The 55,851-nt window shown below is 32.8% G+C and overlaps 3 protein-coding genes and 1 long non-coding RNA gene across 6 annotated transcripts in view; 1 reads left to right on the top strand and 3 right to left on the bottom strand.

Moving 5' to 3' along the window:
• Positions 1-2,608: 2,608 nt before the first annotated feature.
• On the bottom strand, positions 2,609-19,549 carry LOC105348195 (NACHT and WD repeat domain-containing protein 2). The gene is made up of 28 exons (XM_066088259.1): positions 19,392-19,549; positions 18,288-18,760; positions 17,916-18,118; positions 17,462-17,577; positions 17,125-17,336; positions 16,856-16,984; positions 16,359-16,487; positions 15,721-15,935; positions 15,390-15,529; positions 15,108-15,210; positions 14,469-15,015; positions 14,202-14,354; positions 13,960-14,100; positions 13,506-13,722; positions 12,618-12,771; positions 12,253-12,421; positions 11,750-12,106; positions 9,144-9,383; positions 8,567-8,685; positions 8,070-8,236; positions 7,749-7,896; positions 7,240-7,444; positions 6,958-7,076; positions 5,584-5,815; positions 5,273-5,422; positions 4,975-5,141; positions 4,568-4,712; positions 2,609-4,103 (listed from the first exon to the last, which is right to left on the bottom strand). Exons 1-28 carry the CDS (start codon positions 19,424-19,426, stop codon positions 4,003-4,005), a joined length of 5,286 nt encoding a protein of 1,761 aa, XP_065944331.1. The 5' UTR covers positions 19,427-19,549; the 3' UTR covers positions 2,609-4,002.
• A 2,629-nt stretch (positions 19,550-22,178) lies between these two features.
• On the top strand, positions 22,179-32,877 carry LOC105348196 (hillarin). 3 transcript variants are annotated; one of them, XM_034470345.2, is made up of 10 exons: positions 22,179-22,257; positions 24,064-24,283; positions 26,348-26,587; positions 26,880-27,115; positions 27,260-28,463; positions 28,850-29,045; positions 29,463-29,740; positions 29,972-30,175; positions 30,593-30,620; positions 32,124-32,877. In XM_034470345.2, the coding sequence occupies exons 2-10, from the start codon at positions 24,086-24,088 to the stop codon at positions 32,129-32,131; spliced, it is 2,592 nt and encodes an 863-aa protein (XP_034326236.2). In that variant the 5' UTR covers positions 22,179-22,257; positions 24,064-24,085; the 3' UTR covers positions 32,132-32,877. The 3 variants fall into 3 exon arrangements, with proteins under 3 accessions (XP_034326236.2, XP_034326234.2, XP_034326235.2); XM_034470343.2 differs by lacking the exon at positions 22,179-22,257 and adding an exon at positions 23,147-23,285; XM_034470344.2 differs by lacking the exon at positions 22,179-22,257 and adding an exon at positions 23,415-23,565.
• A 7,466-nt stretch (positions 32,878-40,343) lies between these two features.
• LOC105348197 (uncharacterized) lies at positions 40,344-44,491 on the bottom strand. The gene is made up of 6 exons (XM_011457528.4): positions 44,415-44,491; positions 43,310-43,382; positions 42,993-43,092; positions 41,889-42,095; positions 41,556-41,683; positions 40,344-41,007 (listed from the first exon to the last, which is right to left on the bottom strand). The coding sequence occupies exons 1-6, from the start codon at positions 44,489-44,491 to the stop codon at positions 40,906-40,908; spliced, it is 687 nt and encodes a 228-aa protein (XP_011455830.2). The 3' UTR covers positions 40,344-40,905.
• A 6,999-nt stretch (positions 44,492-51,490) lies between these two features.
• LOC105348198 (uncharacterized) overlaps positions 51,491-55,851 on the bottom strand; it is a 7,348-nt gene continuing 2,987 nt past the window's right edge. The window contains exons 2-4 of the long non-coding RNA XR_903518.4: positions 55,178-55,384; positions 54,034-54,161; positions 51,491-53,135 (exon numbers count right to left, since the gene is read on the bottom strand). This is a non-coding gene — a long non-coding RNA (uncharacterized lncRNA). The remainder of the gene's footprint in view (positions 53,136-54,033; positions 54,162-55,177; positions 55,385-55,851) is intronic.

The raw sequence follows: 55,851 nt of genomic DNA, 5'->3' as shown, positions 1-55,851 counted from the left end.
ACACTAAATAGATAAAAAGCATAAGGTTTTCAGATATAATTTTTAAAAATATTTCAGTCCGAATTTCCTCTATAAGTTAAATGCTAGCCCATTTTGATTCAATTTAACAAAAGATTCAATGATAATACAAATTTTTTTTATAGTTTTTAATTACTTATATTGACCATATTCTGCTGGCATAAAAGGTTTATGAGGCCAATGCAATGATCAAATTTTGGAATATGGTGTCTTTATCATTTGTAGCATTTTTTAAAAAAATTAATTGCGTGCCATACGATTATGTTAATAATTAAAATAGATAAAACCAACAGAAAACATGCAAAATTATATTGATTCAGATTTAAAATATTTAGTTTTAATGATCAGTACTACCAAAACTATTTCAGCGGATAACAAATCTGCAATATTTATTCTGAATTTCCTCTGTTTGCTATACGTCCAATTTTTGTTTGAGCCTTATTCCATAATAAGATAAAAGTACTGAATGTTATATCAATAATAATTAATTTTATAAACAACTTTTGTGTTTAGAACAAATTTTACTCATGACATTGAACTTTAAGATCCAAATTTGACAACTCAAGCCATGAGTAAACAACATCCTTACTAATTTTTCTCCTCTTCGATAGTGTTTCATTGAGGTTTGATTTAATTAAACTAAATTGAGCCAAGCAACAACTGTGTAAATGCATTTGATCGGTAAATTTTATTGAGTAAACAGTGGTGCTTGAAAACTACCTGCATTAAAATGATATTTTTATTTTGGCATACAGTTAGTACATATATGTGATGATGTTGATTGATACATGGGGAGAGGCGAGAAAAAATCGTTTGACTCTGATTATGTCCCGGAACGGTTCCAGAGTTTGTTCTGGATACAGCAATCTCTTTCTGTGTCGGTATAACGAAGTGAATGGAGATTATCAATTTGGTATGAGTTAACGAAGTCGAATTTTAGATCAATAATATTAAATGTACATGTACATTGTACATGAGAGCCTTGTTTGATCCAGGTACAAACAAAACGGTACGGATAATGAACCTGTTTCTGATAAGAAAAACTAACTAAAAGGATCAGAGTCAAAATTAAATCGAACCGAATTTACAAAATAACATAAATATTAACAAAAAAACCACCCCCCCCCCAAAAAAAAAAAAATAAATCACAAATACGTTAAATCACAATTGCTTTTGTTTGTGGGTGTTTTTAATTATTGTAAAATCTAAATATTTTATTGTGTAAAAGATGTGCCAACGTCCCTGTTAATGTTATCAACGGATATCCAAAGGGATTCAGTAAAAAAAAAAGAAGTAAAAATTGACCTTTCCATTATGGAAACTAATCATGCATGAAACGCCGTACTATTATTTGATAAAGGGGAATGACGGTTGGTGGATTGTACGTGGGATGCTGGTTATATCGATGGCAAGTCTTTTCACTGGCGCGAAGACTTCTACTTCCTTATGGACCCAGAGTACTTTATAAGCACGCACCTGCAATACACGAACACCGATTTGGCCACTAGCGAATCATGTCAACTTCTAAATAAACCCGTGGATCTCGATAAATTTAACAAATCGGTCAAACTAGAAGAAGCTTCCGTCTACTTCGGAGTTTTCCCTCGTTCTCATAAGGACGCAATAATACACATGGAAAGAGAAATTGTATAGAAATACAAAACTTAAATTCTGGTGAGATTGTAAATGCGTCGATAACTTTTAAAAAAGAAGATGAAAGCAAAGAGTACAAAATTTACGTACATGTAGCAACAGAAAATTTCAGACAGGACATTGTCAAATTTAACGTACGGCCACTTCAACCCGGTAATTACATGCTCAGTTTGTTTATCGCTGCTGCTGGTGCATGAAAAGAGGAAAATGCCTCAGTTGTTTAAATATTAAAGTAAGTGCGACAGTGTTGGGGACAATTTGGTTTCGTTTCCAGACTATCGACAGATATATGGCCCTAGACCGGAATACATGGAGCTAGGATCTGGAGAAGGTTTTAAAGACTAATCTTTTTACACCACTGATTCTGGGGAAGATGCTATCGTACTTCTAACCTATAGCCAAATGCCGGTGCTATGTACGCTAGAGGACGCAAATTCCACCAAAATACAGAACGCAGTGCTTCAGCAATGCACTGACTGCTCAATTTTTTCATCAGTCAAGCTTCAACATAAAGGGTTAATCATATTTGCAAAAAAAAAAAAGAAAAAGAAAAGAAGTACGTTGAAGCAATTACCTACATGATCCACTGCAAACTTATGTGGGCGAATTCATGTCATACCTTGTATTAAATAAAAGCAAAGTCGCCAAGTATCAGTTTATCCTTCAGGAACAAAGAGTGAAAGAAATTCCCGCCAAAAGCTCCGTGGTTTTTTGGTTTTCCTCAGCATTTAAAAATCTGTACATTTTGAGAAACAGTCTTTAAAAAATCACACGACAGTGACGATTGGGAATTCACTGTTAATACACCTGGGGTAGGAACCGATGTAAAATTAAACGGAAGTGAGGAAGAAAGCGGAAGTATAACTGCTTTATTTGGGTTTATTACCAAATAACCTTTAAACACAGCGCTTCTAACTCTTTTAACTAAATCCACTACTAACTTTTCCGTGGGTTTGTAATTTCAAGATACTAAAATATTCGTTTATATTCCGTAATAAGATATGTAGGATTGATATTGATAGCGTAAATAAATGTAGTAACTTTTAAGTTGATAACATTTATCAACTGTTTATCACCTATCTTTTATTAACAATTTGAAATTTACAAACTTTATTGACTTATAAAGTAATTGATTAAGTTATAATAGTATTGATCTAACAAGATCTAACAAAAAAGGGTCAACACAGTTGCCATGCCTGCCATTATGCATTTTTTTTTATTTTAATGTACAATAAACTAAGTCAATGTATAACTTGATTTTCATTTTAATGGCAAATATGATAAACAGATCATAATGGAGATTAAACTGTAAAAGACACCCCCCCCCCCAAAAAAAAAAAAAAATAATAAAGAGCATTACGTTCAATACATTTTCAAGCCAAAAAAAAAAATAATAAATTGAATCTATTGAAGGAATATTAAATTGTAAGAATAATCAAAAAAAATATAACAAAGTTTTCGTGTACCCAATCATCTTTGATGAAAGCCCTGTCTGGTTCCTGCTTTACTAAATATGAAATATAGGACATTCAAAACTTCATCGCACAAGATCGGAAAAAGAGGAACACTAGTGGAAGCAATTAACAAACTACATAGCGGCTAAAATATCAACCAACATTTTAAATTGTACATGTTGATTGATTTGAAATGTACATGTTACATTCGTGGTGAAGAATACTCATCCTATTCAGAACCTTCAAGAATGATGTTTAAGAATATGAAATAATTCAATCTACAGTGTATTATGGATTAAAAAATGCCATTTGACCTGTTTTTTGTAAGTTCAAATGAATATTTTACGAAGCAAATATTGTATACAAGGAAATATTCGCCTCCTCCTCAGTATTATTTTTGCCTCGTTCGCCATCGTTGTCAGTGGGGGAATTTAAGATTATATTGGGCGAATTCTAATGTGTTTAATTATTTCTCTTTAAACACACCTATGTCTGGACGACAAGACGGGGAGGGACCGTTTGCAAGTGAAGAATGGCAAACAAAACCCGTATACCGAAGCAGGTAAAACATACAAAATTACAGTTTCCTACAAGATATCGTAAAAGATCGTTATAACAAATATTGCAAAATTTGCTACATTTTGTGGTTAACAATTTGTTGCAAAACTGAGCGACCCCGTAAATATCCCAACAGTAAGATGGAATACAGACAACTGTATGAACTAATCTCGCATGCATAAATGATTGGATGGACACTTCATATAACTACATGTGTATAGAGCATTACAAAAAAATGCACACAGTATCTTTTCAGAAGACTACAATTTTTTGTAAATTCAATACATAAGGCAGTTCAGCAATAATAATACTAGCTATTTTAATCTTCGTCAAATTCGTCTTCTTCGTCCGGGTCGTCATCAGGATCCATTGCATCATCGGGATGCGGTGTAGGCACGGAAAGGTCTACTTCACTGTGTTCTGAAATCACACACATGTAAATCACAAAATGTAACATATCAATCTTTTGATTTCAAGAAGCAATCATTTGACTTACCCAAGCACATCCAAAACTCTGCGAAAATTTTGATCACATCTTAATGATAAAGCTGATTTTAACATTTATCTTTTTCTTTTCAATTTAAAATCACTTTGGACAGGAAAAGTTATACAGGAAAAATTTATAAAACATACTGAAAAAAATGTTACATTTATCCCGAGACTGAAAGAGTCAATTGATTTTTTTTCTACGATAAAAATATTGTAATACAGAAACGCAAATTATACGTAGGTCCTACACGAAACGCTAAATTCTAATTAATAAAAATATAAAATATGCAATAATCATACTATTTTTTCGATCAGATTTTAACTAGACGCATATGTGTATCCCTCTTTAATAATAAACAGTTCTAGATGACAGTAACGGGATAATAAGTACTTACGTTTCCCTGTGTATATAACTGGCAGAGACTGCAAATCAGTGTCACAACCCAGCCCTTTCAAAGACCAATGGTTGTAATGTACAGGGTCTGTCCTTATCGAGAAAAACGACTTAAGATCCTCACAGTCCTCGAACACCATGTTCTCCTACAAACAAGAATTTAGATTTTTGAAAATTTGAGTCCATTGCACCATCATCAGACGATTGATTGACAGTTTACTTATATTTTGCTTGGCGATTGTGTAGAAAATTCCGTTAAATGATTCTTCAAATTTGGTGTTACTTGTTACTTGGTGTTAAAATGTTATAAAATAACCCATGTAGTTTATACTTCATTTAAACATGGAATATTTAGTTTTTTGCGTAAAACATCATGAACAAATTCAAACTGTACAAGCTATAACTTACATTTCCTTCCATTTTGTAGGCAGCTACACAATCCATGGTTTTAATGTCCCAGACTCGAAGTGTATTCTCCTGACGCCTGCAATGCGTGACAAAATATTTCGAACCTTTTTTCATTAGTGGTAACGTCACAGGCATTGCATGGCCACCCAATCGATGCAAGATGGTTCCTACGTAAATAGCGAATTAAAGGAGAAGCGTTAGCACAGTATCAGATTAAAAAAGAAAGACAATGCAAGCTGTGATATCAAGAAAGTAACAATTAGTTTTTAAAATGTAAATTTTCTTTTTGCATTTTTACCTTTTGTGGCGTCCCAAACTCGGATAACGTTATCCAGATACGACGTTACGAATCCCCAATCTTCAAGATTTCTGACATTTGGTACAGCTAGAAATCTTGCTTCGTATTGCAAGGAATCTGGATAACCATTGTCAGTTAGTTTGACACCCACTTCAAAATGAATAAACAGTTCTAAATCTTTATGCCGTGATGACTTGAAATCAATAAAATAATCAAAAATTTAATTTAAGCATATTTTTTTCCATAAAAAGATATACCGGTATCATTACATCATCCAAAGATTATTTAATTTTTTTTTTTTGCAAACATACCTTTACCCTCCCTTACTCTGTAGAGTTGCATTGACCAAACATTTTCTCCTGTACTGTTTACAGAGAACAAAGCAGTGTTTCCAGAGGAAGTCAAATGAACGTATTCAAATATCCTCTGGCATTTAAAGTCATCTTCTCCAACAACGCCGAGAAATTTGCTGTTTACAGTATCCAAAATGAAGAACTTATCTGCTGTACTGTGGGCAATTACCACAGAACCATCATAGCATGCCTATAAGCATTGAAGATTTGAATTAATCTTAAATACTCATAGACAAATAAATTCAGTAATGCGGAATTTTGTAGACTCAACTATTTTGTAGTTTTTCAAAGTGATTAGCTGTCAGTTTGAAACCTGGATCTCTAAATATATCATCATAATTTTAATTTTTATAATTGATTTTTATATATTTTCAATTGATTCCTTTTCAAGCTAGACCCATGGGATATTGCGATTTTCAGCTACAATATACATAACTCTAAATCCAATAGCTTTATCATTAAATGCAAAATTCCACGCAAAAATGAGTCTTTATAATACCGAAAGGTATTACACTATAACTAAAACTTGAAAATTCTACATCATCACAAACTATAGCTAATATTTTTTTATACGATTCCGTTTTACATGTATATGATATTCTATTTGAATGTTCATGGTATTAACATTTTTGAATTTTCACTTTAAAGCAATGTTTGTGGGCAATTTTACTACAATGGCTCTCGAGAAAAGGGTACTCTTTTCACTTTTAAAAGGGTACATAGGGCTTCTAATTCAATCAAATTAGAACCCCCATCAACCAACCAAAGGATGCTTGGCGTCAAGTTTGATAGTTTAAATGGTTTTTACAGACTTAATTTTGCAGGCATAATCCCCCGTCGGTGCAGCAATGACTGTGAATTTACCTTTTTTAGCAACCAACTTGGAACGTGACACCCAGAACTATACAGCGAATAATCAAAACTAAATCACAATAAACCGTTCACGGAGCTATCAAAAATAAATAACTCTTCTCAAACTGTGTTGTTTACGTTAACATTCCGAGTGAAGCAAGTTGAAATTGGTTGAATTATGAAGGAATCTAGGCATATAATCCTACAACATGGCAGCCGATGGGAGGTACATGTAACATCTTCGAAATTGCATCTATAGAATAACCATTACTTAGAGCAGGAGGCAAACAAGTATAAAGTTTACAGACATACCGATGAACGGACGGATGCTGGACAGAAAGTTAATCAAAAAAGCTCACTCAGGACTTTGGTTTAGGTGAGCTTAAGATGTTTCTTGAATCTTTTCAGCATAAGCAAAAATAATTTTATTTTCTAAATTAAATGAGGGAACATGAAAATTTAATACTTATGCCACAATACCTTTAAACCCTTGAGTCTGCAGTTCCCTTCTGAGGGACATTTAATGATCGCCTTGGTTTTTCCATTCTTTATGTCATAGATTTTGAAGTGTTTTCTTCCTTTTGTCACCGTTACAAGTTCTAAAAATAGTTCAACATCACCTTAGGCCAAAGTCTCAATGAATTCAAATATTTTTGATTATCGATTCAATGCATACTGAAAATTTGAGATATTTCCCGAGATTTGCATGACTTATTCAAATAATCAAATATCATGAATAAATATCTATCAATAACGCTTAATTTCCTTTATTCTTGCCTCCTCTGTCTTTTAATACAACTAACTCCACGTATCCATACGGAGTAAATGGAATATGCTCAAACATCTTTCCCTGGAAACTTCTCGTAATTTCCATTTTGTCTAAGTCAAAAACTCGAAGTTTTCGGTCGGACGAACATATGATAACTTCTTTATCGTTTAAGATCTCCAGTAACCGAGGCTTTTCATTCTGTAAAAATGGATCGTTGTCGATGTCATTTTGTAATATTTAAATTATTCCACAAAAATTTCCCTTTAAAGAAATGTGTTATTTGTTATTTATTTTTACCGTTATTGTACCAATTTGTTAATTGATAAATTTAATAAAAATAAAAAAAGATTCTTTCATTAACTGTTTACCAAACAACTTCCATAAAGGTTTTTGTTCACCATACCAACAAAAACAGTAACAGAACAAGACAAACTGAGGAAGATAAATTAATATACATTAAAAAAAACGTGTGCATATGTGTGTGAATAAGAATTTGACTCACCAGTTGTCCTTTTTTGCACACCTCACTAGTGAGGAGGTCAACCGCAACAACACCAAAGTCCTCCTCCTCTCCTTTCTGCCTACGATCCAACATGTACAGTTGAGCTAGACCCAACAGATATCTAGGACTGGATGTTGGTCCATAATCACTAAAGACAGAGTTTGAAACCATCGTGGATACTTAATAACACTGCACGGTTAAATGAAAATAACCATATCTACTTCTGAGTTGGCTTTTACAGGTAATAATCAAACGTAAGATATATATTACCACCATTTGATATTAAGAAATTGTTTCTCAATAATAATGTAGATTACTTACTACATGCGAACAAGACCCCTCACTGCGCCAGTAGCTTTTATTTTGTTTTTGTCGGTCACCTTCTTGGTTATGTCCCATACTCTTAAGATTGGCGTATTTGAAATGGTTACCATGGTTTTCCAGTCTGTTGACGCGATGCCGAAGACATAGCAAGGGTGTAAATATTTCTGTGAAAAATAGAGTTTAAGATAATTAGAATAAGTGAGAATTGCAGAGAACGCAATAATCTGTCAGATTGGTCTTGACCGTCTCTGATGATCATAGCTCTGCAGTCATTGAGAATGCATTATTTTTCCAGATCTATACAATTTAATATGTGAAAAATAATTTAAGAAGATAAATAGAAAACAATGTATGCACTATATACATGCTTTTTTAATCAAAAAGAACAAATCAATCATGTATTTGACACATAAAGTTATGTTATAAAAACAATCAAAATTCACGAATTTAAGTTCTAAAATTAGATAATAATAATAATAATCGTTGTTACATACCATTTTTAACTTTTCTGTTTTCAGGTTCCATGTGCACACGCTTTGTCCTACTTGATAGAATAGTTCTGTACCATCAGGAGAAAGAACAAACTGTCCAAGTGTAAAATCTCCTTTGCTACCTTAAAATTAAAGGAAACAGGCATGTACGTTCGTGGTTTTAAAATAACGTGTTTTAAAATATATGCAATATTTTTTTTTCTTCTTGCTTTGATTGAAGTACTTTGTATTGATTTTCTAAAGGAGGTATCATTTTCAATATTAAGAACATTTAGAATATTATTATCTTCGTATAATGTTCTTTTATATATCTCAAATTTTAGCATTACATGTACGTTTGTGTTCTCATTTGAGCATAAATAAGCAATAAGGTAAAAATTCTACACAATAAAAATTGAATCTAAAGAACCTAAAAATATTGAAGTCTGCAGTTCATGGAAAATGGTACCAAAATTATTTTGAGTACATCTATAAATGTACAACCAAACCCATGCATAAAACGTAGTATTGTGTGTAAATATGCATGCTGCAGAATTTGTTTATATGATAATCGGTATTATGTACAAATAGTAAAATATACCTTTAATAATTCTATCCTCTTTCATCGTAGAGACATCCAGGAACCGGATGTCATTGTCAAACCGGATGGAGAATATGACATGTCTTTCGTCAGGCAAGATGGCTAAGGACTTGATAATGTGACGTCTGATAACCTCCTCCGGGTATGGGACATCATACAGAGAGACCTGTTTGGTTATTAAGTTCAGGACAATGAATTTTTCTCGTGGTTCCACTGTGGCGGCAACCAAAGTCTTGGAGCCTGTCAACATTCATGGAAAACATGGCCTATTTTAAAGCAATTACATAGAAATTCAATTCAATTAAGGGGATATGGTACACCTCCACATTGTGTTTAATTTTACATTTTTTATTTCTCAAATGTGTTACCTAACACGTAGCGCAATATCTAGGACAGTTAAAAACGAATCTGTAGGTCGTCTGTTCGAATCCCGCTGGTGCTATTATAAAATATACTTTTCCAATTTTTTTAAAAACATATTTTTGGTCACGTATTGTAAAATTTGAAATTCTAAACCGATGAAAGTTGTTTAATATCCACAATAATATTGAGAAGTGTCCCATACCATATAAAAACTAAATAAATATTTATTATGCAGGCATATATTACAAACCTACGTCAAGTGCGAGTTGAAAGCTGTTTATTAGATTACACTTTTATTTTTCATAAAATTCGAAGTCACGTGACATACAGGTGAGAGGACATGATAGTTTTTACCCACTCTGTATTTTTACTAAATATCTTTTTTTCTCAAATATATTCGGAGAGCGCCAATTTGAAATATCAGTAGAGCACGCGTATCAGCTCACAAAGCTCGGGGAACACAGATGCGGCACAGAAGGTGAGAGATGCGGAATCAGCCCTTGATGCTAACAGGATTGGGAATACAGTAACCTAAAGAGATTCCTTCAAGGATGGAGTGACGACAAAGAGACTGTAATAGAGGAGATCGTTACTTGTGAGACTGATCAAATACACGTAGTAGAATTCAGGGCAATTCTCGAAAACACTCGACGGTAACATTACATTTGCTGAAGGTACCTTCGACGTGTTCTGGGGGACTGGACTGGACAAAGAGGCCACCCTATCCACTAAAAACAACAAATTGCCTGGCAAAGACAGACTAGGTCTCCTATACCAAAAGCTTGATAACAAACACACCGGGATGCTAAGGAGCTCTTCCTTACCCAGCCTTATATTGAAAAGTTCCCGAGAGATCTTCGGAAGCAAAGAAAAAAGACCGACAAGCGTGACAAGGGCAACAATCACTAGTAAGTCGACAAATTTAACTCTTGAACTTATGATCAATACGATACTAAAAATTTTCTCACTAAATGTTCGAGGTTAAAACACGTATAGAAACAAACAATTCATTTTGATTGGCTAAGGGATGTGAATAATTATGATATCATATTTTCACAAGAAACCCATTTTGTTGAGGAACAAAAATATGTTTTTTAATCGAGATGGTTTGATGATATGATTAATTGCTATTCAGAATCAGTTGAAAGTGGAGGGGCGTCAATTTTTTTCATGAAAAATGGCAACATTGAATTATTATCATAGATCAGTAGATGGTAGAAGAATATTGGTCGATATTAAATATAATGATATAATTGTATTATATATAATGTGTATTTTTATAATGATTAAAAAAGTAAAATATTGAATGGAATGTTGAATTGGTAAAATTGGTCTATGTATGTGAAAATATATAAATATTACACAAAAGAAATATGTCTACAATACAGTATATAGTATAAAAATAAGAATATCTGTTTATGTGAATTGTTGGTGATGACTATTGATTTTAATAATAGAATAAAAATATCTTTTATGTGTACAAAACTAATGCATGCCTTGTATTTAATCGAAACTGGTAACATTATGGACTCAACGTTTTCAAGGGGCATGGTCACGATTTTGGGCATAAATTATTTTTACGTTTTAAGTGTTTACAATGCTTCAACAATAGGCATTTTTGTAATAGGCAGCCTAAATTTGAGTGTCATTCGTTGAGTAATAAGCAATTACAGAGCGTACAATTCTTTGCCATGTAAACAAAGCTTGTGTTAACATTTTGAATGTTAAAGTGAAAAAATTCCAGTTTTAGGCCTAAATGAACCTGTAAAAAGTTAGAAACTGTCTATTTCTGCTTAAATTGAATAAGAAGATAGACAAATCAGCTTTAAAAAAGACTTTTTTACTGGTAAATTAAAGCTATGTTAACAAAACCATGGCATAAACCTTGTTTACAAGACAAAGAATAATGAGCACTTCATTTTGCTTGAAAATCAATGACTGCCTCTCAAATTTCATTTGATCCTTTTAAATGCATTTTTAAAGCGCTGTAAATAATAAAATCAGAAAAACCCCAGAATTTGACCAAAATTGTGACCATGCCGTTTTAAATAAAAACGCCTTTTGGCTAACTATTGAAAATTTATAGTAATATAAAAGCAATTTAGAGTTATCAATGAAGTTGATATTAAAAAAGAATTTGAAAAGTCCTTTGTTCATACTGTAACCATATCTCTTTTACATTTTACTACTGTTGCATACTTTTTATTGTACTAAAGTGTTGATGTATTAATAATTTAACTTACTGACTGCAACTCCAGTGTCGCCGAATCGAACCCCATCTGGACAAATTATGGTCTCAGTCTTTTTTCCAGTTTTAGCATCATACCACTCGATGGTATTATCTTGGAACACAAGGAAGGCCACTCTTCCCTTGTCTACCGGACAAAAGAGAGTTCTTTCCCTTGGAATTGGGATAGTGTACAGTATTTCCCCCGATTCTTTCAGTCCCACAATCTTGTTGTGGAAATGTGCTAAAATGATGGTATCGTTACACACGAAGTACATTTTGACGGCTCTTGGGGCAATACTGTCGATTGATTTCAGCAGTTTTCCATTTTTGACATCCCAAAATTTAATGCTATTGTCTGGATATTTTGCACCTGAAAATATTAATAATGCAATAAAATTGCAGATGATTGTACTATTCACATGCAATAATTTAGAGTAAAAGATGATAAAAAGTCATATAACTACAAAATTTCATATAAAAAATTATATACAGTTTGGACTGTTAAGCATTGCTTACACGTGACTGCTGTGACGCCATCTTGTTTCATGTCCACGCTAATTATGTCTGCGGTATGGCCCGACAAAGAAAACACGAGAGAACCTCCAGGTTTTGCCAACATATGATGACGAGGAAATAAAAAACTGAACGGGTAGTCATCCATCTGGGATAAAAACGAAGCTACGCTCTGTTTGCGAAAGAAAATACAACATCTATCAAAATTAAATAAACCCTTAAATCTAAAAAAAGATGATATTTATAAAAAAAAACATCGGATAGAATCAAAGACACATGAACGGAAGTGTTGCCCGTTCAAAGGTAGATTACGTTTACTGTATGCTGTAAAGCGTTTATGAGACGTTTGAACTATATGTTTACAAAACCTTTTCTTCAGATAGCCTGTCTAGAAGTTGAGGCACAAGAAGCATTTTATCAAAGATCAGCGCATGCTCAGACAACTGCAAGGTGTCCCTTATGATACTGATTTGTTTGTCGTTGGTTTTCTCAGATGCGAGGGAAAAATCAGACAAAACGTTGCTAAAATCAAAAATCAAATTATAATTAGAAAATGATTTCATGGCAGTCGAATTTCAAGATGATAAAATGGTAGTGCAGTAGACGTCACAAAAAAATTTACGTGTTTGATTGTGATAGAAAATTAAAATAAATCACCTAGCAATAAATTATAAAATTTCAATAGATATCTGTAATCAATGCATTATTGTTAATAAGTTCTAGAACATCGTCGGAAAACTACAACCAGTTTTGCATACGCTTTACAGCATTTCCTTAGGCGGTATACTTATTAAACTCGGCCTTGTGAATATTTCATAAGAAATTGATTCTGATTACGACCTTTAAATTATGGAGAAGAATATCTCCCTGTTCGAATAAATGTGAACACATCTATAGATATATCAATGTCTATAGATTTTTACATGTAGATATTACATGACTGTATTTGCGTGTCATAAATACATGTACAAGATCCATGGACTCCCCCACTCGCAACTATTCATCGTCGCAAATCAGGAGATAGTTTCATGTACAATAAAAAGAAACAGCTGATTATTTGTTGATATTTTATGTTGTAGATCATTTCTAAACCAGCCCTTTGTAAATAAAAAGAGAATCACAATATTCGGTTTGCAGTTTTGAGTTCTGCTTTTGCGTAATAGAGAACGACTAAGACATTTTCAGAGTCGGACAATGTTTATAGAGAGGAGTACTGTAAGCGGGAATAGAAATATAGGAATATTTAAAACATGTACCTGCAAGAAGTGGCAAGAAGCTTGCAAAATATAAACTTAAAGTTGTATAGAGACTCTGTTTTTAGCGCCTCTATCTGATCAGCCTTAATTCTGTGGTAGGGGAGATTATTCAGTTTCCTAACGTTAAACGTGCTCCCAAACATCAGAGGCTGTGCCCCCACTAATCTATCTTCTTCAAATGCTTTTCCTGACTTGTCCTTATAGGGCTTCTTAATTCCTAAAACAAAAACAAAATGTAAATGTCCACGATCTTCATAATTAACATAAGGACTGAGAGGTGTTTAGAGATTTAAGACAAACTGTGCATTTAATATTGAGCCAAATAAACAAACTTTTAAGATTTTTTTTTGTAATTGGTTTTACGAGACATTTTATTTATTCTGAGGTCAAATGAGCTATGGGTCTTCCAAGTGTATGAATACTAGTGAAGTGAACAAACAAGTTTCATGTATACCATTTGACCATTTTCCACTGAAGAAATCGGCCAGTGCTTCATGGAGAATCTTCGCATTCTCACAGTATCTATCCATAGCTGCCTGTATAAACTGCCGGTGATACCAATACATCACAGTCATCCCATCTGCACCACGCTCAACTGAAATTGATTTTTTAAAGTTAAATTGAATTTTTGTTAATTGGTTAAAAGTAAAATTTTACTGTTTAAAAGTTTCTTTCATTAAAATGTAGTGGTTTTACCGATGTATTCGTTTAAATCCGCTTTCAATCTCAGAAGCAGCAATGGCGGTAAGCGACGCAATGGTGGCGTCCAATAAGTGTACACGTCATTAAGGACGTCATCATCGCATGCCAAAATGTCTTCTAATTCTCCCTCGGACAGGCCACTTTTAGCTATTAATGAACAGAACGTCAACGTGAGAAATACTGTCGTGAAACAATTCTGAAAGTAAAATTGTAGCATTAGAAGATTTAATAAAAAAAACATCAATAAACGTATAAACACACCCGCCGTGATGTAGCCAAGCGTTCTAGACACGAACAGTTCTCCGTGTTGCCTCTCTAGTCTAAAGAAGAGGCGGTTGATGCTTGCACGTATTGTTGTTTGAAGTCTAGTGGAATCCTGGGCGGCAAAAGATGTCCATCTGCAGGCCTCGTCAAACGATAACTTTAAGTTCAGAGGCAGAGGGCATTGGTCAAATGACCTCATCAACAAATCCATTTGGTAATCAGTTAAAGTTCTGTGCTTTTCTTTGAACCAAGAACCAATAATATTCTTTACATCTACCTCCGGAAGTTTTTCTACAGCAATGTAATTGCTTTGGTCTGGGTATAAAAACTTAAGGGCAGGAAAACATTCGTATTTTTCCTCCTCAAGGGTTGATACAATGAATTTTACATGCTCTGATAAACTAGCTGGCATCCAGCCAAGCTGTCGACCTTGGTGAGAAGGATCTAGCTGGTCCATAGAGTCCAGCAACAGGACTAGTTCTTTGTCAGGTTTTGGCAACTCTTGCAGACATCGTTGGAACTCTTCCACAAGTTCTTTTGGATCCTAAAATGAACCACAATTCTGTTGAACTTCAATGATTTACAAATGAAATTTGGGTTATATTACAAATATTTTTACTAATACGTTTAAGTTACCTCAGATGTCACTGATGTATCTCCATAGACGGTTTTGATTTGATTGCAAATACTTCTCAACAGAGAAATAATATCTGAACTTCTAGGAGTGGTACCAAGAAACCTGTAATCAGCGGAATGTTGTTATTTCATTACCTTACTCAAGAAGTTTCCTTTCTTCTTCTACCTTTATTTGTTTGCATGACTGCGACACAAAAAATGAAAATACGTTCAACATCAATATAAATCTAAAAACAAAAGTCATAACTAATTTACTGTTTCTAAAAAAAAATTTATATATACCTTATAATCACCACAGCGTTGGAGGTTTTAGATGCTGTCATCATGGCTGTTTTAGCCATGATGGAGGTCTTCCCTGAGCCAGACACTCCATGGATGATTAGCGGTAAATTGTTGCCTTTGCTCAGGTATGCCTCTGTTTTCTTTTTTATCAATGTAGAAAAAGATTTAACATATTTTCATTAGGAATATAATTATATTATCAAAAGTTATGGTACGCGATATCATATTCACTGTATTGCATTTTTGTGCGATTGATTTGGAATGATTTTAGAGATAGCTTTCACTCCCGAGCAGGCAAAGAGATAAATAAGCTTCTTTGATATACATGTACCTTCAGTACTGCTTCACGACCATGGAAATTTTTGGATTTTTCATGAGCAAATCTGAGATGTTGAAGGCATTCCTCAAACAAAACGTTATTAGTTGAAACACTCTCTTCTTCTCTTTCTTGGATTCCTTTCTCGATTAGCCGACAGACTTGCGTCTTGAAATCAGTAGTCATTTTTACCAAGTATTCTTTGTGTTGACTATTCTCAGGATCAATACCTTAAGTTGTTTGTTGATAAATATTATAAAGTTACTGGGAAATTCTGATATATGAAGTCTGAATTTTTGACAAATCTTTTATAATAAAATAATAACAGGCAGTGCCTTCGATATTTTTAATGTGTATGACAAAGCTAATTTTAAGTGTTTTAATTATATATCTATAATAATTATTTACTTTTTGTATGCTAGTTTTAAAATATATCAAAGTGATTATGGCCAATTAGCTATCAACCTAAGGGAGATTTGACATACTGTTCTTAGCAATGGTATAGTCGCTATATGTCGTAATAAAGAGCGATTTTGGCCAATTTTAACTCTTAAGGTAAATTGATCTAGGATTTATAGCAATAACAGTGTAGTCTTTTTTTTCTAAAACGATCAGTACAAAAGAAAATTTTAATTGAGTGCACAAGCTCTCACCCTTTCCTGTCCAATCAATCGTGTAGGTGCAGGTGTTTTCAGCCGGAAGTAGTTTTGGAATTTTCTTCTCCTTTAGTTCAGACATCAACATCTTCACCTTTTTTAGTTTCTCTTCTGAACCTAGACATTCTGCAATCGAAATCAAGAAAAGCAATCAGGGTTAAATTCTTACTACAAAATCATAATAACACGGATATGTAGATACCATAAACAATACTGTCCGCAAATTCATCTCGATGTAAATACTAGTTACTGTTTTTCGTTGGGTTTTTAAAAGTTTAAGAATTCGTAGAATTAGGATAAAAAAACAAAACCACATCTTACTATTTCAACTTTTATGTTTGTAACACTCTTTAACGGCTAATTAAGAAATTTATTTTATCCAAGGTCTTTTTAAGCTTATCCCATAAAATTTGAGTTAATTTGAGTAGCTATCAAATCTTTTCTATAGATAAAAATATTTCATGGCAGCTGCTTATTAATTTAATAGAACAGACCTGTATATCTCGAAACCAGCCTAGAGGGTTCAGCTTTATCGATTCCTCGCAGGGTTCTTTGAAACCACAAACAGTGTTTGTTTGCATCTTTTATGTCAAGTAAACCTTGTTTTACCTCTTTTTCAGTAACTAAAGAAACAAACAATTTTAGAATAATATATAAGTAAATGAAATCAGATATCTACGGTTTACAAATTCTTGTACCATGTATTTATTGTCAAAAGATTTTTTTACTAACTTTTATAAGTTTAATTAACTCATTGACAAACCGGATATGACATATTTCTCAGCTTCCGTGTCTCCAAGTGCTTTCTTTGCAGCAGAATAAAGCGCTTCTTGCATAGCGTCATTGTCTTCCCACCATTTCGTTTTGGCTTCTAGTCTTTTCTCGTCTTCGGATGACAGAAATTCAGGAAAAATGGTACTGATGGATTGCAAAACGTACATAGCTGGAACTGAGTTGTCGTCCTTAACAAACCACCTGTAAAAACATAGAATGTCTTAATATGCAATGGGTTAAATTTCCTACAGCAATAATTGAAGGAACATGGTCGTTATATGCAGTCTTACCTTAAAATATTCAAATAAGCAGAAAAAAATACTCACTTCTTCAACAATGCCAGTTTATCTTTATCTTTGACACTTTTGAGGAGTTTTTCAAATTCTGTGGCCTGAATTTCTCTCGGCAATGCACAGTATCCATACTTATGGGATAACAATGTCTGTTTTTATAAAAAGGAAACAGCATATTTTATATGAGACAAGTTCCATGTGTTTAGATGTGAAAGTAAAAGTACAGCAGTAAATTTTACCTAGTAACCACTACCCCACCATCGACCTCCCCCCACACCCCCAAATGACTATATTTATAAAAGCCCAAACATTATGAACCAAAACATTCTAAAACCAAAATACCAATTTATAAATAAAAAATATAAACAAATGTAAGCTTTACGGATGAACGAACCAAACATTTTAATTGAAAATAGGTAAAATAATTTATAAAACAAAACAAAATCAAAACAAAAAAATGCTGGTAGTAATTAATAAAAAGCTGTACCACAAAGATTGGTCCAGTCGATATGTCGCGGCACTGAATCAGTTCCTTAAGACACAGCTCTGTTCCCATGTGGTCGTCTGTTGACTCATCCCTGACCCCCCATCTCATGTCCACCACCTGGAACTCGTACCCTCGGGTCTGACAAAACAGCTTTATCTGAGGAAACGTCTTTTCCAGAAGCATGTTCCGTTCCAACATAGTATCTAATTTTCATAATAGTAAAAATAATTTTTTTAAAAGTTTATGAAGGACTTGAATATGTAAGTTCAATGCATAATACAAATTAATACAAAATTATAGAACGAAAAATGATAACAAAATTAATACAAAATTAATATAGAAAAAAATAAATAAATAAGCATCAGGATTTACCAGTAAAAGTACTGCTCGTAAACAGTCGAACTATTTTTGATGTCTTTGGGAGGGGCTTGGTGACGTCACCAAGAAGAACAAAATGATTAGAGGATTCCGTTTGTTTGAAATTTCCTTTAAAGCCCATGCTCTGCAACCTAGCGGCATTTTTCTTAACTTCGAGATTCTGTTTTATCTGAGCATACAGCTTGTCTGCCTCCAAGTTTGAGTTCTTCTTTTCAGTTTTCACGAGGTTGCCACTCGCTGGAGTTGTAGCAACTTTGGAACTTGCACTGCTTTTGATAGAAGACGCTGCACCCAAAGGTTTCGCCGTTTTATTTGCTTGAGAGAAAGATATTCGTGATTTTAATGGAGGCCTTTGTTTGACACCTGCCCCAGGTAGGGGTTTTGATGTGGTACATACGTGTTCTTTTCGACCATTGGGCTTCGCTGCTTGCGTCTGGTTGGTGGTCGTTTTAGCTGCCGGTCGAGAGCTGAAACGTACACAACTTATAAATAATATATAAATAGTGCATTTTTTTTGGGGGGGGGGGATCATTGTCAACCGACGCGAAGTATTCGGCTTACATGGTGCAATTGATATAAACTCTAGTATAGCTTTAAAATTTTGTTTCATACATGTTATGAAGTAAAAATCATTCTTACATTAATCAGTCTAAATTTCTTCAATCTCCGAGAAAACACACATTGTACATGTATATTAAAAATCAAACAAGGGATGGTGGGGTTGAAGAATTATTAATACGTGTATTTAAATAAATATAGTAACAAAGAATAGTGATAAATTCTAATTGCGTCGTGTATTTCAAAACACAACTTAGGACTTTTTTTAATACATCTTAAATTTTAGCACTTAAAGGCCACCTTAATTTTTAAAAAACCTAGTTACAAATAAACAAACGCACACTCGCAGCCATGTGCAAATACTGCACTTGTATAGGCCTATAAGTGGACTCAAACGGTGTTATATAAATCTATCTGGGTACAAAATGTGGTCCTTGACAGTCATTATCATTTGTTTATTGACAAAAATCGATCAGATAGAGTAATGGAAGAATCGCCACTTAAATCATGTAAACAAAATAAATGTTCATTTTATCTAACCTACTAGCTCCACCAACAGTTTTAGTTTTCTTCATCGTATTTGCTAGAAAGTCCACATCACGTATCTGTTCGGGGAGATCACGATTCACAAGGAACAATCACAACAATGGATCGTGTACACACTTTACAAGCTTCGCTGATTTTGATATGATCGCACCTGTCTGTCGTGTATGGAACGCAGTACCAGGCAAAATAATATACCATTTTGATCTACTTTTTTGATTTGACCTACAAACCTTTTATTCCGCGGAACTGTTTCAAATCCGTTACGACAATGTCTAGTACAGCTTGTATGATGAGATAAGGTAGAAATATACTAACATAAACAATTCATATTCGAATTTAACAGAACTTTATATACATATGTAGAGTAGGAAAATGGAGAAGTCAAGATTGATGTCTTATAACAATAAATAATAACCCTGGACATCTTTTGAATGTTTTAGTTTGTTTACTTCAAACAAGAAAATAAGTGCATAAAGTAAAAATTTATATATTTTCTCATAGCAACATTTAAAGAAATACTATATTAAATTAATATGATTCTAGACAAATAAGCTTATTTCCTTGAAGATTTAAAGATGTTGATGTAAAAGCGTTATCGGTAGTTGACTGACGCATTCGGAGACAAAACTTAGCAAAGAAAAAAAAACCCAACAGATTTTTAAAAAAAATGTTTTTAGTAGAGATGCCGCCGAAAGGCCGATAGATGTTTTGTCTAAAGCAGTAGTGAAACTATCGATATAAATCAAATGGTTTTCCATCACATATACATATTAGATTTATTAGTTGATTAAATCGTTATTTAGTTTAAATAACTTGGAAATGTACTCGAGTACAGTTTTTTCTTATTTGATCAATTATTCAATATATAAATTTGTTTATTGGATTTGACATTTTTAATTAAATTGTTCAAAGGTCGGATGAAATTTCAATGCCTTATAATTGGGAATCTTTATATATCGTGTGGTGGTTTATATAAACGAATAATCGGGTATATTCTTTATGAAACGCCACAAATATTCTATTTACAGTCAAACCGGCTCCGATCTGATTCTGGCTAAATCATCTCTTTAAAATCTTTATATTAAAACCCTTTCTTCAGATTTGGTATCACCAAGTCACTGTTAAAGCTTTGATCTGAGAAAGAAATAAAAAAGTTTTCCGAACCCTTCACTGACCATTCAAAACCATTTTACAAAAAATCAAACGACAATGCAGTGATTTTTTTATTCTTATACATAAAGCTGATAAAACCGTTACTTATTAATAAGTTTCCACACTTTCTCATTTTCATCAATATCTTTACTGCTAAGGAGTCGTAATATTATATTTATATGAATAAAGTTTATTTGGCCGTAAGTCCCGTATTGCGTGCTATTTTGACAATATTTGTAGGACTTATAATTTAATACGGTACATGTATGTCTCAACTGTATTGTTTTTAAATTTCATCGTATCCAAATTATTATTTAATCTCGAATACAAGGTGGCATCATGCCCCCCCCCCCCCCCATGTACAGATATGTTAATAGTTAAAGGACAGGGCTGTGTTTTACAAAAGAATTTACGACTTACGACCAAATTAATGAATGCTAATTAATCACCAACTAATCAATGATTTATTCTTATGGCTCAAAAATATAAATATGGGAATTGAAATATTTGTTAAAAAAAAAAAATTGGTTTCATGTCAATTTTGTTCCTTAAATATCATTTTACGAGGCTGTAAATATTTACGACTTTGTCGTAAGTACTTTTGTAAAATGCACCCCTGGCAGAACTGTACAAACAAGAGATATACGGGTAAGCAGCAGTTTTCCTAATTATATAAACATTGACCTCTCAGTGAAGACTAATGAACATATTTGAAATTGTTTGTTTTCGTAATCTGTGCATGCTATAAAATATCACAAGAATACTTTGATGCATCAATAGTTAGTAGACACAAAAGAAAACTAGATGACACATTTCCAAATACAATGTATAGACTAGATGTTTTTCGAGTAACGCACGATTTTGCAGGAGTCACCTCCCGTCGGCGGCCATGTTGTACATTTCGGTCCGACAACATTCAACCAATTTGAACTTACTGTACTGGGAGTGGATAGCGCCGTTTTTTTTTCATTTTATTTGAGATTAATCTTTTTAAACCTACTTAAATTTGTCTTTGAGATATTATCTAGATTTCCCCTGTATATTTCTGCATATCCCATTTGAAGTTGGTTGCGCTAAGATGGGCTACCCTCAACATTGCCGCCGACGGAATGTTATTCCAGCAAAATTACTTCTATCAAAGAGGGTGGTGGGACTGTATCAATACATGCCATTACAAGATACAAATTTATGATTTGTAATACCACTATTTATTATTAACTAAGGGAGAATCTGATTAAGGCAAAATTTTGTTGAACGAACACAAACATGTATCTCGTTAGTTCACAGAAATCTACCTTGTTTCTCTTCCTCCCTTTAAACCACAGAAAAAAAAACTCTGGTACAACTTGTTTTTATTATTACATGATGCTGCAAGTTTTTTTTTACCTTGAATATTGACAATATCTCAACTGCTGCAATATTATCGTTTGGTGTTCCTAACAACGAAAGTTACAAAGGAGAGCTATAATTGCTTTCAAAGACGATCTGCGACATTCTGACATGCATATAAAAGAATAGGACTTCTTGTTGGGTCAATAAATTCACTCAAGTAAAAAAAAATCCCCCACCAATTGTGGAAGAAGTTATTAACTTGTCACTCTGTCTAATGATTTTTTCCTTCATCAATTTAAAAGCAAGCGAAAATACAAGGCCTGATAATTTGATCGATTTAAGTTCTTGGTGAAAATTGTATAAAGTGGAAGAACAGGTGAGTTTAATGTCATAAACGTCAAATCTTTTGGTCAATGTTTCATGTGTCTTTCTCTTTTGTTTAAATTACGATGTTTTTATAAATTGTTTATTACCACGTACACCACAGCTCTCTCCAGACTATTTTGTCTCTTTCTACGAAGGTAGCATTATGGAGGGTGTAGGAAGGGGAAGGGAGCTCACTCCACTTTTTCTGGATATAAAAATATCCACTATGGTTTGAATAACAAATGAAGATTGGTAAAATTTCAGGGGTGGTATGTGTGTGTGTGTGTGGGGGGGGGGGGCTGTCCTGTTTGATCGTTACTGTCAGGTTGCTCTCAAGCTTAAAAAAGCAAGTTTACGCTCTCTCTCTCTCTCTCTCTCTCTCTCTCTCTCTCTCTCTCTCTCTCTCTCTCTCTCTCTCTCTCTCTCTCTCTCTCTCTCTCTCTCTCTCTCTCTCTCTCTCTCTCTCTCACACACACACAGAGTAAATCACAACCGAGGTACGGTATCTGTAATAAATTATGCATTTTTCCACTGTTCTTTTTTTACGACTTTGTCACCCTATTATCGAGAGATTTAAACTCTGGTTCATAATAGCACCGCATTCATTGATTGAATATGAAAAAAGTTGTAATTAAGATCCAAAGATAAGAACGGAAAACAACTATATTGACTGCACGCGAAATAGTGTATAGATGTAATCAAATAACGAAGGTCCATGAAAGCAGAGAGTTCGATGAATAACATTTCATGGGATTCTTATTTTCTAATAAAGATTTTCAAAAAATCAAATGCTCAACAATGCACTTTTGAAATCAATTCTTACTCAAGTTGACAAACCAGAAAATATTCGATTCAATTTTACAAACGATTTTAAAACGCTTTACCAAGTAATTTTTCTCCTTTATTCATGCACTGCCGTTTAAAAGGAATGTGCATTGAACACACAGCGATGGCTGGGGCATAATGAACCTCTGTATTGATATCTCATTTATGTGCCTCCCGGCGTTGTAGACTCATACTTGTATCTACATTGATAAGGTGGGTACATATTGTGATTAACATCTTCTTTGTTTATTTGTTTTAGGGGTATCTGTCATCAGATGTTAAGCATCAGGTTGTGGCGATTCGTATCGATGCTTTTAAATTATTTTTTAAACCTTACTGATCATTTCAAACGGATCAGTAGATCTAAATATCCATTGTTGTTTTAGACAATTTGAGGTAACCGTATTGACAGGTATTAATTTCATTGTTCAATCAAAGTCAAGAGTATTTTGGAATCTGTCGGAAGTACGTAGTACTAGGCATGTAGAAAAAGGTATGTAATTGAATAGTTTGCCAAATGTTGACTTCATACCTAATCTGAAAGTATACAAGTATACTAACTGAAGAATACAAAGTGAAACTATGTGACATGAGATGTGTACTTTTTTTCTCATTTTGAGAGGTGCGGGGGGTTAAACGATGTGCTGGGTTGTTGCATTTGGCGACTTTGGAGAGGTTTATGGATTATATCTTATTTCATACATTGTATACATTTTTATATGTTCAAAAATCTTACTGAGAAAATAAACATCTTAATTTTGGTGTATTATGATTAATGTGAAAGGAAGTTTCTCAAATGCACGTAATTCCAACACATGCATGAAATTGTATTCTCAACACGCCGTTCATATAGTCACATAAGTTTTACAGTTTATGAACATAAATACTAACTATAATTTCACAGAAAACATATCGAGATTATAATGTAACGGTTGCTTTATATTCTCTTACTAGTACAGCCCCATAAACTGATATGAATCATTATTTTCAGAAAGAACAAACGATGCTAAAAGATGGGCTGCGGGGGAAGTAAGCAAGATGTGCAACAACCGCAACCCATTGAGAACAACATAAAGCCAGTTTCAGAACCCCCAAAACCAGTTTCGAATGGTACAACTCCCAATCAGGAAGTCAAAGATGAACAAGAAGAAGAGGAAGAAGAAACAGGATCGGACTGTTTATACATATCTACCGATCCGGGGGAAGAAACGGTAATTAATTCGATGTAAATTAATCGTTCGTTCGTTAAGAAATTAATGAGGAAATGCATCATGCAAGCAAGCTTTTGCATGTATTGTTTTTAATTTTTTTTTCTAAAAGCACTTATACAGAAACATGACTAATTTAAAGATACATGTGATTTGTATTATCATGGCAATGAAATAGCCCATTGATTAAAGTAATACATACATTTTTTTTTTTAAAAATTCCAAAAAGATCTTTAATGAAATAGCACAAACATTGAACATAAAATCACGCAAAAATATGTATATGTGATTGATAAAAATTAAATTTGAGATTGAAATGCGTGTAAAACAGGCTTAAAACACGAAAAATAACACGAAGTCAGAAAACATGAATTGTGTTCGCTGGCTGATATGAACAAGGAAGTTAAAGAGAAATGCAGCGTACATGTATGCACACAGAATAAGCAAGTTACATTCTGAAATATTCATACTTTTTGAAAGCGTTGATTAAAGGCCTCAAAGTTTTCGGAATCCGAGATAATAAAGAATGTTAATGCTTATCTCTAAGTGTACTGAAAGACTCCTTACTGTGATTTAAAGATCCACGTCACATCAATAAAGTTAACAATCTTCTACTAATAATGAACTGCCGTAAAGATGTCACCCCGATTATTACACGGCAATAATCTCTTGAAGATATGTCCACACCACTATGAGAGGAGTATGGACTCGAAACTAAAAGAATTGAAATGAAATTATTTGACAATCTTTATACAGTTACCCAACTTAAACATTGTATTTTTCTTTAACATTAAGACTTGCAATGCAGGAAGTTAAGCGCTTCTGGTAAAATCAAAAGATGAAAATTTGAAACATTAACGTCAGCGCTTTTAAAAATAAATAATGTAAGCACGAGTATAGTCTTGTACCGAGAACCAACCATTTCATACTGATATGAATATAAAATGTAGGCGTTAAATTTCATGTTAAAATTTTATTGTTTGCTTAAAGCATGATAAAAACAATGAACAGCAAAATCTTTGTATGTTAGTTGTTTTAAAAAAAAATAATAAAAATCAATTTTGTTTATACAAGAACTTTTTCATAATAATATTGAGCTATGGACAAAATTAACTTTATTGGATTATATTTGCTGATAATAATGAATTGATGGTAGAAGCTTGTGTTATGATTTTAGACTCTTACTATCGGATTCGGTTTAAAAAGCGATTATATAAAAAGTACCTCAAATTGCTAGGTAGTAAAATAAAAGGGTACACTAGCGAAAGACATAACACATTGTAAAGCCTATTTTTCGAATAAATCTTCTCCTGTTTATTTTATCGAAAGATACGTCGTGTTAATTTGATAATAATTTTTTTAATGCCTTATATTCCATTTATAAATTATGCACCCTTCAGAAACATTACTGGTTGAAATTTTATAAAATGTTTATGTAGATAGTAAAAGTGTTGTCCCTCCTTCGTTTAGTAATGTTGAATTTATGATAAATCTCCTATTATAAATGTGAAGCATGTTTACCCAAGGCCTATTTACACTAAGTTGTTATAAAATCTTAAAATAATGAGTAGATGGGTCTCATTTTTCACAGAAAATTTTTTTTAACACTGTACATTCGCTTCATCCATTAATACATGTACTTCTCTTATTTACAGGTGCTATTTAATTTTACAGCTTCTTTTTTTCTGTATCCGTCCACAGACGTGCATGCATAAATCAATTCTTTATAGTGATTCTTTCAAAAGCATTAACTATTTTTACAAAATGAATGAAATGAATTATAACTTTTTCATATTTTTAAAACATTTTTACAGATGAGCAAAATTTGGCATTGCAATTGCAAATAACTATTTGCATATTTGACGGTATTTTTCTTTTAACATCCTTATAAAAATTAAAATGATATAATTAAAAGTCTTCTATAGGAAATGTTTTGTCATATACATTAAAATTCCGTGTTCAACACACCAGAAAGATCCTTATCTTGGGACATTTAGCCTATCCAGATAACAATTATTCCAAAACAACTTTTAAATTAATGAAGGTGATCGTACATATTTTTGTCAGCTGGAGGTAGACGACAGTTTGGAAGAGTATAATCACATCAAACCGTCCGAAGAAGCACAAGAAAATCACATTAAAAAGGCAACTAACGTCAAATTCTTTGAGGATTGGTTCCCGGAGTATTTTCAAGACACGGACGCTGATTCCGAGTCGAGACCAAGAACAGTGAACCACATTGATATAAAAGTACATGGCTCGGACAAACAACTCACTATTGCCGACATCGACAAAAGGGCAAGAGAGGTAAACCACAATGCCGTCATCTTGGTTTCTTTCTTTCGACTTTCTCTCTCTTATTTTGAGACTCTTTGGACCGGATCCTTTGATACATATATCATAAAAAAATGGAACTGTATATTTGCAATGAAATTCCAAGTAAAAGGTTTTTTAACACAACAATGCACTTTTTTTTTCAATTTGTAACAACACCATTATCCAGTAATTGTTTTTGAGTTAGATAATTAGTGAAAATGTGGATTATTATTAATAACGGTTGTAAAGGACTAACGGTTTTTTCTTCTTGAATTTTGTCCAGACCCCACAAGACAAAGCATCAAGCTTCAAGGCCCTTCGAAACTACTTGCTTAAAGATCTCGAGAAACAAACCGATAAGGATCGGTTAGCTGTAAGAGCAATCCTTGTTTGGCTTAGTATTCAAGAGGAGGGCGATTTTGGCTCCAAAGCTGCAAACAAAGATTCTCCCGAAGGATTTCTGTCACTTTTGGCCAAAAAACAAACAATGTTTTCCACATTTTTCACAGTTCTCTGCAGGTAAATCATGCGTGAAAACATTTTATAAGAAAGATTTTTAGATCACTTGATAAGCGTATTTTATAGGATTTTTCTTAGATCACTTGGTAAGGGTCAGATCAGATAGTTCGGTTAGAAATAAAAAAGAAATGATTTTCCTTGCAGAGAATTTGGTCTTACTTGTGTGAAAATAAAAGGACTTTCCAAAGCTGGGGACTATCAGCCAGGTGATGCAATAACTAAAGAAAACAGTTCGGACATCTGGACCGCTGTATACTTTGAAAACTCATGGAACATCGTTCATCCATATTGGGTTTGTAGAGGTCTGTTTGGACACAGACCAGCAGGATGGATAAAATTAGAAGCAGGTGGAAAGGCTATTGGCAAATCGGAAAAAGGAGTAGCAGGGGTCCTGAGAAATGCATTTAAAGAATATTATATTTTTCCTAATCCAAAGGAATTTATTCATACCTGCTATCCTATTGACTCAAAATGGCAGCTGACAAAGAATCCAATTTCTCTTAAAAGATTTGAGAAAATGCCGTATTTATTGCCAACTTTCTTTGGAATGGGACTAAAATTAATATCAGATGAAACATGTCTGTTAAATACTATAAAAGGAGAATGTATGATTGAAATGCAAGCTCCATTAAAAAATGCCAACCAGATTGGTTTGTGGTATGAACTTTATTTAAAAGAAGGAACAGGGAAGACTGATGATGAGAAACGTATGCTCCAAAAAGAAAACATTCCCAAATTAGTAGCAATGATAAGATGTGGAGATCTTTGGCAGTTTAAATTATCCCTTCCAATCGAAGGAACTTTTAAAATTTGTTGCTATGGTGGTCCCTATAAGTCCACTATGGCCCGAATAGCTGAATTTAGAGTAGACTGCAAGGAACGAAAAAAAGACTGTAGAATATTGCCCTTTGACCCCGGTCGAGTTGGGTTTGGGCCCGGACCAGCTGCTGCGTCTGCTGGATTTTTTCTTCCATCTCATGCTGGGGGATTGGTACCTGTTAACGCTAAATCTACCATAGAAATTTCTTTCACCGTCGAAAAAATAGTCATTGAACGAACTACAATACGTGCCACATTATACACGACTAACAAAGATCAAACAGTACTCCAAGAAAACGTCAGTGTTCGAACCAGTGTAGAAACCAGCACCGTGTATTTTGATGCTGAAGTGCCAGATGAAGGGGAATATGCCTTGTCTATAAACACGGTGAGGCAATCACAGACGACGCAAACGACGCAAACAAGCACAGCCGTTTCTAATGGCAAATCCCAACAACATGCTCATGTTCGCGAGGAAACGTCGAATGTTTGCAATTACTTACTCTCTACTTTCGCAAAATCAAAAGAGGTAAGAATGTCACAAAACAAATTACAGACTCTCTCTCATATACTTTTTTAAAATGGCATATGTAATACAAGGATCTGTTGCTGCTGATATTTTCTTGGAAGTCGAGATTGTTATTTCATTTTAGCTCATCAAAATCGGAACAAGATATAGAAGATGTTTTTCAACAAATCATAAAACTCCTATAACTAATTTAAAAATATTTTCGAGAATGCAATTATGTATTTACCTGCATGAATAATTGATTCCGTTTGACGTCATTCAATGTAACACGGATATAATTGTCATATATACTGAATAACCTTGGCTTTCATTAAAAGGGCAAAATCAAATATTTAAAGAACCTTTTTTCCCAACTGCTTTTGATTTGATTTTGTATACAATTGCAGAAACTTAACCAAAAACTTGCTCGAAGTGAATTGCAAAGTTCACTAGAATCAGCCCCAAAGCACGGAGAGGGTCTTGCAAAAGGCATCAAGAATATTGAAAACGGAATCAAAAAATGTCTGAAGCAAAAAATTATGTCATCTGATAACCAAATTGTCGTAGCAAAATCAAAGTTAGAACATCTCAGAATTAAAAACGGTAAGAAAAGAGAGAGAGAGAGAGAGAGAGAGAGAGAGAGAGAGAGAGAGAGAGAGAGAGAGAGAGAGAGAGAGAGAGAGATTTTTACAAAAAATATCAGACAACATAGAGCGAGCAAAATATAAATGCTTTAACTGAAATGATCTTTAACCTTTTTGAAATATAATAACATTATTGCTTATTGGTTATACATATTATACGACTGAAAATTGAAGAAAATGTTGTTATCGATGATGTTTGTAAATTGTGAAAGTGATGCAACATGTTTACATTTGTATAACCCAAAACTCTCGGTTTCTCCAAAAATATGTATTCCTTATAGTCTTACATAGTTTTACTTCAGCGTTGATGTACAAAATAATCTATAACACTGATTTTCTTTAACACTTATAACATTTATAACATAACATTTTTTAGAGGTTCGAAATGCAAAGCTACGTAGAAATTTGTACGTGACGATGGGAACAATTCACATGATTAAGAACTCTTCTCTAAGTAGAATATGCGATAAAGAAATACAAGAACTCGAAGAATTTAAAATGGAATTAGAACAGCTTCAAAAATTTCCCAAAGAACCACCTTCTTTACACTGGGCGATCGGAGAACTTGCAAACTCCCATACTTTATGGGATGAAATAAACAACACCGTCAAAGCATTCCTCACGCTTCTTGGAGAACCACCTGAGTCTTTAAAGGTATTATTTATTGACTTCTTTAATTAATAAGATTTGGTATTCATTGAAACATAATTAAAATATTAAAATATTAATTATCAATCATATATTATACCAGTTAATTTATTTTAGGTTTTTCGTTGCACTTATGTAAAAATACAACTGTACATATAAATGATGAAAATTGTCTTGTAATATTGCAACAAAACAAATGAATTGTAAATGTGTGATTTTTTTGTGTTTTATAATCAGACATGGAACGACATGCTCAATGTCTTGCGCCCACCTGCTGATATGCCTCCGATGTTGAGTCTTACAGCCCGTATCAAGGAAATGGAAACGTCAGGCGCACCTAAGGAGGGAGTTGATTTGGAAAATGTTACCAAGTGTCTGAAGACGTATAGCATTGATCAGGTTAGGAATATTAACGTTGGAGCCGCTGTGATGTATGAATGGGTAAGCAATGTCTATTCATTGTATTGAATATAATGAAAGATGATTTTTTAGAACTATCTTTAACGCAATATATAAAAGTTGAAAACGATTCGAAATGACGTAAAATGTAGTCTACAGTGTAATGAAATTGACAGTATGTGATCTGAATTTATCAATCATATTTTTAATCTGTCATTAGAAAAAGGTGCACTAAAATGATATAGCTTATAGTGAATTATGGTTCTTTCTGTTCATTTTCGTTAATATTATATAGGATCCATTGATGTTTAAAAAAACACTGTCCTCTATACATATAATTAATGCATCGAATTGTACACAAAAAAATAATTACATCATTATTCTGTGGTTGTATAATTATATTTGTGTTTGAATAATCATTTCTTGTGTTCTTACAAATGTAACACTTCTTTTCACCAGGTCTTAAAGAATTCAGGTCAAAAAACAGGTACTTGATTTTTGACGAGTAACTTTTGTAAATGCTTTGTATTTTGTGTGTGTGTGTATTTTCACCAGAAATACAACGGAAACCTATCTTTTATTAAACATAATTATTGTTTGATCTGCTGCCAGGTTATTAACGCAAAATGAATACTATATTGATCACGTGGTACCGACGTATTATCGTTAGATGGAATTTAGGATACATGTTGCTAACCACACATAAAACATATTAAACCTGAAGTTTATTCTTAGGATGAACACTTAAAAATTTAAGGAGTAATATTGAACAATGGGAAGTGTCATTTATTGAAAACTTTTGACCCCAAATATATGCACTTTCCTATTAACGATATAAAGTCAGGACTGATTGGAGTGGTATGAAAATGGTGGTGACAGCGGTGCCAGACCGCCCAGATAAATCGTGAAAATTGTTAGTGAGTTGTGTCATTGTTGTCACTGTGAGCATTATAGGGGATTTCTGAATCATAAATTATGCATGTAATTAGCAATGATAACCCTTCTATGTTATGACTTAAGTTTTGACATTCCGGCCCATTAGTACTTTTTTGTCTCAGTACTTTTACCTTGAAGAAAAAAAACTCGACGTAAAACATTTTGCTCTTCGAATAAAGAGATACTCTGACCCCTTGATTTTTGAATATACACACTTGATCTCAAGTAACGATTGTTATGTTAGCGTTTTTGAGACTAAGGATGACCGAATCCATTATATCCAAAACTACTTTTCGAAGGTAGTTTAATATCTATTATAATAATTTCTTACATATTAATCTATCTATCTATCTATCTATCTATCTATCTATCTATCTATCTATCTATCTATCTATCTATCTATCTATCTATCTTTAATTTTCTTTAATGCTGAGTTAGTTTTAGGCAATCGATACATGTATTTTGTTACATTTTCCTTGTTTTTTTTCATGCTTTTTATTTTATATCATTGTTGGTCCTCGTTTTTGCCTTTTGAATTTGTTTCTAATGTAAAGTAATACTTTAAATGATATATCTATACGTCACTGAAATGCTCTATTGAAAGTTGATTTTACACACATTCACGATACGACAATGAACATGTGACTAAATTAAGCCATACTAATTTCTTTTGTAAAAATAGTATAGAAACATCGCAATTATTCAGATATCTGATATCTGATTAGACAATTTAATACACTTATTTCCGATAAATTGACGATTTTTAATTACATGTACTAGATAATCTTATCAATTACAACATCAGGCGGCAAAATGGTCTCAACATGTTTACATGTAACTTTAAAAAATCAATCTCAATTGCAAGAAGAGAACATGTACTACTTATCAGTTGTTTTTCGTGACATATTGTTCTTCAGTAGTTTGTATTGTATATGTACTTGTAATTTCAAATTGCTCGGTTCATTTGGACTGTCAATCCTAATTTTAAACAAATTTATATAAAATTTATATTTTTATTAGGATAAACTGTTTCAAAATGTGTATCTTTTTTCAGACAAATGATGTGAGCTTAAAGCATGAGATAGCTGAAGACCTGGCAGTGACACATTATCTATTTCTATTTTATGTACTCTTTGTATTAACATGTATATACACACAATCTTAGTGATTTAAATTTATATTTGACTATATTTACAAAAATGCATTTTTTTTTTGTTTTCTATTATGTCTGCCTGCATTTCTGTCTATAAATGCGATTGCCTGGAAAACTCTCAATCTATTTTACGAAAAACCCATTGTTAAGGTGTGAACTTGTTAAGTTCATTTTAAATGTAAAAAAGAATTTATAGATACTTAATTTATGGAATAACAGAACATAACTCTTAGAACTGTTTTTGAAGCATAACAAAACAATTCATTGTACATGTGCTTTCAGCTAGGTGTAGTACAACTGTGACATGGATCTGAGCTATGTTGTTAGCTATATAAACTGCATTGTACTGTATATAACCGTATCCTTCAAAGTGGATTCGAATATTCGAAACATAATATTGGCATGAATTTAGTGCATTCATTATTGCATCGAAAGATTAATTTTTGAGGTCGTCGTGTCAACAACTGCCTTTAAGTGAGCAGAGAAATTGAATAACGCGCGTTAGCGCATAATAAGAAGTTGTCTACCCAACTGATGACAGGTATTGTCAAAACCTGCAGTCAGGTGTCAGGTGAGTAAACAAACTGAAGAACGCTCGTTAGCGCGTTATGATCATTTTTCTACTCAACTGATGGCAGTTATTGGCAGTTATTGACATGACGGCGTCAAAAATAAGTTTTAATGCTAATATTTACATTCCATAATTGATAAACTCAATAATTCTAATAAAATATTCGATGTAAATTGCATCTATCAAATAATGAATAATAAAAGGTAACAAATAAGTAACAGCAAAGGCGTTATTGTCTAGAACCGGTTTAAACTGATTATTTCTTACTGTTGAGATGAGTCATGAAAAGAAAAATAACACTTGACATTTGCTTAAAACAATTCACTGTACAATCAACTTTATTGTTGAATAATTATAAAACACCATGTTTTAACCACATTTATAAAAAAAATTATAAAGAGTTCAATCAATTATCAAACATAATTGAGCGATCTGTATACATTGAATAAAATCAGAAAAGTTAGATTTTTCTTCATTGTCATACCGCTTTATATGGTACACATGAAGTTTAAGGTTTAAGGTGAATCGACGTAAGATTAATAGTTTATTGGGATTCTGCATAGCATTGGCATTGATAAGATATTTCAAAAGTTCCGAACAAAGCCCTAGTAATATTTAATTTCCTTTAAGATTTCAACACGGCCACACATTAAAACATGTTAAAAAAAAACTGTTATTCTGTTGTTGATTTAAAAATTTTCCTTAGTGATTGGTACATGTGTGCTTAATATATATTTTTAAAATCACAACGTTGTGATGCAAATTGGTGAAGTTTAATTTGAGATATATTTTTCATTAGCAGGTACCCTATGATGAAAAGTTAAAATATCAACTAAGTATGAAAATGTTTATTCCGTAAATGATACACTAATAGACTAGCTCCCAGTCTGAAAAAAAAATTCGGATAGAAGACCTTAGCACTACCTTCTGTTTCTTTAAATTTGAAAAGGTGCAAATTACGGCGAACAAAAACCTGAGCAAGTTTTGGATTGATTTGGACAGTTTTTACACTTTATAGTGCTGTTGATGACCTTAGAGGCAAGTAAAGTTATGGTATCTTTTGTCTGGTATTTTTTATTTGGAATCGAAATTTAGCACAGAATATGTTCGAAAAAAATTAACTAGTCCTAACTATACCGGGACGTATAGACATCGAAGCTACCCAAAGACCAGACGAAAACTGTTTACATTTAAATGTTTATTGGTCTTAAATGTCTTGTTCATTCTCAGTCAACTAAACGTATTATTCGTAATCTTTATTCATTTTTTATATATTAACATATCCAAAACTGATAAGCTTTGCTCTAATTTGAGTCTCTTGAATACTGGTCAGTAAAATGAATAAAATCATGACCATGGTTAATGTTTAAAAGGGCCATGGTCAGGATTTTGGTCAAAATCTATATTTCTGTTTTTATTATTTAAAATGCTCTAGGAATGCATTTCTAATGTTAAAATGAAATTTAAGAGGCAGACGTAGAATCATATGCAAGACACAGGGCTCACAATTCTTTCTCATGTAAACAAGACTCGAGCCCTGTTTTTGTTTACAAAGGTTCAATATACCAGTAAAAAATCCGTTTAGAGCTCATCTGTTTATCTTCTTATTTAATACTAGACTTTGACCCGTGCGTGCATGGGTTGGCATATAACATTTACGAAATAGATACATCGACACGCCGTATTGTTGACATTTACATAATTAAGCTTTAAGCCTACAATAATACTATTAATTTCACTACACTCTGCTTAGTTAGAAAAATCTAACTGAAAAATCTCGGGACGGGCCTTCACCACAGTTAAAACGCCTCCGATATATACACCTGTATTAATGTAGCAAAAAATTGCAGAATCGCTCCGGAACGATTTTGGAGAAAATTAATGAAGCTGAATTGTAAATAACAGTCAAATTATTCACAAAAACCCATTTTGAGGCTGTAAATATCTTTCATCTAAAAATTTAATTCTTACTAATGAAGAATTCAACACTTTTCTCCAACTTATTTCCTCGCTTTGAATTTACAGACCATGTTGACAATAGGAACTCTCGGGATTTTTCATATTAAATGCACTGAGTGAGAGTTATCACCTGTATTTCCTTCGATGAATATATGACAAATTTTTAATGAAAATTTACACTAATTGTAATATCGTTTCTGAGTTTATCCATACAAATGTCATATTTTGGAAACATAAACTAAAGAGCCTCCCGTGATTAAGCGTGAATGTAATGCGCATGCGCAAGATTGTAAAATCCAAAAAAATCAGATGATTTCCGGATTTTTTAAAGGAATTTTCTTTGATTACTAATTAGCGAAGCTTGATTGAGATAAAATAAAAACAAATTGGTTATCTTCAAGTACCAATGATTGGTAAAATATATAAAACAAAAGACAGTACTCATCCGATTTCTCGGTATTAAAGCTAAAAAAAATCGAGTCTATTATTTTAATATAGTAGTATAGATTAAGCATAAAAAGCAGTATTTACGTTTCATATATTCTTTTTAGGTTTTAAACTGAAATATTCACGTTAGCATTCAAAATGTAATCAAAATCTTTGTTTACATAGTAAAGAACAGTAAGCTCTGTAACATGCTTATAACTCAACGAATAACACTCAAACTTTGGCGATGTATTAAAAATGTCTTACTTAGGCATTATAAACATCAAAATGGGGAAAACAGTTTTGACGAAAATCGTGATCATGTACCTTTAAGAACCTAATGGCAATGAATAGAAAAAAAATAATCAAAGTAATCACAAATCAATTAATACGTCAGAATTTGAAGAATCATCTGGTATCATATTTTGGACAGTTTTTATATAATAATTATTGTGAGAAGCTCGCAATTTTTATTTATATTACAACTGAATTTCGTAATGAATATAATTATATTTCATAGGTACTGTGTAGAAAAAGTAATGCATACATTTTTTTATAGATGTGGATAATGTGGTTTAAGTTTGTTTTTGTGGATTCCTCAGATACTGATGCCTTAGTGGGTTTCCATCTTCCTGTAAGATCCAAGTTAGATAATGTAGAGTTAAATATATAACTTCTGTACATATACGTTTAAATAAGAATCAGTTAGCAAAGGAATGAAGGTTAAGACCCATGAAGTTAAAATAAATATTTTGTTATTGGTTCATGATAATAGGCAGATTTTAATAAAGGTAACCCAATCCTCGTAAAATGTTCTGATGAAAGTTGAAAAAAAAAAATTATTTCAACTTAATAGACTTAAATTTCAACACTAAAAAGAAAAAAAAATATTTTATCACACTTTTTAAGATTTTAGATAAACATAAAGTAAAGGATATTTTAGCATCAGAAAACATTCTTTTTGTTAAAAGTAAAATTTTTGTAGGCAGAAACAGTTTTATCTTGTTAATTTTATTGTCAATACCGTGTCAGGAAACTAAAACAACAAAACTATTAAATATTTTAATAAATAATAGCATTTAGACATTCAACTGTGAGAAAAGTCAGATAAAGAGTAATTTCCCTTTAAGTAACATAGATAAACTGTATTTTAAAAAATGGAAATTAAGGAGAAAATTGGGCTGTAAAAATATCTTGAACTTAACAATTATTCTAATTACCTCCGTGTGATTATATTCACATAAAATATATAAAACTATCTTTCAGAGGTTTTAAGGAATAAAAGGTTTTACAAAAAGGTATGACATCACAGTACACTGGCTCTACTCTAAAAAAGCAAACATATACAGTACCGATCAGACCCAACCTAACACCAGAGTGAACCCCAACTAAACCCCGGGTTTACTTTCTGGGTTTACTTTGGGTGTACTTTTTGAAAATTTGGGTCCACTCGGGGTTTACTTTGGGTTTAGTTGGGGTTTACTTTGGGTTTACTCGAGAATTGCTTTTGGAGTCAACTATACGCACTGAATTGTGAAGCAGACCTGTATTTTATCTCATCATCCTACTGCCTGTAATTCCTGCCCCTTGTATATTCCGAATACACGTGTAGCGTCTGCTTTCAGGGTTTGCTTTCTTCTGATCAGGGTTTACACTCTGTATCCACTCTGGGTTTACTTGGGGTTTACTCTGGGTTTACTCCGGGTCCACTCTAGAAAACCCAGAGTAAACCCAGAAAGTAAACCCAGGGTTAAGTTGGGGTTTACTTTCTGTTAGGTTGGGTCTGATCGGTACTGTATGACACATGAGACAAAAATGAAATAGAATATGCAGATAATCTGTTGTGGTTATAATAAGGTTGAATAATTAAGGAAATCTTAAAAACAATGATTTGATTTTTATTTCTTATGAATATTGAATTGATAAGGCTAATATAATACTATTCTGATATGATTAAAAAAAACAAATTCCTAGTGCGTTAAACATTTGGGACACAATTAGCACTTTCAAACAAATTTTCAAAGTGTGTTTAATTTGGAAATCAAAGCTCCTTTAAATGTTTTATCCAAAAAACATACCGATGTACATCAACATTCTTCACTTTCAAACAAATTTTCAAAGTGTGTTTAATTTGGAAATCAAAGCTCCTTTAAATGTTTTCTCCAAAAAACATACCGATGTACATCAACATTCTTTTAACACACACACACGCACGCACGCACGTATATATATATATATATATATATATATATATATATATATATATAAAGAGCACAGGGAAATTCACTTTTGTTGGAGCTCCACCTTCGCCCGAGGCTTGAACTCACGACCTCTGGAACCCATTCTCCTAGCAGTGAGCGGCCACCGCGCTACCCACTCGGCCATCTAGGCAAGACAAAAATCTTACTTTTGATGACGAACAGAACCTAGCGCGCTGGCCGCGCACTACACAGTCGCTTGAGATACAGGTTGAATACAGTTAAACGACAATTTTAGAGGATCGGAACGATACACATTGCATAGATATACACATAATATATAATCAGCACAAACATTGCAATAACTCTCAAATTGACATATACCTGCCCATTGTGAATGATATAGATATATATAAAGCACAGGGAAATTCACTTTTATTGGAGCTCCTCATCCGTGGATATATATATATATATATAAATATATATATATATATATATATATATATATATATATATATATATATATATATATATATATAAGAAGCACTAGCAAACCAACAACACTCGTTATCTAAAGTGTCGGATCAAAAGATACAAGGTTATAAGATGGGATATAAAAAAGCACTAAAAATAACCAACGACACGAACAATAAAGTAAAATATTGTCAAATTTTCGGGACAACCCGTCCCTTCTTCAGGACAACAAAATAAAAACTACATAAGAAAGAAGAAAAACATCTACAAAACTAGCACTAAACTAAACTAAATAATATATAAAAACTAGATAATGTTTAAACACCGGATCAAAACGTGGCAGCTACATCTTTATATTTAAGAATTCGAGCCCGAGAAAGAAAAATCCCGTCCGACGCAGCGGACGGTCTGTGAAGAAGTGCTGAAAGATAACGCGAACGAATTAACTTGCTAATTGGGGGTTGCTGTTAATTAAGTTGTACTCGTAAGATAATTCGTAGTGAAAGTTTGTAGGGAAGATTGGCCCTGTAAAAGACCACATAAATAATCATGAATGTAAAAACTAATGGAAGTGAAATAAAGCAAAAGAACAAAACCGATTAATGAAATAGCTAATAATTTGAATAAATAACATGATTAATAGTTTGTACATGGACCGAAAAAGATGAAGATGGTGATACTGCTACGAAAACAAATCAGTACTTAGTTGATGTTCATTTTGGTGAAGTCACTTAATTTGTTAATGCCGTCAGGGCGGAATGACTTCAGTCTATGCATCCAAAATTTTTCTTTGTTTTTTCTCTCCGCATCTGTCCAGTTAGGGTTGTGATCAATGACCAAAACCATCATGTCCTCCCATTTGTGATCATCTAAATTAAAATGTTCCCCGACGGGTTCTTTAATTTTCTTAGTTTTGATGGTGGAACGATGATTATTGATGCGCCTGCGGAGGTCTCCTGTTTCCCCTACGTATTGTTTCTGACAAAATTTACAATTGATGAGATATACACAATTGTCCGTACGACAAGAAGTATTTGCGAAAATTTTGTAAGTACGGCCAGTAATGGGGCTAGAGAAGTCGTCTGCATCAGAGCTGTGTTTGCACAACAGACATCTGGTGTCAGAACAAGTTCTAAAGCCACCATTAGGCAGAGGGTTCTTTAGTTTGGTTCTTACCACCATGTCCTTAAGGTTTCTAGGGCGCTTGAAAGCTGCCATTGGGGGGTTTTTGAAAACCTCAACCATTTTATCATTGCTGTAAAGGATTGGTAGGTTCTTCTTTAAGACTGCATTTAGGCCCCTAAGGACAGGGTGGTAAGTAGTGACAAATGGGACCTTGTTGTCTTCGTTTTTGGGTTTATATTTCAGAAGGGATAAACGATCCTCTTTAGCTAAATCATCAATTGCATTCTGTACAGAGTGCGAGCTGTAGCCCCTGGCACATAAGTGGGATTTTAGGAGTTGACTTTGCTCAGAGTATAGTTCTTGAGTTGAACAAATACGTCTGACTCTGGTGGCTAGGCCTTTTGGTATGCCTCTAAACGTATGAGGTGGGTGGCAGCTAGACGTCATTAAATAGAGGTGGGAATCTGTAGGTTTAGTATGAAGATTGAAATCGAGTTTACCATCGACTAAAGTTGAAGTAGTGTCAAGAAACGTGTTGTTGAATGAGGAAATTTCAGTCGTAAATTTGATAGAATGATGGAAAGAATTGACAAAGGTAATAAAATCATCGAGGTTGTTTCTGTTGTCAACCCACTTCATTTCGATGTCGTCTATGAAGCGCAACCAACTAAGAGGTTTGAAGGGTGACTGTGTTAGTAGGTTACGCTCTAGATTACCCATGAATATATTGGCATAAGATGGTGCCATTTTGGTGCCCATAGCAGTGCCACTGACTTGAAGTGCCACTGACTTCGCGTTATCTTTCAGCACTTCTTCACAGACCGTCCGCTGCGTCGGACGGGATTTTTCTTTCTCGGGCTCGAATTCTTAAATATAAAGATGTAGCTGCCACGTTTTGATCCGGTGTTTAAACATTATCTAGTTTTTATATATTATTTAGTTTAGTTTAGTGCTAGTTTTGTAGATGTTTTTCTTCTTTCTTATGTAGTTTTTATTTTGTTGTCCTGAAGAAGGGACGGGTTGTCCCGAAAATTTGACAATATTTTACTTTATTGTTCGTGTCGTTGGTTATTTTTAGTGCTTTTATATATATATATATATATATATATATATATATATATATATATATATATATATATATATATATTTATCACGACGGAGAACTAGTCAATACTGGGAAAAGGGTTCGACCCTCCGAGGCACCGGTAGATTTTTTCCAATTTGATTTTAACTTGTATACTTATTATATCAACCGTGGGCTAAATTGCAGTATATTTTTTTTATTCAATTTCATTTATGACGTTTTAAGGATAATATAACATTTTTATGGTGAAAAAAAAAATACGTCAAAGTTGAGGATTGGAAAATCTGAGGTTAGTGTTAATATTTATATTTCTTATTTGTAAACACTGTTAAATAAGGTTGAATATGGTCTAGCATCATGGGAAACATGGAGGAGCAACCAAAACTACAGTACAATTTCCAATGAATTATTCACATTGATAACTTGAAGAACGCATCTGCATCTTTTCTTCCCATACATCACATTTATTACTTAAACTTATTTATCCATAATCAAAAATGTTCTAAATTAACGATTATAAAATCACCATTATCAAAACGAACAACCTACTGATTTGTTGTTCGTCATGTGTAAATTATTTAACTAAATGATTATGATCATACTTTAAATTTCGAAATTCCTAATCAGGATAGCTAAAAATCTCATAGTTTTTTTTAATGTTCAGCTGCATCCAACATGATGTTATATATTTAATATCATATTATCTATTTCTGCTTTTCCAAGAGACAGCAGATGCAGACTCCGAATCATGACGCCATATTTAGCGACCTAATAATTTTTGATGACATAAGAGCATAATCATTATGGATTTTTTCTTTTCTCCTTGAGCACCAGTTCTTCTTTTGCTTAGTTACACACGGGTACATCACACAGTTCCCACCTTCTGCTTGGATCTGTTGTGTAACACCAAGGCCGAGGTTCCTGGTCCGGATTTCGGCAATAGTTTTCCTAGAAAAATTAAAAGTAAAATGATCATTTTTTTTTTTTTGCTAAACCAATTACACATATTACAAAATAGTTAATTTTGAGGTAACAAACTTAACAACAATAATCATGCTATAATTATTAGACATTTTGAAGAGAACGATTATGTGCGGAAACTCATTAGAAATGAATTTAAAAATTTCGTTGTATAATGCAAGAAATCTGTCTATAAATGCATTAAATTTGGCTTTAAGAGACGCGTTTCTGTCTTCTAACTGAGATTATTATATTTATCATGGATTCTTGGCATCCACTGAAAGTATTTCTATTAAGCGACGGCTTATTTCGTTAAACTTATTTTTCTCATATTTTACGATTTTTCTTTCAGTTTTACATAAGGCTCCTAAAAATGACTCGTTTTTGTCTGGGTCTTATATTTTACAAAACGAAAATTGCATTAAATCAATAAAGATTGTCAGTTTTATTAGAATTGGTTCATTATACCCAAACGTACACTTAACATTAAATATTAAATAGATCAATAATGTAAACTGAAAGGAGACATAAGATACCTCAAGATCAATGAAACTATGGTTATGTGGACTAGTGGTGTCCCACCGCTGACAGGATCTATTGTTTATTGTCACATTCACAGTCCCCCAGTATCTTTCACCCATTGTATCATTTGCTGCAGTACACACTAAAATTCAAGATTTTAAAATCAATTTAAGAATTCTTTGTAATTAATCTTCACTTAAAAGATCTGAAACAAAACAAGAGAAAAGGGAATATTTATGTTTTCATTTTTTTCATTGATGTTTCTATTTTGTTTCATCAACTCATATAACCCTTGATAATAGAAAACGTTACAGTGACTAAATGTAACATCTAAACAAAACACGAACCTTGACATTTAAACATTGGTTTCTCCCATTGGCCGTTTGCCAAACACGTGACTTGATTTCCGCCGACTGGAACAGTTCCATTTGCGCATGTATACTTTCTTTTCTCTCCTACGTAGCTTTCCGAAGAAAAAAATCCACCATTGTAAAGGCTAGCATGAAGACTGGCGCTATAACCGTAATGCACTGGTAGGGGTTCTCCTAAGCATCCTAAAAAAAATTGAATGACATTTAAAAATACATTCTGCTATATATCTATTATATTTTTATATTCTAATACAATAAAATTAGAAACTCTTTTGAAAACACTATATCTATTTCAAAAATAGAACATATAACCGTAAAAAGGAGAAATCTAAATTATCACAAAGGCAGTATAGTGTACTCTGACTATTAAATTTCTTGATGGACATTGATGGTAACCTAAAAACAAAACGTTATGTTAAACGCAATATCTTCAATTTTTCTATGGTCAAGACAACTTTCCTTACTAATGTAGCAATATACCTTCATCACCTGCATATGGTGTTCTTGTCTTTCAGTTAATTCGATACGCAAGGGCATGTTTCTTCGTATGAACAGTTTTCGTCTTAGAAACTGTTCATACGAAGAGCATGCCCTTGTCCTTGAGCAAGCTACTGACAAACAAGTTGATAAAACAGGACTGTCAACAGTCTCGTTTGAAGTCATCTTTTCGTAAGTTCTATGGTCGATACAACGACCTTGTCAGCAAATACAATCTTCCACTGGGTCGCATGTTGACTGATGTTTTTCATACTAATTGTTAGACCATAATTAATCACCTAATTGTCTACGGACTTTTCCGGTTTTTTCCTGATTACAGCAAAGAGCACACGACGTGTGTGATCGGTCAGCAGAGGATGCTCACTACTCCTAGGCACCTGATCCACCTCTATTTTTTGGAGGTCCGTGTTGCTGCTTTCATTTTGTATTTATTTTTATGGATTTTTGTGATGGTTGACGGTTTGTTATTGTCATTTTTTCCCTTACAAAATGAACAAGATATACGTTGAAATATAGATTATATAAAGGGACAATCAGGTAAGGAAACTTTGAAATTCAAAGTACATGTAGTCACTCACATACTTGTTATAACGCAAGCAAATCCTCCTAAAGATAAGGGAATGCATCTTTTACCCGAATGACAACTAGTATTGCTACAACGTCCAGCCAAGGACTGTATTTCCTTAAAAAAGAACAAGATTTAAATAAAAAACAACTTTTTAAATTAATATGATTCAGTTTTGAAGTTCAACTATGTGTTTCTCTGCAAACAAACTTCTTTTAAATGATATATATTGATTTCTAAAAATATTACTGAGTATTGACTTATTTTTTTCTTAGAATATTGAGATATCTAACCAGAACTATCAGAAAAAACATGTTTAAAAAATTGAACAAACCTGTGAAAAAGAGTTTCTAGAGACGTATATAAAATCCGTCCGAATTTTCCTTGACTTGAACAATATCGGTCTCCTGTTGTGAATTCAGCTCACACAACAATCGATTTACGCTAAAATTGACCGAGAGACAATCGGTGTGAACGTAACATGATTTTAAACACTGTTTAAATTCGATTAGTTCTTCACGTTTAAAAGTGTAACCTGTAAGGCGTCGACCAGATCGAACAAAAGCAATCCACATCATGAAAATTACATGTTTTTTTAGATCCATTTTAAAAAAAAGTCACGTTGACATGAATTCAGTAAAGCATTTGGTCGCTTTATCAGTTTCGATCGCTCATCAACTGCCACTGGGGTATATACACCGGCCGAGAAAGTTACGGTTGCTTGCTTTGCAATCGAGACATTCAGGTTGCACAGATTTCTAAATGCATAAACTACACATTGTAGTAACATGTTCATGCATACTTTGTAAATAAAAAAAACTAAAATAATTAAAATATAAAATATGGTATTCTTCGAAAGAATGTCCAAGGTATCAGCATTATCTTGCACAGATAGCGCTACCTTACTTACGTGCAAATTGAACACGTGTGTCGTTCATACAGAATGCATAAAGTCTGCGTCTTATTGTAGACCCCGGTCGCAATATATTTATATATAGTAGATAAGCAATTGTAAATTCAAGAAAGTTGAAACGTAACATCGTTTTCATATGTTTCTACAAAAACATCCAGTTTTCTAAGGTCCATCATGCCACTGCACGATCTACTTAAATGCGTGGTTTGTACATGTGCGATGTTACAGCAGTACGACACAGAAAAATGTTCTACAGTGATAGAGGGTTTTTGATATATGTGTGCCTGATATATATCATAATTATATGTCATTCAAAACGTGTTTCTACATATCTTCCCGTCCAAAGTAATGTGTTTGGGTGAATGAAGTACCTGAATGCGGCGAAGCATGAATAGTGATGTCGGTCTTACATAGGGGGTCTTTAGCGATAAGCGTAACAATAGGAATCGAAATTAATTTGGCGGTTGTCAGAGATAAAAGGAAAATAACGCGCATTTTGATTTCATATCAGCTCTAAACACATTACCTGGCTCCGTTTTTAGCGCAACTGAACCGAAGGCTCAAGTGAGCTTTTCCGATCAAAATTTGTTCTTTGTCTTTCATCGTTGTCGGCGTTGTTGTCTTCAACTTTTCACATTTTGTCTTCTCCAAAACTACTTAGCAAATCAACATAACTTGGTATAGAGTATCATTGGATGAAGGGGATTTAAGTTTGTTTAAATGGAAATGTCCTCTTGAAAGGGGAAAGATTTAGAAATATTGAAATTTTATTTGTACCTTAAATATGTCTTTTATATAGACACATTTAATTAGTTTTGTAGCATTAAAGAAACAGTACAACTCAAAACACGTGTGAATAACAGGTTTACCCATTGTCTCGTTAGGAAATAAGAAATAACGTTGATTGTAAAAGTTGAAATACATAAAAATCCCTTTCACATACTTAATTAACGTAATTATGAGCCTCTGAAAATTTAAGGGTCGTACAAACCGGAAAAATTTTATATTGTTTATTGGTACCACGTGGATTTTGATTGACAGTAATTGACACTTGCTGAAAACTACAAGATCTTCATCCGACTACGATCACCAGGTATACGAGGTAAATAGGAACTCTTTAAACATAGGGCATCATTACCAATTTCGGTTCATTTTAAAATGAACAAATTATGTCAAATAACCCCTCAGGCGGTCTCGCTTACAAAAATGAATTTAGGTGGTAGCAACTCCAGTGATAAACACGCAAAATACATGCTTACAAAATAATAATTGTGGTTATTTTAAAACCTTCGAACAATTTTTACCTGGGATAGGAAGAAAAGAAATATTTCTATCAACAAATATGTTTAGGAAAATCTTTTCAAGTCCTGCATGTCTTTTGTTTACAGTAAATACGCATGCGTAATAGTATAGAATTCTGAACCCCGTAACACGTTGCGATGTAAATATATGTATGGGTTATACGTAATTATTTTTCATGAAAAAATTAGATTTATTTCATGGAAAAGTTTGTAATTTTCTGAAAGTTTATACATTCATGAGTAGTACAAAAATACCGAAGCAGATCGGAAATTTATTATAAGGACGTTGTATACTCAGGGTTTGAGTTCTCAAATTCGGATTGTTAAAAAGTCCAATGTCATGAGTAAAATTTGTTTTAAACACTTAAAGTATTCATGAAATGATTTATTATTGACAAACCATTCGATATTTTTACTCTATTATGGAATTAGGCTCAATCAAAAGTGGGCTTTTAGCAAAACAGAGGAAATTCGGACTAAAATTTTCAGATTTTGTTTTTCAATGAAATAATTTTGGTAGTCTGTAATATTTAAAGTTAAGATTTTATTTGTTAGTCAACATAATTTTGCATATTTTCTGTTGTTTTATCTCAATTTTGCGTTTAGAAATTCGAATGGCACACACTACAACAATATTGAAAAATGCTTAAGAACTATAAAAGAGACCATATCTCAAAAGTTTGATCATTGACCTCATATAAATTTATGCCTGCAGAGTAAGGTCAAAATACCTAGTTTAATGCTATTATAATTTGGTATTATCATCATTTAGGTTGTTGTAAAATTGAATAAAAAAAGGGTAGGAATTTGAAAACGGATATAGGAAATTCGGACTGGAATATTCATAAAAATTGTGAATGAAAACGTAATGCTTTGTGTCTGTTTAGTGTCACAGCCATTCATAAACTGTATTTCATTTTTAAAAGAGTTTAGCTATTTGTATCATTTTCTAGGAAAATTTTAATCAATGTATAAAATCTTTAGGGGCTTTTCTTAAATTTTCAAAAAATATTTAATGGTCATTATCTCAAAAAGTAGGTCATTGACCTACAGTTTTGAAAGTGATAGATAGCACTACCATGATAGGTCTTTAACACACGGTGTATGGTTTTTCATTATCATCAGTGGAATTTTTTTTTTCATTCTGAGTAAACGTATACCTTAAGTCGTTTTTTTTTTTATAAGATGCGCCTTACTGTCTCATTAATATTACCATCATGATTCAACAAACTCCTTAGCTTAGTGATTTCACAGAGAACTGGGAAAGGGGTTCAACCCTCCGATACACCAGTAGAAATTTTTTTTTAAGATTTTATCTTAACTTGTTTACTTATTCCATTATATCCACCGTGGGCTAAATTACAGTAATCCTTTTTTTATTTTATTTCCTTTATACAGTTTAAAGGATAATCTAAGATCTTTATGATAAAAAAAAATACTTCGAGGCTGAGAATTGGGAAACCTTATGTTAGTGTTTATATTCATATTTCTTAAAATTTGTGAACACTGTTTATGGTTTAATATGGTCTAGCATCATGGAGAACAGGGAGGAACAACAAAAATTATAATTTTCCAATAAATTATTAACATTGATAACTTGACGAATGCATATTCTTTCCCAAACATCACATTCATTACATAAACTTATTTATCCATAATTGAAGATGTTCCAAATTAACGATTATTAAATCACGATCATTAATATGAACAACCTGAATCCTCCATCTGTATTAAGTAAACTAAAAACAAAAAGATGTATATTGCACTCTGCCACTGTTGTGAATGTATTTTTATCCCAAATAAAATTACAAATAAAACCAGATGTAGTAGATTTATTATGAAAGAATTGTATTTGATATAATTTGCCACGATCTTTTTTATAAACTTTTAAGCGGCATATATCGATTATTTCCCCTTTAACGATTAAATAAAGAGTTAAAAATTGAAGGACGAGTGACCACAAATTTGCGCAGTTATTTTGATATTTTGAAATGCAAATCTCAATAAACCTTTGAACTGTTATTCGTCGTGTGTAAATTATTAAACTAAATGATCTTATCAACAATACTTTTCATTGCGAAATTGCTAATCAGGATAGCTTATAGTCTCATGAGTTTTCTTTTCAATGTTCAACTGCATCCAACATGATTTTAATATTGTATGATCAATTTCTGCTTCTTTCAAGAGACAGCAGATGAAGACTCCGAACCGTGACGCGAGGAAATGTTTAAATCCATAATTAATTAGCGACCTGATAATTGTTTATGACGTGACGTATGAGCTTAATGACTCTGGATTATTTTTTTTCTCCTTATGCACCAGTTCTTCAATTGCTTAGTTACACACGGGTACATCAGACAGTTCAAACTTGCTGTCTGGAACACTAAGTAGTGTAACACCAAGGTCAAGGTTCCTGGACCATATTTCGGCAATATAGTTTTCCTAGAATAATAAAAATAAAACGGTCCTTTTGTTACTTTTACACATATTACAAAATGGATAGTTTTAAGGTGACAGACTTAACAACAACAATTAAGCTATAATTATTAGACATTTTTTAGAGAGAGATTATGTGCGGAAATCATTACCACTGATGTAAAAATTTCGTAGTATAATGCATAAGATCTGTCTATTAAATACATTAAATTTAGCTTTAAAGGGGCATTGTCGCGATTTTGGTCAAATTTTTTTTTTTCGATTTTAATATTTACAATGCTTCAGAAAGGCATTTTAAATAGGCAACTGAAGTTTGAGTGTCATTTGTTGAGTTATAAGCGAGTTACAAAGTTTGAATTTCTTCACTTCTTAAACAAAGCGTTTGTTTACATTTTGGATGTTGAAGCAAAAATTTCAGTTTAACTAAAACGAATGTGTTAAACGTTAGATACTGTTGACTCTCAAATTTTATGGGATCATTAAAATGCATTTCAAAAGCATTGTAAATAATAAAAACAAAAAAATAGAATTTGACCAGTTTCGTGACCATGCCCCTTTAAGATTCGCATTTCCGTCTTCTAAGTGCTATAATTATATTTATCACGGATTCTTGGCATCCACTGTGGTGAAGAGTTTCTTTTTTTTTAAAATGAACCGGTTCTATTTTTTATAAATCACACCCTTGAAAACAATCACATTAAATGTTTGTACCATAATTAAAGTGTATGTTAGATGGAATAAAAAGATAATTTAATTCTTTTCAATTTTACGGGTACAATTAGAACCATTTTAACAAAATCTTGGACTTTCGGTAGGACGTAACTATCCATTTCTTGCGTCGAAACAAGTTAAGAAATGACGCTTGTTTCAAGGTAAATATGCATCGATCGCAAAGTCTTTACTTAGAAGCCAGACAAATCTTGTTGATTTCAAAGAGCAATGACTGAGTGGCCAGCAATAAATAAAGATAGGCGTACGTCACATTGCTGTTTTACACAACAGCTCAAAGTCCAAGCTCTTGTTAAAATGGTTCTATATTGTTTGTACGACTGCTTTTCGTAATGCACCTATAGTATTTCGATACGCAATTTGTTTTTGCGTTTACAAAACTTATTTTGGTGTTTCTTTCAGTTTTACTGAAGGCTCCTAAACATGACTCGTTCTGGGCATTATACTTACAAAACGAAAATTGCATTAAATCAATAAAGATTGTCAGCTTTATTTAGAATTAATTCATGATATCCAAACGTACACTCAACATTTAATATTAAATAGATCAATAATGTTAGATGGAAGGAGACATAATTACCTGAAGATCAAGTAAACTATTGCTATGTGGACTAGTGGTATCCCACCGCTGACAGGATCTATTATTTATTTTGACATTCACAGCCCCCCCCCCCCCCCCCCCCAGTATTGTTCACCCATAGTATAATTTGCTGCAGTACACACTAAAATACAAGGTTTTAAAATCGATGATAGACTTGTTCGTCATTTTATCACTTTAATTAAAAATCTGAAACAAAAAAGAGAAAAAGGGAACATTTATTTTTCTATCTTTCTCATATATGTTCCTTATTTCAACACTACACATAATCCTTAAAAATAGCAAACGCTTCAACGAGTAACATCTGGACAAAAAATCAACCTTGACATTTAAACTGTGGTTTCTCCCATTGGCCGGTCGCCAAACACCTGATGTCTTCCGACCCGAATAGTTCCATTTGCGCTTGTATAATTTCTTTTTTCTCCTACGTAGCTTTCTAGAGAAAAGAATCAACCATTGTGAAGATTACCTGGAAGACTAGCTCTATAACCGTAACGCACTGGTAAGGGCTCTCCTAAACATCCTAACAAATTGAATGACATTAAAAAATATATTCTTTTATATATCTATTATATCTATATATTTTAATACAATAAAATTAGAAATTCTTTTGAAAACACTATATCTATTTCAAAAGAAGAGGAATATATAACAGTAAAAAAGGTTTAACGCATCATATGTCATCACCTATTAATTTAAAGGTCATCCGGAAATTGCACATGTAAACACACCGAGTTGTCTTGGACATTGGTTTAGTGTCACGTGAGTGCAATTTCTGTCTAAAAATAGTTACAATGAGATTGACACACTGATAAAAGAATTTGAATTAAAAGCTATTCGATGTCTGTGGTAAGAAATATGCACTCATAGAGAATGCATCTTTAAAAGTTTATAGTTCTTGAAGATCGTGTTTCAATGCAAGGTTTCTGGCTCACAATGTATGCCACGCCGCAGTATTTACATTCCCCTGCGCTTGCGTTGCTATGAAGCGGATGGAAAACTCAATATTGTTGTGTTTGCCCAACACGTTATTCTACATTTCTCTTTCTTATTTGATTTATCTACTTTGGAACACCGTATTTTTTCAAAAGTTCACCTTTTCATATGATATATAAAATAAGTTGAAATCATGTAAAAATTCGAAATTTGCTGAAACATGGCATTTGTGCGTCACCATGCCCCTTTAATGACTTATTTTTTTTCTTAACATATTGAAATTTAACAGACCTGTGAAAAAGAAATTCCTAAGACGTAAATAAAATTCTCCGTTTCTTCGGAATTTTCAGTGACTTGGACATAATCGGTTTCCTGTTGTCAATTCAGCTCACACAACAGTCGATTTCTGCTAAAAATTGACCGAGAGACAATCGGTGTGAACGTAACATGATTTTTTAAAAACACTGTTTTAATCCGATTAGTTTTTCACGTTTAAAAGAGTAACGTGCAAGTCGTCGACCAGATCGTACAAAAGCAATCCACATCATGAACATTACATGGTTTCTTAGATCCATTTTAAGAAATGACTTTATTTCATCAAATTCTTCTTTCGTAATGATCTTTTCTTTTTAAGGTCAGATGCGACCTATCTTCCTATAAAGTGCTCAATTGAAAATGTATAGCATGGCTTTATTTATAAGCATTCAAATGCATTTTACATGCTGTATTTTAAGGAAAATTCGATATACATTAGCTCCAAAAAGAGCGTTGTAATCTACCCTGAATTTTTGGAAATTAACAGGTTAAATAAAAAATAAAAATAAAAAATAAAATATCAAGGAAAATTAAATTAAATTGAGGAGTGTCTCGTGTTTCCTTAATGCTGACATGGATTCATTTAAGCATTTGCTCGTTTGATCAGTTTAAATCCCTCATCTTCTGTCGCTGGGTTACATAATTATACCGGCCGAGAAAGTTACAATGGACAATTTTACCATTTGGCAAGAGAAGCTGAAACTTGTTGGAAAAATTCTCAGGTAGTGTAGCAAAGGTTGTATAGTTTTGTCAAATCGAGGGTCTCTGAGGAAGGGTGGTGCCACAAAAGTGACGAGTTTTATATAAGAATAGAGAAAATTTTTCTTAAAAATACTGAAGAAACAAAAGAAAAGTGGTTTGAATTTTAACATAGAAATATGTGGAAAAAATAGGAAGATGTTTTCACTTTTTGTGCAAGATTAACTCTACTAAATTATCAAGATATTTTGAATTAGATATTGCAATGCTGATTTGATCAGAGCTTTGGCTATTGTTGCTTACGTGAGCGATATGGCCCACAGACCTCTTGTCAAAATTAAGGATTTGAATAATGTTGCAATCAATACTACCTATAAAACAAAACAGTGTTGTTATGACCTGACAAAAGGCCCAAAAGACTCGTAAATTGCGCTCTCGGTAAATATAAATAATTAAAGCTTTACACGCTATTCTCTTTATTTGTAGAATGCATTTTTGATTGAAAATATATAATGGAAAATAAAAAAAAACAGGGTACTTTATAAAGATGCTTTTTTGATCGATACCTTGATAAAAAATGACCACCAGGGAATTTTGAAGTAAATTTCGAAATGTAATTGTCCTTAAATTAGGTCTTGAAAAACATGGTTTGTCTTTGTTAAACATAACACCGTAACTCCTCTATTATTTTTTTTATCTTTTTGAAGTCAAATTCATAGAGTTCTCCTAAGCTGGAAACATATTACTTAGGGACATCTAAAAATGTACGTTTTACTTTGTATTTTCAGGATAATTCTTGCACTGAATTATCAGAATACTTTCTCAAATAATATATTTACTAACATTTACATGTATTATTTGTTTGTAAATACATGTAAAACAACAACCTCCGTAGGCAACTACGGAAACTACTAAAAGAAATGGAAGTGCAGCATATTTATTCTTCGTTTGGAATGATATTTAGGACGAATGATTAACTAATCAAGCGCTTATATATGTATAACGTTCTCTGAATTTTGACATCCATTTCCATTTCAACAAATATGGAGTCTACGCTAAGATTATGCCTTCGTGCAATTTAAAATTCACATCAGATAATCTTAAATCCACTCCAGGACCATCTTTAAAAGGTTAGAGATGATTACTAATGTGATGATTAGAACAAATTAAAAATATTTGTGAATACGCCATTTGCTTTTTGCCTTTAACACTGTGCTGGATAATTATGCCAATGCCAAGGTAGCAATTGCACCTGTCTAAGCTTAATATATCGAAAAATTCAAAAATGAATATATGCCATATGAAAAACCACTGCTTAAGGATATTTTATCCACCTTTATCATTTTATCTCACCTGTTAGGTGAAATACTTACCTTTAAAAAATTCATACAGGAAAACACCTTTTCAAAGAGAGAAAACCATTTAAATATAGAGTATTTTCTATAAGAATTAAAATTCCGATATGATTTGAACAAAACTCTAAAAGGGTTTTAAATCCAATAGGAAATCTTAATTTCCTATAAGAAAATTGCTTGTCTGAATAAAAATCCCACTAAAAATTACCTTTTTCTTATAGAAAATTTATGTCCTACAAGATTTTTTAAAAATCCTATTCGAGTTTGAATATTTCCTATAGGAAAATTTGTTCTCCTATGGTTAATTATTTTGAATAGTAAATATCTTTATCTCACCTATCAGGTGAAATACACAAAAGACAAAAGTGCTTATATAATTTCTAGACAAAGGTCCCTCGTTCGGAATACCTAAACATGTGTACGAAGTTTTAGGAAACTGTATCTTAAGCAAGTGCAAAAATGTCACCTTGCAGTGGCTTAATTATCCCGCACAGTGTTCTCTATAAAGTTTAATTTTCGATTTTCCTTTAGTTAACTTCTAGTATAATTCAGTATGTGGATAATTGGGTTACCTATCATTAAGACAATCACAGGAGTCGTTTTGTTCTTTCAAACCTTATTCTTATTGTAGATGGCATCAAAGGATAGTACTCAGTCTAATACATGTATATTAATAAAGTTCAAGTTATGTTGCTAGCACTGTTGTAACATTGCTGAAGGTCAAGATCACATTTGGATTTTTGATAATGATGTTTCAAAACCATGAATTTTGTTATCTATGTACAAACAGGTATTTCACACAATTCCCATCGAACACTCGGATCAACTGTGTAACACCAAGGTCGACTGGTTTGGTCAGGGTTGCGGCAAAAATTTTCCTGTCATAAAAAGAAACACCTTTAGCACAATTAAAAGAGCATGTTACACTTCAATCCTTTTCATTACTGCGTTTTTGATAAGAATCATAACACAAACTTCTTACAAAACAATGTATGTTGTACCCTCAACAAAACGACACTACAAGCTTTAAAATCACTAGACAAAATCATACGTTAAAAATACTTGGAAAAGTATATCCATTATATGACACACGATAACCAATCAAAGTTCATTGCTAGGCAAGGATTAAAAAGCATACACGAAGTATTATGCATGCTAGTCATTTTAAGTACGTAAACTCCAATACGTAAGGATATCTATCTATCTATCTATCTATCTATCTATCTATCTATCTATCTATCTATCTATCTATCTATCTATCGATCTGTATGTCTGTCTCTACGTCCGTCTCTCTGTTCGTTTCTCCACCCGCCTGTCTCTCAAAACGGGTTGTTATATTTTTCATTATTTTCTCGTTCATCTACACGTTTCCTTTGAGCAAAGCTACAATGTACCAAGACAAACATTTTGATTGAACTAGACGTTCAAATTACCGAAGAAACACGCAGAGGTTACATAACCGATATATTTTTGGCAGTCGGCAATTATAAAACTTTATAATATCTGCTTAGGAGTTAAAAAGTATAATAAATTGATTTCTCGCCTAGTTAATCAATATTTGCTCCGTTTAAATCCACAAAACACAATGAAAACACAAATAGAACTCATAACGCGTTATAAAAAGTCATATTCAAGTTTCAAGTATTTTGAATACAGATATTAATCTTTGTCATGTATTTTACAATAGTATTTTATGTACATACATGTCTAACATACTGTGGAAAGAAGAAAGTTTTATACATCATTTTTGTTTGTGACTTGGACCTGATAGATTACCTCGAGAGTAAGGAAACTATGGCTATGCGGAGTAGTAGTCTCCCATCGCTGACAAGTTTTACCGGTTACTGTCACGTTCACCGTCCCCCAGTATTGCTCTCCCTTAGGGTCACTTGTTTCGGTGCAGACTAAAATACATGTACACGAAAATAACTATCTATAGAAATGTTTGCTGTGGAATTAGTCAATTTTGCTGATTTTTTTTGGTGGGGAGGTTTTTTTTTAGGGGGGGGGGGGGTCATACTTCAATCTTTATTTAACGAGGCCGAGTACAGAACGAGTACGCACGCTTTCGCGCAGCGTTTCATTTGTATTGTGACGTCATCTTTTTGCTTGGTTGACGCCATGGCGTGATAGTTTCAACTGCACAGATATTCAGCGAAAATTGTTGAAAATATCTCGTTTGATGCTTAAAAATAATGTTATATTGAGGAATAAACATAAATGTCTCGAAGTATAAGCTATATTTGGGCTCGGGTCGAAAACGTTAAGAGGGTTCAGCAAGCCTAGCCTTCTGTCACGTTTTCTTAACCCGCCTAAATATAGCTAAATTCATATATTTCAGACAGTAACCATGTATTTTATATCAATGACCCTTAATATGTGATGTTATATATTTTTATTTACTTAAATATGTCTGAATGTTTTAATAATACTATTTATATCACCTTTTCCGCTTTTGTCAAATAAAAAATAGCCATTATCTGACGAATCTGGGAAATTGGGCATACAAAAATCAACTTTGATAAGACCCCTGGAACAAACCAGGAGGTAAAAGGTTTTTTTTATTTGACTATTAGATGCCTTTTAGCAATAACTTTAATATGTAGAACAGAAAAAGAAATCCCTAGGGCAGAAGTTTTGAAAAAATGTAAAAAATATGCAAAATTGATACATTTCAAGCAAAATCCCATAGGGTCCTATGTTAAAGATTAACACACTTTGAGATGACCTCCTAAACAAACGGTGTGGTAAATGTCTTATTTTTTAATCTTAAAATAATAACTATATCAGTAGAAATTCATGTAAAAAGTTTCATCCAAAAATCTAGGGCAGAACAAATTAGACCCGGCCTCGTTAAATGGGTTGGGTTTAATTATTGTTCTTGCATAAAAAAATCAATATCAAATAAAGTTACTCAAACCTTGGCATATGAATTGTGGTTTCTCCCATTGGCCATTCGCTAAACACGTGACCTGATTTCCGCCGACTGGAACTGTTCCATTTACGCATGTATAATTTCTTTTCTCTCCTACGTAGCTTTCTGGAGAAAAGAATCCACCATTGTGAAGATTACCGGGCAGACTAGCGCTATAACCGTAACGCACTGGTTGGGGCTCTCCAAAACATCCTTAAGTGATACATGAGTACATTTTACAATGGTGATGGCGACGTTAAAAAAAGTTAAAACCTTTGTTCTGATTTAATGTAGAAACTTGGTTTGTGCCACTGAATTTTAAAAGCAAGTTAACAATCGATAGTAGTTTAGATACATATGTATTTAAATTAAGAAGACCGTGCATATGTTGAGGAGTACTTTATGTCAGAGAGGAGTCAGAACTAGAAAAGCAGTAGACAGTAAAAATATCATTTTATTAATATATATAATGTAGTGTCAATTATACCGATGTATTTTTTATGGAAATTTTCAAATAAAGCATGGTTAGCCATTAGATGTCCGTTTAGTCATGCTATTTTGTTCTTTGTGCGGACGATCTTAAGTTAGAAATTTGTCCCAGCAAAAGAGGTAAGTGCTTAATTTGTAAAGAACATGTTTGACGGGGGGGGGGGGGGGGGGTGTTGTTAGTACAATCTTTA

This window comes from Magallana gigas, chromosome 6, assembly GCF_963853765.1.
Source record: "Magallana gigas chromosome 6, xbMagGiga1.1, whole genome shotgun sequence".
NCBI lineage: Eukaryota > Metazoa > Mollusca > Bivalvia > Ostreida > Ostreidae > Magallana > Magallana gigas.
This window is presented reverse-complemented; position numbering and strand designations above follow the sequence as displayed.

Bases quoted from the DNA above. Each gene is read 5' to 3' on its own strand.
- LOC105348197 (XM_011457528.4), bottom strand. From the start codon at position 44,491: ATGAAAGACAAAGAACAAATTTTGATCGGAAAAGCTCACTTGAGCCTT. The intron at 43,383-44,414 runs GTAATGTGTTTA...AATTCACAACAG, and splicing joins TGCGCTAAAAACGGAGCCAG to GAGACCGATATTGTTCAAGT. The intron at 42,096-42,992 runs GTATGTGAGTGA...AATTTTTTTTAG, and splicing joins ATTTGCTTGCGTTATAACAA to GATGCTTAGGAGAACCCCTA.
- LOC105348195 (XM_066088259.1), bottom strand. From the start codon at position 19,426: ATGAAGAAAACTAAAACTGTTGGTGGAGCTAGTAG. The intron at 15,211-15,389 runs GTATATATAAAT...CGCTGATTACAG, and splicing joins AACGCTGTGGTGATTATAAG to GTTTCTTGGTACCACTCCTA. The intron at 15,016-15,107 runs GTAACTTAAACG...GGTTCATTTTAG, and splicing joins ATACATCAGTGACATCTGAG to GATCCAAAAGAACTTGTGGA.
- LOC105348196 (XM_034470345.2), top strand. From the start codon at position 24,086: ATGGGCTGCGGGGGAAGTAAGCAAGATGTGCAACAACCGCAACCCATT. The intron at 27,116-27,259 runs GTAAATCATGCG...TTTTCCTTGCAG, and splicing joins TTTTTCACAGTTCTCTGCAG to AGAATTTGGTCTTACTTGTG. The intron at 29,046-29,462 runs GTAAGAAAAGAG...AACATTTTTTAG, and splicing joins ACATCTCAGAATTAAAAACG to AGGTTCGAAATGCAAAGCTA.